Here is a 72,089-nt window from a genome sequence, read left to right as displayed (position 1 = left end):
TATCAATCAATCATAAGTATTTTTAATAGTAAACACAAACGACAATCATATGAAGAAATCAAAATAGATTCATATATTAAATCAAATCAATTTTACAAATTGGAATTCATCCTCAATCAATAGGTGTTTATGTTAGAGCATAGCTCGGTCGACCTCGCATGCGTTGCTATCTCAAGCATGTTTGTCAATGTTAGTGATCAAAACTATGAGTCTTGATCTCTAGCCTACATAGCTAAGTCTCGGACTAGGATAGAAAAGTGTAGTTGAGCTCAAGGACTTCATGGCGATTCATCATACAACGACGAAGATCTATACAAGGAACCATGGAACTTCATCAACAAAAAGGTATGTGGAGACTTGAACTTATCTATCACTCAAAAGTCTATCTATTATATCTCATACTTCTTATGAGACAAAAGTTGTATGCTATATAGACTAGATCATACACATTTCACATTTCGAGCTGAGCATTCAATGCTTATCTTTTATCTCGAAATCGTGTGTTGGTAAAGCGTTTCGCTTTGATCAAGTTTATCTTCACCTAGTAACGAAAGTCATGAAAAGTTTCAATCACTTTGAGAATTGCTGTGACGTGAATCGGTCTGTGAATAACGACTACATAGCGTCCTCTAAGAATGTTTCAATGATTGAAATGAGAGTTTAGATTACATAACCATGTATTCCTTGAACCGAAGTTTTCGAACTTTGTTGATCAAGAGAAATCGGGAGGATTGTGGAATTGGCTTGCCAAGTCCGCGAACCCAGTCCGCAGACTTAGTCCGCGAACTGTCGGAAGTTCTCGACCGATAATTTCTGCTGGATTTTCCAAAACTCGTTTATGTGCTAAGTCCGCGAACTCAGTCCCGAACCCAGTCCGCGAACTGGCGAAAGTTCTCTTTTCCGAGAATTTCTGCTGAATTTGGAAAACTCAACCGATTAACTTAAGTCCGCGAACTTGTTTGCGAACTTAAGAGGTTATGATCTAAAGATGTTCTATGAACATGAAATATTAAATTACTAAGGAATGCTTTATGCAAACCGTGGGTATAATGTTCATGAGCCGATTCAATCGAAACGAATCATCTTTGTTTCAATTGTGTCTTGTGTAGTTACATAAGATCTCATAGCAATTGAACAACTCTTTAACTAGTTCATTTGAGTCAATTGAACTAGTTATGGTGAAGAAGAACAAGGTTAACATGAAATTCTCATATGGTTAACCTTTTGGGTTACTATAATGAACCAACATACACGTACACGTTTGGGCACGATTTTCACAAACCCTGTAAACGTATATCTCAAGTGTGTGTGACAAGCTAAGTTTTCGATCTAACGGTTGAGAAATATTAGCTTGAATCTAAATTAGGTTTTCATCTAACGGTGATAAGGATCCCTTTGTAACTAAGGCAAAACCCTGATTTGAAGGTTATATAAAGGAGACATCTAGCATTGTGCAAAATTAATCCCCACACGTCTGTGTGTTGCTAGTGCGCCCGCTAGAGTCGATCTCCATTAACCTTTGATTTTCTTCTCTAAAATCAAGTTAACGACTTAAAGATTTCATTGGGATTGTGAAGCCAGACCGATACTACTTTATCGTGGTTGTCTGATCTGATCTTGCATCCTCTATCGTACGAGTACAATCGATTGATTGAGTTGAGATCGTGAGAGTTCTCCGATAATCAAGATAAATAAGTCACAAACATCTTCGTCTCACTGTTTGTGATTCCTCGACAATCCGCTTGTGTATTCATGAAGGATTGTAGAGAGGTGATTGATTAATCTAGGTTGTTCTTCGGGAATATAAGACCGGATTATCAATTGGTTCCTGTTCACCTTGATTTATCAAAAGACGGAACAAAAACCTAGGGTTTATCTGTGGGAGACAGATTTATCCATTGATAGACTTTTCTGTGTGAGACAGATCTGTTTATTATCAAGTCTGTGATTTTGGGTTGCAGCAACTCTTAGTTGTGGGTGAGATCAGCTAAGGGAATCAAGTGCGTAGTATCCTGCTGGGATCAAAGGCGTAGGATTGCAACTGTACCTTATATCGGTGGGTGACTGATTGGGGTTCAACTATAGTCCAGTCCGAAGTTAGTTTGCAGTAGGCTAGTGTCTGTAGCGGCTTAATACAGTGTGTATTCAATCTGGACTAGGTCCCAGGGGTTTTCTGCATTTGCGGTTTCCTCGTTTAAAAAATTTCTGGTGTCTGTGTTATTTTTTTTCGCATTATATTTTATACAATTGAAATAATACAGGTTGTACGTCAAGATCATCAACTTCTCTAATCCAACTTTTTTTTGTTGATTGTAGTTGATTGATCCTTGGATATTGGTCTTTGATACCGTCCAAGTTATCTCTCTTTGATAAAGACTCGCAGATTTCTATTTGCTTGAGTAAAAGTCAAATCAAGATATTGAGATATAAACTCTTTGATATATCTTTTTATTGATTGAGTCTGACTGTCTAGTTAATTCTCATAAAAAGTATATTGGAGTTTGTCCATACAGATTGCTAAGAGAAATATTGGGTGGCGTTGTTAGACCCCCGCTTTTTCAATTGGTATCAGAGCAGGCAAACACACTAAGACCTCATCAGTCTGTGTTTGTAGCGATCTGACTCTATGGACAAAGGTGCTATCTCTAATAACGTACCAGTTCAGAAATTACCAGATGATTCTAAAAGCTTGGATTCACCTGAGAGAACTGTCACATCTAAGTCAATTTTTAAACATTCTGTTGATGTAAAAACTGTTGATTGGGAAAATCTCCTAGAAGAACAGTTGGATGAACTTTCTGATGAAGGTGATTCAGATATTGATAGAGATGTTGATGAGGAAGTCTCAGAGTATGTTAAGTTTTTGGATTCATGGAAAATGAAGAAGATTAAAACTTCCCATGTCTCACCTCTTCTGATTCCTCTTTGTCGAGAAAACAAGAAATTGAGAAGATGTTACGCAGGTGTTTATTTTTCGAATCGTTCTTGCGAATCGATCCTCAAGGATTATGAGGAAAACCTACGTATGAAGTCACTTGAATGTGATAATCTTTATCAAAAGTACTTTTTGTTGGAAGAGAAACTTGCAGAATCTGAAGCAAGGTTTAACTCTTAACAAATTAGTTTTGATGACAGAGAAAGTGCTTGTCTCGCTCGAGAAAAACGCCTTGAGGCTGATTTAGCTGCTGCTCTTGATAAAATCAAGATGTTGGAAGATGACTTGAAAAAGTTCAATACTAGTTCAACCAAATTAACCACTATGCTAGGAGCAAGTAAAAATCATCGTGATACACGAGGATTGGGCTATAAGGGAATAGATGCTCCAAGTATTAGCAAAGAGGTAAAAATTTTCAAGGCTAATGATTCTTCTCAACAAAAGGTTTCCACCGATGTCAAAAGTGAAATACCTTCACCTGCAATTAAGGTTAAAAAGAGCAAAGTTTTTCAACCTCCAAAGACAGCACACATGGATCAAGGTAAGAACATTCCTTATGTTTGCCACTATTGCGGAAATAAAGGTCACCTGGAAAGGAGATTTCGTTTCTGTATAAGGAATGAGAAACTTCATGATGTTCTTGTTTGGGCATCACAAGAAGTTGTGAAACCAAGATCATACGTTAAGACTGATCCTCTTAACGTTACAGGTTGTGATTGTCCAAGCTTTAGGCAAGGGAATCAGTGCTATGATAAACCTAGATTTGCCTATAAACGTCGTACGAATCCTTTTCACAATCGTAATGGTTATCAAAAGGAGAACTTCGTAAAGACGAAGACAAGATCCGATGCTCCCAACTGGAGAAAGACTAACTTGAAAAAGAATAGTCAATCCAATTATCTTCCGAGAATTCTAGAAGAGAGTAATGGAAAGAAGGTTCCAATTGTTCCTAAACACACTCAGAAGTGGATACCAAAGAAAGTCGATGATGTTTTGAGTGTGAAAAGGAATGATCTCCCAGAAAATTCCATGACTATGGAGAAGGCAATATCCATGATGTTGGAACTTAACAAGTTTTTTGGGAAAATGGAATTAGATGTGAAAGGTTCTAAAAGCGATCTCTTTCATGATAATCCAAAGGTAACTTGTGGTGAGCAAGACAATGTTCACCCCAACACAACTTGATTGTGTTGTACGTGCATCCTCACCAAGGAATGCCCTACTTTGTATACGGTGAGGAAAGCACAAGAATTGGGGCACACAGATAATGTTCGGTAAGGCGATAGAATTCGATTTGATTCATCTAAAAAGGTATGTCTATAAACTTGAGCAAGATTTGTACTTTTATTTGCTTAAAATACCTATAATAATCTTGCTTATCGTTCATTTCTACCTAACTTGATATGTGTTTAAGGTTCTTAAATGTTTATGTTGAAAATAATAGTTCGGGATGTTTGGAATACATGGTACACATACCAAGTATGCATAGCAACATTTAAAATCAAAATCCAGGGGTTTAAGTTCGCAAACCCGTATGCATACTTGACGTCGATATTCGGTAAACTTGTTTTGGCTGTAACTTCTTCGTCCGAACTCGGATTTACCTCATTCTTTTTGAATTCTCTTCCTTATTGAATTCCATTCAAAATGGAGATGAGAATTGTTGAATTTGGATGAGTTAATATTGGTCTTTGTCCTGTCTCTTATTTTTTAGTGTTTGCTCCGTTTCGTTGCACTTGTTCTATTCTCTTGGACTTGGACACTGGGATTCTTGGAGAAATCCTGTTCTAAGATTTTGTGGCTGTTACAAGAGTGATGCTTGTGAATCACAAAGAAGGAAGTTCGAGAATGGGTAATAGTTCACATTGCTATATATTATTGAGTGTTCACAATCATCTCATGTGAACTATGGTGCATAGTCGTCAATGACTTTGTATGTTCTTCTTTGTTAAGGAAATGTTTTTATACGCTTTTGGTAACCACTCTTGGTATAAATCCATGCGAAAAAGATTGATTCTACCTTCTAAAGGCAAAGATTGTTATTGCAGTATTAATCTTCATGATTTTGTGATATTGCGATTGTTTACGGGATATGTATAGTTTGCATCCGTGAACTTGAAGGTCCCATATGTTGTCAAAAGTAAAGTCGTTCATAAATTGATATTCGTATTGATGAAAGGACGAACAGGCTTTTGACATTTACAAAAGTTAAAGCCTATATTGTCATTTATTTGATGGAAGATAGGTTAAAATCTTTTGTTGACAAGGATAAAGTCTATTATGTCGTTATGCAAATAGTGATGGAAAATAGAATAGATCCTTGTATGTTATCCACGGTATTGATCTTCATTGATCCGTTTTGTTATGTTTTACCGTGAAGGATCCATTGTGTATCTTATGTTGAGCACTTTACAACTATGTCGATTAATATTGGCCTTGTTGGTTGTTCCATGAGATGTTATATGTTGAGCATTCTTGAACTAAATTAATCATCTTGATTGGTTATTTAGGTATTTGCTCCGAAAGTCTTCTTTTGTCGAGCAAAATCATTTGACAATTAAATTGATTGCTTCGGTGATTAGTTTGGTTGTGTATTCCAATTAGATTAATTATAGGTTCTCTTATAATTAATTTAGTTGAGTTTGTCATATATTCCACAAGTTCTTGTGTTGAGTATATGAACGGATATACTAATCATGTTCTGTTGGTTGATGTAGTCCTATATTCCGTAAGGTTTTCCTTATGTTGAGTATTTGAACGATTAACGTAGTCATCTCCGTGTGGTTATCTTAGTCGTAGCTCCGTGAGTTTTCTTATGTTGAGCACAATCAATTAAATTGATCACTTTTGTGGTTTGATTTAGTTGCATATTCCAATTAAATTAATCATGGGTTTACTTGTGATTAATTTGATTGAGTTTTGGATATAGAAAATCATTTCCATGGTTTTTGGTGTCCAATTAAAAAATCCTTCTTTTCTTTCGAAATTAAGGTCGCTCTTGTTGTTATTTCGGGAATGACATCAAATGGGGGAGAGTTCTTTTGAACTTGTGCTTAATGGTAATATCTTGCGGGGTGTGCGGCTGTGGAATTTTATAGGGGTTATCTTGTATCTTAAAACTCCTTGATGAATGCATTTAGCTTCCGCTTTATGATTGCATCTAAATTAAGTTGGTATGTATTTTTCTTTTAGTCTATGAAATGTCTCTTTTGGAAATTTCATTATGATCTCGTTCTTGTACCTTTGCCAATTTTATTGACAAAAAAGGGGAGAAATAATGTAGTTCACACTACAAATACATATGGTTTTCGGATCATTGTGTAAGGGGGGGTGGTTTCCATGATCGAGATGGAGTATTAACTAAGGGAGAGTGATACATATCACCGTAGTATTATTGTTAAAGTTGTGATACAATTGGAATTTGATACTATATAATAATACTATGACATTGTATAATAATCTCTCATTGTTATAGCTACGGATCTTCAACAACGGTGATGCTAAACTTACAACCTTTGGGATCATTGGAGTACTTGGAAGGACGAAGATTTCAGGAAACGTTGAAGATTAGACTATGGAATCACTGTTTGTGATTCCTCGACAATCCGCTTGTGTAGTCATGAAGGATTGTAGAGAGGTGATTGATTAATCTAGGTTGTTCTTCGGGAATATAAGACCAGATTATCAATTGGTTCCTGTTCACCTTGATTTATAAAAAGACGGAATAAAACCTAGGTTTATCTGTGGGAGACGGATTTATCCTTTGATAGACTTTTATGTGCGACACAGATCTGTTTATTATCAAGTCTGTGATTTTGGGTTGCAGCAACTCTTGGTTCTGGGTGAGATCAGCTAAGGGAATCAAGTGCATAGTATCCTGATGGGATCAGAGGCGTAGGAATGAAACTGTACCTTGGATCGGTGTGATACTGATTGGGGTTCAACTATAGTCCAGTCCGAAGTTAGTTTGCAGTAGGCTAGTGTCTGTAGCGGCTTAATACAGTGTATATTCAATCTGGACTAGGTCCCGGGATTTTTCTGCATTTGCGGTTTCCTCGTTAACAAAATTTCTGGTGTCTGTGTTATTTCTTTTCCGCATTATATTTTATATAATTGAAATAATACAGGTTGTGTGTCAAGATCATCAACTTCTCTAATCCAACTTTTGGTTGTTGATTGTAGTTGATTGATCCTTGGATATTGTTCTTTGGTACCGTCCAAGTTATCTCTCTTTGATAAAGACTCGCAGATTTCTATTTGCTTGAGTAAAGATCAAATTGAGAGATTGAGATATAAACTCTTTGATATATATTTTTATTGATTGACTCTGACTGTCTAGTTGATTCTCATAAAAAGTATATTGGAGTTTGTCCATACAGATTGCTAAGCGAAATATTGGGTGGTGTTGTTAGACCCCCGCTTTTTCAGTTTAGTTACTCATGGATATAGAAGCATCCATGATATACATATAAGAAAAGTTTAGAGATATCTTTACGATTGATTAACCGCTCCGTGTGTTGTTTTTCCTCTCCAAAACTTACATTTTTGTGACTTCCTAATGAGATACCTTTTCACATGACCTAATACCTCACACCAATTCAATTTCAAATTCATGTCAACATGCCTCGTACTCGCTACACCGACCTGACCACTGTTTGCTTCAATCAAGAAGAATATATTTCTTTAGCTCGATATTGGATATCAGTTGCAAGCAATATAGATTTCAGTTTAATCACTTCTAATTTATGGGACATTGTATTTCAAAGGTTTATGGCGTTAGGGTCATGTAAATTCAAGAAGAACAAATGTGAGCCTTCAACAAAGATATGTCTTTATCAATAACGATTGAGAAAGTATGCGCAAATTTTGTGGATGATAAAAGAGGATCATCCTGGATGTCCATCTACTAGATAAAAATTAGAGCTTATACCAAATTTGTTGAACACAACAGAAGATGCTGAATATTATAAACCCTACAAGATTCAGTCCAAGGATTTAATCTTGTAAAAATATTATATAATGCGATTGCGTTTTCTAATTAAATGTTGGAACTTAATGAATGTAAAACTAGTTTGGATTTGAACAATAATTTAAAAATATTTTTCATTAATAAAAACAAAACAATTATACTAAAAAGATTAAAAATAAATTACATCCATAAACTACTAAATTCCCTTACCATTTCCCCATCCATTAAAGATCCAGTTGGCCATATTTTGTGGATCAAGAGTGTTTTTCAACATATCAAAGATTGAGCCGGTTTAATATTCGCTTGGTGATTGAGTCTCATCAGAATCTTCAAAACCTTGAAAAGTAACTGGATCACTCGTACGAGGGGAACATGATAGCAATCTTCAAATACATGGGTTTTAATGGTTGAAATACTGCTGTGGTTCAGTAAATTGGGGTATAGAGAGAAGATTGCCTAATTGATTCAATGTTCAAGTGAGCATCAAAAGTCATAGTATCAGTTGGCAATTCGATAAAAAAATCTCAAGTAGTTGTTTTCATGTTCATGACTTCATCAACTCCACATACCTGAGTATCTAAAACCATATTTAGAGTAGAACTATCTGAAAATGCGAGGGTACCAAACACTACCAATTTTTTCTAATGCAACCTGTATGGAAAAAACCTAAATACGATTCCGAGAGTTCAACTTAATGAATCTCAATCAAGAAATAATATTCAGAGTTATACTTCTTTTTCCCACAATCAGAAAGTTTACACAGACTAGTCTGTTGACCTATTTACGTGTGAAAGTGTACTTAGACGATTCTAAAGATCAGTATCCAAGAATCAATCAAGTCGTATCCAACAAACAAGTATGGATGTATCTACTTTGATTGATTTACGTACAACCAGTGATATTTCAATTATAAAGATAAACAATATAATACGGAAAAGAAATAACATAGACACCAGAAATTTTGTTAACGAGGAAACCGCAAAAGCAGAAAAATACCTGGACCTAGTCCAGATTGAACACCAAACTGTATTAAGCCGCTACAGACTCTAGCCTACTACAAATAACTTCTGACTGGAATGTAGTTGAGACCGAGGTAAATTCTCACATCAATTCAGTTACAATCGCGCTCCTTGTGTATCTTGAATCCCAGGAGGAATCCGCTCAATTGATTACCTTAGCTAACGCCCTTTACAGTCTAAGAGTTGCTTCAACTCAATTAAAGACTTTAAACCAACTCCCCCCACCCCAACCCCCCAGATAATCCTATATGTGATTTCTTTTTTGATCGTAGATCAAGGTGAGACTGGAAACCAATTGCAATAGACAAAGTATAGCAAACCTCAAAATCTGTAACTTACAACTGCCGAATAGTATCCTAGATTCTTGTTCATCTCATAAGTCGAAACTTGTGGACTCAAAAAGTCTAAGGCGAAGAGAACTTTGCGATTTCAATCTATCTTGTTGGAGTGACCATTTCAACAATCAAAACAAGATCAGGATACTCGAACTATCAATATAAAGATAGTTGGACCTGTCTTCACGAATCCCTAGGTGAAGTCTTTTTAGTCGCTAAACCCTAGAAGGGTTTGAGGGAGAGGACAACTTTTGTTTACAACTAGGACACACAAGAATAGCGTCGGGGATTCAGAAATCCCAGTTGCTTGAGGTTCTCACTTTATAGACTTTCAAAGTACATGTTGCCTTAGGTTTAAGCTAAGATAGATTTGGAACCAAGCAAACAATATCCACCGTCAGATGAATCTTTGAAATTAGATTAACATACTAAGATATAAACTCTGATTAGGATGAACCGTAACCGAACCGTGTATAAAGACATTGTTCATCAACGGTTATCCAAAACTAGCCGATTGAAGCATAAGCTTAATCATTTTCATATAACACTTAAGACGTTAAGATTGAGTCACAACCATGGGTTATAATGTGATCAATCATGTTTATAATATGTTTAGAGATTTATTTAAATGCAAATTATCTCACAGAAATAACTTTTGTGCATCTGAAAATATTCGATAAGGCAAATACGTGTACCAGGTACGTGTACTCTACCTTTGTTCGTGATTATTTTTATCATGGTACATGTACCGGGTATGTGTACCCTTAAGACAAAAACGAGTTCAGGAACTCACAGACTTTTCCGGTTTGCGTACCGGTTATGTATACTACTCCGGTTTCAAAATCAACAGTTCCTTTACGGTATGCGTACCATTCCTGGTTCACGAGCAACAAACTTTTTATGGTATGGATACCGGGGTATGTGTACCAAAAAATCAGAGTGGAACTATAGATACGCCGGCACGTGTACTGGGAGCATGTACTGCGGCTCCGGACCTATAACAGTTTTCCCAGTATGTGAAACTGGTATGCATACTATCTTGTATCCAGATTTACAGTAGTTCTATATTTCTCTCTAAATCAATTCGAAACATTCTCAAATAACATCAATGACACATATCACTGTTCCAGGCTATTTTCGAATGATAATCTTGAATCACGATTTAAATTATGAACAATAAAATTGTTCTTGACCGAAATTCATCGAGTATGAAAAAATGTTCATTGAGCTTAGTCATATATAGTTCGAGAACGATATTACCAAGATAAACTTGACTTGAAATTCTTGATAGACTTAAAATAGTCTAATTAGTCATGCGACATAGTCTCATATATAAAAAGATGAATATAACTTAACAAATAGGTGGTTCAGTCGATGATGAACCTAAGTCGATTGTTCCTAGTCGAGAACGTTACTAGGATCAATCGGAACAATAATGATACTCCAGACATAGATATAGTCTCTTCGTCCAAAGAAAATGATGGCACAGTCGATGATGAACTCGGTTGACTTGGATATGAAAATACGTCTCCCATCTATGGTGGAGGTTGGGAAGGAAGATAATCATCACCAAGTGACATCCTACCAAAATACGGGAAATCCACTTGATCCAAAATTTGGGGTTGCATAATAATATTGGCCTTGTAAATAGTGTGAAACCAATTAAGGTAATCATCTATAGAACTCGGATCTCAGATCAAATCTTCAGCTTCTTCCCAACGTAAAACATCCCTTATCAATTTATCTCAGTCATCTCGAGAAATATTTTCACTTGGATAGGGGATGATGGCTTTCACTAATCTGTTTTGCAATTAAATAAGTAGTATTTCAACGTAATACCAGTCACCCTTTCAGAAATATGATTGTATAACTGAAAAAGCGGGGGTCTAACAACACCACCCAATATTTCGCTTAGCAATCTGTATGGACTAACTCCGAAATACTTTGGTAGAGAATCAACTAGACAGTCAGACTCAATCTAGATAAAAGTATCTCAAGGAGTTAATATCTCTCTCTTGATTTTATTTTTACTCAAGTTAAATCAATAGCGAGTCTTTATCAAATACAAGGAATAATTTGGACGGTACCAAAGACCAATGTCCAAGGATTAATCAATATCAATCAACAACCAAAGGTTGGATTTCCAATTGATAATCACGAACGCACAACCTGTATTATTTCAATTATATAAAATATAATGCGGAAAAGAAATAACACATACACCAGAAGTTTTGTTAACGAGGAAACCGCAAATGCAGAAAAACCCCGGGATCTAGTCCAGATTGAATACACATTGTATTAAGCCTCTACAGACACTAGCCTACTCCAACCTAACTTCGGACTGGACTATAGTTGAACCCCAATCAGTCTTCCACCGATTCAAGGCACAGTTGTATTCCTACGCCTCTGATCCCAGCAGGATAGTGCGCACTTGATTCTCTCAGCTGATCTCACCCACAACCAAGAGTTGCTGCAACCCAAAATCGGAGACTTGATAATAAACAAATCTGTCTCACACAGAAAAATCTATCAAAGGATAAATGTGTCTCCCACAGATAAACCCTAGGTTTTGTTCCGTCTTAAGATATGAAATCAAGGTGAACAGGAACCATTTGATAATCCGTTCTTATATTCCCGAAGAACAGCCTAGATTAATCAATCACCTCTCTACAATCCTTCCTGACTACACAGGCGGTTTGTCGAGGAATCACAAACAGTGAGACGAAGATGTTTGTGACTTCTTTATCTTGCCTATCGTAGAACTCTCACAATGTCAAGCCAATCAAAGATTGTATCCGTACGATAGAAGATGCAAGATCAGATCGCACAACTACGATAAAAGTATTATCGGTCTGGCTTCACAATCCCAATGAAGACTTTAAGTCGTTAACCTGGTTTTAAAGAAGAAAACCAAAGGTTAAAGGAGAATCGACTCTAGCGAGCGCACTAGTATCACACAGACGTGTGGGGATTAGTTTTGCACAATGCTAAATGTCTCATTTATATAGTCTTCAAATCAGGGTTTTGCCTTAGTTACAAAGCAATCCATATTCACCGTTAGATGAAAAACTGATTTAGATTTAAGCTAATATTTCTCAACCGTTAGATTGAAAACTTAGCTTGTCACACACACTTGGGTAGACGTTTACTGGGTTTGTGAAAACCATGCCCAAATGTGTACGTGTATGTTGGTTCAACATAGTAACCCAAAAGGTTAACCATATGAGCATTTCATATTAACCTTGTTCTTCTTCACCATAACTAGTTCAATTGACTCAAAGAAACTAGTTAGAGAGTTGTTCAATTTCTATGAGATCTTATGTAACTACACAAGACACAATTGAAACAATGATGATTCGATTCGATTGAATCGGCTCATGAACTTTATAGCCACGGTTTGCATAAAGCATTCCTTAGTAATTTAAGTTTCATGTTCAGAGCACATCTTTAGATCATAACCTCTTAAGCTCACAAACAAGTTCGCGGACTTAAGACAACTAGTGGAGTTTTCCAAACTCAGCAGAAAATCTCGGCAAAGAGACTTTCGCCAGTTCGCGGACTAGGTTCCCGGACTGAGTTCGCGGACTTACACGCAAACGAGTTTTTGGAAAATCCCAGAAGAAATTCTCGGTACAAGAACTTCCGTCAGTTCGCGGACTTGGCAAGGCCAATTCCTCCGATTTCTCTCAATCAACAAAGTTCGAAAACTTCGGATTAAGGAATACATGGTTATGTAATCTGAACTCACATTCCAATCATTGACATTCTTAGAGGACGTTATATAGCCGTTATTCACAGTTCGTTTTGCGTCAGATCAATTCTCAAAGTAATTGAAACTTTTCATGACTTTCGTCACTAGGTGAAGATAAACTTGATCAAAGCGAAACGCTTTACCAACACATGATTTCGAGATATAGATAGGCGAGATATACTCGGATCGAAATATCAAATGTGTATGATCCAGTCTATATAGCATACGACTTTTGTCTCATAAGAAGTAGGAGATAGAAGAGATAGACTTTTGAGTGATAGATAAAATCAAGTCTCCACATACCTTTTTGTTGATGAAGATCCACGGTTCCTTGAGTATATCTTCGTCGTTGTATGATGAATCGCCATGAAGTACTTGAGCTCAACTACACTTTTCTATCCTAGTCCGAGACTTAGATATGTAGGCTAGAAATCAAGACTCATAGTTTTGATCACTAACATTGACAAACATGCTTGAGTTAGCGACGCATGCGAGGTCGACCGAGCTATGCTCTAACCAAACTCGCAAATACCTAGAACCGGGCTTACTTGCTTCTGTCAGATTGGTCGAATATACTTTATATATCTCGTCATTATCAGGATTTTCCTGCCTCTCTTAAAGTAGTGACTTTAGCCCGTCCCTTTCAATATAGGTTCGTTGGGAAGTGTTTCTGTCCTTTTCACTTCTTATTACTCCTTTCGTTCACTTTTTCTAACATTTCTAGTACCTACTAATTCATTCGGGCGAGACATCAAGAGATGTCATGATGCGCCCAAATAACACAATCCTCTTTTGGCCTAACATTCTCTGTGCTTCCACGTCTCCAAACTCAGGGATATTTGTATATGGCATGGAAACAATGTTCTTACTTATTCAACATAATTGTTGAGTCCTATGAACAACGACAACATGTGGCCATCTTCAATTTTTTCTTTATCCCTATTATCGGAATTGTATGACTGGAAAAATGTTGGTGTGATTGAGAAGATAAGGTTCATAAATACAAAATTAAGTATACCACCGATACTTAAAATAAAAATTACATAGTTAGGTTAGTACATTTATATAAAATATGGGAAAAATAATAAATAAATGATTGGAAAAATTAGTTCTTACCTCCGACACTCCCCAAAATCCATTTACTTGTTTGGTACACGTCGAGCATATACCAAGGGTTATGTAAATTTCTGATAAAATTGGAGACCTTCAGTCATATGTTGGTGCTCGCTCTAAAGCTTTTAACGATTCGTGAAAACCAATTAATGTTGTTGAACTTGAATTTGAGAATAAAATTTGGCATATTGTCCACAACCTAAACACACGTTCGAGCTCCTCATAATGTTTAGAGTGCAAATATTTTTTATTTTATACCTTGTTTTCTTCCATTTTCCTAACATAACATTGTAAAAAAAAAAATCAACTCAGCTACCTTTAATACATATGCTTTTAATGTTCTATATTCTGGATTTCCTTCTAAATCATTTGAGTATAAATGAAGTTGGTTTTTCCATCTTTCTTCCAAAACTCATTTTAATATGTTAAATGGAAGTACATTTCCTTCACATGGGCTCCCCGCAACACCTACAAATCTAACGGTGTAACTTCTATTGAACAACATATTCATTATTAAAAGTTGGTTGAGTGTTTATAAAACTAAAAAAATCTAAAATTTTAATTACAAAGAAAAATAAACTTACCACATTCAAAATCTTTGAAAAAGATTGTTGTAAGGACCCTCAAGCTCGTCAACACTATTAGACTAGTCAATAGATGATCAAGAGACGATTTACCCGCTAAGGACTCGATTAGTTAATATAGATTTTAATTAATAATCTAATAACGATTTAGACATGAAATTAGTATCATTCGATAGATCTCGAAAAGCTATGCGAAATGGACTACTGGAACGTGTCATTCGGGTGTCGGACGGAAGATATCTCTTATTTTTATGTGCAGGGTAAAATGGGCATTTCCCGTAGAGTGTTATCAAGGCAACCGAGTTTCTTCTCAAGACACCCTCTGTGGATAACTCAAAAGTCAAAACCAAATCGATAAGATCAAGGACTTCTATTTCACTTTCATTTTCTTTTCTTTTCTTTCTTCTTTCTTCCTCTCGTTTCTTCTTCTTCCATTTTCTTTGTTGCTGACGATTGTGAGCAAGACTTGAGAATTCTGTTGAGAGAATCAATCGAAGAGGAAGAACTGATGCATTAGAAGTTGTTACTGGTGTTGACGAAGAGTTGATGGTGGTATTGATGTATTGTTTAGCAGATTTAGGGTTTCTCAGAGAGATGATTTAAAGTTCGGAATTAGAAATGGATTCACGGGATCTTGCTAGAACTGAAGATGGGGTTTGCGAGTTTTAGTTATGGAATTGAAGATGAAATCAGATATTTGAGTGATCGATTAATTAGGGTTGCTGTGAGATGAATTTGGAATTGAGATTAAGAGAATAAGAGTTGAATCGAGAGTATTTGATGATTTAAGAAGAATCAGATGGAATCAACGAGTGGGTTTTGTTTGAATTGAAGTTACAGATAGATGATAGAAGAGAAATTGAATTATAAGTTATGGTTTGTATTTGTAAGATGAACTCAGAGAAGCTGAAGAAGATGAAATCGGCAGTTTAGGGTTTTGATGAAATTATGGATGGAGATCAAACAAAGGGTGAATCATCTAATTCAGATTGGGATTTTGGCTAAGGTAATAATTCTTTCAATTTCCAAGTAAAGGAGTTCATAATCGAGGTTGGATGATTATTATTGTTAAGAAGTTTGTGTTATGAGTTGAATACAGAATCTGTTAGATGATTGCTATGTTAGCGGCATTTGGTATTTGTGAAGAAAGTAAGTTTAGAATTGGAATTGAATTGTGATTATTGGTGGAAGTTGTGGAGTTGCAGCTGAGATAGTAGTGGGAGATAGAGAATGGAGATAATGTTTGTTTGGATTGATTATGGTTGTAACTGAGTAGTGTTGAGAAGAATTGGATTTGTGTTTGCTGTAATTGACAGGGAGAAGGAAAAGTGTGTTAAACTGATATTTCAGTTGAAGTTAGTTTTACAGGTTGGGACTCATATTGATTGTACATGGTTATTGGTGTTGAAATAAGAAGTGAGTTAGGGATTGCAGTGGTGATAAAATTGAGATTGAACATGAATGTGATGAACTACAGATTCAAGGCCAAGAAGTGTTGAGTTTTCTGGAGTAAACTGGTGATGAAATGATTAGTGGTGTATAATTGTGGAATTTGAATTACAGTTGGTGGTGATGTAGTCGTGGTGAGGTTATACTGGGGGTTTATGGAAGGGGTTCAGATGAATGTTTTACAGTAAAGATTGAATGCAACTGATGTTGCGTGTGGTAATGGGTTTATTTGTGTTGAGTTGGAATTTCAGTTAGGAGTGAAGTGTAATCAAAAGGGAGTTGCAGATGAGAGTTGAGTATTGTTTGGGTTGAGGCATTTTGGGATATTGCAGTTACTGCACATGTAGATATATAGGATGAAGTTGTTTGTAATGTTGATGTGGCAATGGCCTTTGAGAAAGCCTGCAATTTCAAACCAAGGTAAGCTGAGTTTAGTGTTGTAATCAAGTTGTGTGTTAGTATGTTTTTGTAGATAGAATTGGCTTCTGCAATTGAACTTTGACATATGCATCTTAGGTTGGCCTGTACAATGGATTTAGCCGGATTGCATTTAGTCTAGCTGACTGAAATTAGTGTTTCTGACTCAGTCAATCTGACTGAGTTAAATGTAAAGCTGACTCACCTGAATCAGTCTTGTGGACTGAGTTAACTCACCGAGTTCCCTATCTAGACCCGAGTTGACTACTTGACCTTGACTAGTTGACCCTGGACTTGACCTTCGACGGACGTGGACTGTTAGTTGACCTTTTGACCGTCAGAGACCGTCAGTTGACCCAGTTGGGTCTGACCTTGTGCAATTGGGCCGAGTTTAGTAGACTTGGGCTTAAGCCTAGTATTTCTATTTTGATTGGTTTGGACCTCCTATGGTTTGAATTAACTTTCGGTTCTTTCTACAAAGTTATAAATATTCTTAAAACATATCTAGTGGACTATGGAATCTATCTAATTGAATTATTAAACTTTAGATATGTTAAAGATAGATAGATATGTTAAAGATAGATAATGAAAAGGTGTAGAACCATAAATGGGCGTAGAACCATTAGATAGAACTATATGATTCTTGTATGAGCCATTTTGGCTAGATTCTCAGATTGCTTGTATGATTAACAGTTAGTCTATTAACAACGATCGATTCAAATGATGAACTAGTGGATTGTGGATCTCGAGGTAGGCGTGGCTTGTCATCAAAAGAGGTGGGAATTTATATTTAGCTCTTTTGTGATTATTGTTGTTTTCTTTTACAAAAGATTATGTTTAACAAATTCATGCATAGTCTGATTTTGTATTCCATGTATTGTTTCATTTTAAACTCCGAAAATTCTGTTATTTCTTTTAATCTTTCCATTGCTTGGAAAGGAATTGTAATGCTTCGTTCGTCTTTATGAATTGTTTGGGAAATAAGAATTTCCATTTGATTGTTTGGAAATAAGAATTTCCATCTGTGGTATATAGGATACGGATCCTTCATTTACTGGTGCGGGATGAGTCATCATATTATTATATAGGTGCGGGACGAGTCACCATATTATTACATTGTTTAGAAGGAGTTAGTTCCATATACATGATTGTTTACCTTTGTGAATTGGTTGTGTTTTTAGTGTTAGCGAAAACATGAATTGTTTTCAAATCATTTCCAATAATTACTTGAAAGTTAAATGTTATTCTTACGAGGAACCCCTTTTAGGGATGATGTGCTCACCCATTCCCACTTTCAGTTTCAGAGACAGATCAGAGTTGCGCAGCGAAAGCTTCGAGGAGTTGAGTCAGTTTGTTAGATTACTTATGCTATGTTTCTTATGTTGTATATTCTCTTTGGAAACAAAATGACTATTGTACATGTATTACTTGAGAGACGTTCTTTTATATATAGTTCTGAGCGGGGCTAGTTTTGGGTTAAGTTTTATAGCAGATTTCTTAATCGAATGTTTAAGTAAATGATTTAGATTCTTAGTGTCTTTTTATTTAGTTAATCTCTTGGATTAGTCAGCTGCTAGCTTTGGGGGCGCTACAAATGTATTTGCAGTATTCCACCATCTATCTTATATAACTTGAGCGATTTGGGTCCTATGGTTTTTAAGTTGTATGTCATATAAACGCCACCAAGGATATCTTCGAACTCTTTCTTGAAGGAACGGGGGAAGATACCCGAACACCATACGCGACTTCGACCAACCACTTCTTAGTGTGACTGTATTAACTCACTCTGGATGATTAGACATGTGCACATGGAGTATACCTTAACTAACTAGTTATCTAACATGTTAAAACTTATATTCTTTATCCTGCATATAAAGTATATACTTTTATTTTTTTTGTTCCCTTTATTTCTTGGTTTCTGACTCATATTTGGAAGCAAGTAAATAGGGATCAAAGTTTTTTGTTTATGAAAAGTTAGAGAAAGAAGAGAAAGTGTAAAGTATAATGAATGGGATGGGTGGCATTTATAGGTGGGATAGAGTTGACCGTCAGTGATATCTATATGCCGCTCAATCATTTTCTCATAGTGACGCATCTCGTTTTCCATGCCACCTGGTATGGAAAATGGATTTTTTGTGTCTTGGTGCATAGGAATAGGCCTCAGCAAACAGGAAGAACATAACAAGGGAGTAGTTAGCAGTAACAAGATAGCTACTATCATATTACTTTATTACTTGAAACATTATATCACAACTAGACAAATTATGTGAAGGGATTTTCCGTCTAAATGCAGGTCCCGTTTTTCTAAAACTAAAGATTGAAACTTCGAATAGAACTTAAATGTATCATAATCGACCAGTAAATTCTTTTATCTAAATAAAATATGGTCGTTAATAGCAAACATAAATACCAGAACCAAGTTAATTTTTCTCACATGTTTTTAAATCAGATGAGAAACTAATCAACCTAGTTCGGTGATCTCAATTTCGATATTGAAGGTTATAATGTAACAAAGAGTTGTAATTAAGATGTGCGAACTCAACATTACAATAAGATGAAGTTGATATAATCTACAATTAACAGTATGATTTTCTTGAATATATCAAAACTAAATGTTTTTATCATATTCAACAGTTGAAACATATAATTCATCGATAAGCTTAGTTTTTCGTTTAAGAATTTGAAGCACGTATTTTGTAAATTTAGGATTTAACATAGATAGACTATAGGTCCCACTGTAAGAACAATTTTGGGCTTACTAGATGACATATGTGTCAAAAAAGAAAAAAACTAAAGCAATTACGAATGTAGGTTCAGCGCACAAAAAATATTCAGTATAAGTACTCAAACTAAACAACCATGAATTTAATCGAGGACCAATCCCTAAAAAGGATCTAATCCAAGACCAACCTGTTAGAGCATAGCTCGTTCGACCTCGCATGCGTTGCTATCTCAAGCATGTTTGTCAATGTTAGTGATCAAAACTATGAGTCTTCATTTCTAGCCTACATAACTAAGTCTCGGACTAGGATAGAAAAGTGTAGTTGAGCTCAAGGACTTCAAGGCGATTTATCATACAACGATGAAGATCTACTCAAGGAACCGTGGAACTTCATCAACAAAAAGGTATGTGGAGACTTGAACTTATATATCATTCAAAATTCTATCTCTTCTATCTCCTACTTCTTATGAGACAAAAGTCGTATGCTATATAGACTGGATCATACACATTTCATATTTCGAGGAGAGATATCTATATCTCGAAATCATGTGTTGGTAAAACGTTTCGCTTTGATCAAGTTTATCTTCACCTAGTGACGAAAGTCATGAAAAGTTTCAATTACTTTGAGAATTGCTCTGACGCGAAACGGTCTGTGAATAACAGCTATATAACGTCCTCTGAGAATGTCTCAATGATTGGAATGAGAGTTTAGATTACATAATCATGTATTCCTTAATCCGAAGTTTTCGAACTTTGTTGATTGAGAGAAACCGGAGGAATTGGCTTTGCCAAGTCCGCGAACCCAGTCCGCGAACTGACGACAGTTCTTGTACCGAGAATTTCTGCCGGGATTTTCCAAAAACTCGTTTGCGTGTAAGTCCGAGAACTGGCGAAAGTCTCTTTGCCGAGATTTTCTGCTGAGTTTGGAAAACTCCAGCGGTTATCTTAAGTCCGCGAACTTGTTTGTGAGCTTAAGAGGTTATGATCTAATGATGTGCTCTGAACATGAAACTTAAATTACTAAGGAATGCTTTATGCAAACCGTGGCTATAAAGTTCATGAGACGATTCAATCGAATCGAATCATCTTTGTTTCAATTGTATCTTGTGTAGTTACATAAGATCTCATAGCAATTGAGCAACTCTTTAACTAGTTCATTCGAGTCAATTGAACTAGTTATGGTGAAGAAGAACAAGGTTAATATGAAATGCTCATATGGTTAACCTTTTGGGTTACTATGTTAAACCAACATTCACGTACACGTTTGGGCATGGTTTTCACAAACCCAGTAAACGTCTACCCAAGTGTGTGTGACAAGCTAAGTTTTCGATCTAACGGTTGAGAAATATTAGCTTGAATCTAAATGAGGTTTTCATCTAATGGTGAATATGGATTGCTTTGTAACAAAGGAAAAACCCTGATTTGAAGACTATATAAAGGAGACATCTAGCATTGTGCAAAACTAATCCCCACACGTCTGTGTGATACTAGTGCGCTCGCTAGAGTCGATTCTCCTTTAACCTTTGGTTTTCTTCTCTAAAACCAGGTTAACGACTTAAAGACTTCATTGAGATTGTGAAGCCCGATACTACTTTTATCGTAGTTGTGTGATCTGATCTTGCATATTCTATCGTACGAGTATAATCTTTGATTGGCTTGAGATCGTGAGAGTTATCCGATAGGCAAGATAAAGAAGTCACAAACATCTTCATCTCACTGTTTGTGATTCCTCAACAAACCGCATGTGTAGTCAGGAAGGATTGTAGAGAGGTAATTAATTAATCTAGGTTGTTCTTCGGGAATGTAAGTCCGGATTATCAATTGGTTCCTGTTCACCTTGATTTCATATCTTAATCTGTGGGATACAGATTTATCCTTTGATAGACTTTTCTGTGTGAGACAGATTTGTTTGTTATCAAGTCTGCGATTTTGGGTTGCAGCAACTCTTGGTTGTGGGTGAGATCATCTAATGGAATCAAGTGCGCAGTATCCTGATGGAATCATAGGCGTAGGAGTACAACTGTACCTTGGATCGGTGGGAGACTGATTGGGGTTAAATTATAGTCCAGTCCGAAGTTAGCTTGGAGTAGGCTAGTGTCTGTAGCGGCTTAATACAGTGTGTATTCAATCTGGACTAGGTCCCGGGGTTTTTCTGCGTTTGCGGTTTCCTCGTTAACAAAACTTCTGGTGTCTGTGTTATTTCTTTTTCGCATTATATTTTATATAATTGAAATAATACAGGTTGTGCGTTTGTGATCATCAATTGGAAATCCAACCTTTGGTTGTTGATTGATATTGATTGATCCTTGGACATTGGTCTTTGGTACCATCCAAGTTATTCCTTGTATTTGATAAAGACTCGCTATTGATTTTATCTTGAGTAAAAATCAAATCAATAGAGATATATTAACTCCTTGAGATACTTTTATCTTGATTGAGTCTGACTGTCTAGTTGATTCTCTAGCAAAGTATTTCAGAGTTAGTCCATACAGATTTCTAAGCGAAATATTGGGTGGTGTTGTTAGACCCCCGCTTTTTCAATTGGTATCAGAGCAGGCAAACACGTTAAAGACCTTATAAGTCTGTGTTTGTGGCAATCTGAGTCTGTGGAGAGAATCTCATACGCATACCAAAATGCCTCCTAAAGCTGTCAACTTTGTTAAGTGTCTCGGAAATATCTCAAAGGATCACTCCTTAGTTGATTCTTCCGAATCCCGAGGTAGGAAGACTGTCTCATCTTGTGTCAGCCACTCTTCCTCCAATAAGACATTGGACATAATGGCTAAAGCTGAATTGGAGCTCACCAGAATTAAAAATAATTCTATAGAGTTTGTTGATCTCAAGGATCATGTACAGCTCATTGATGAATTCGAGAGGTCTATTGATCGTGAACAAGTACTCTACAACATTATAGGGTCGTTCGCTAAGGAAATTGAGAAATTTCTTCAAGAAAACAATCTACAGCGTGAAAAGATTTGTGATCCTGAAAAGCTGGTTAAAGAAGGCTCAATTAGAAAAAATTGTTTGATCAAGACGCATTCATCTGATCTAGACAGACTTCGTGTTGAGAAAGAGAAACTTGAAGCATCACTTACTCTAGACCATGGAAAGTGTAAATCCTTGGAAAAGGAAAACTCTGCCTTAAGAAGAAATTTCTTATGCACAAACTAATTCTCATGAGTTACTGTACAGAATGAAATTTTCTCCAGATGAAGGTTGTGTCAAGAAAAGTTTTCATAACATAGAATCTTCTCCGGTGGCTATGAAGTTTAAACAATTACCAGTTGTTGCTTCTGCTCCACGAATCTGTACCTTCTGTGGAAAAGGAAATCACTATGCTATCCATTGTTTTGCCAAAAAGAAACGTGTTTCTGAACTTCACAAATTGCTTCTTTCTACTGTCAATGGAGTAAATAGTTGGACGACTGCTATAGTGAAGGTCCCTTTCACAGGAAACCAGTCATCTTATAAAAATGATCTCTCTCCTAGAAATCATTATAGGACATTTGTAAATTCTCGTGCTACCAATGAAAGTATGTCATGTGCTTATAAGAACAAATATGATAAATCTAAGTCTAGTGCGTGGAGTCCAATTTCGTAAAATCCCCTAGAACCTATTTCTAGAGGTCCTAGACTTTGCTATCAGAAAGTTTCCTCACCTGTGATTTCCAGAAGGACTGTGAGACGTTCTCTTGTTTCTGGAAACTGCCAAGGAAGGACAAGAAATGCTAAATTCAGATATCCTGGAGGAAATAACTGTTATTCTCTCAGAACCTATGGTGAGACTATGTCTCCCTCTGCTACCTAATAGCCGAATGTCTATTCTTGTGTCTAACTTGAGAGATACAAGAATGAGGATTTGTGAGATGATCAAGTATTGTGTTGTTTTTCTCCAGTTTGTATATCTTATGATGTTTTGTTGTTAATACTTCTTTCTTTTGTCACTATGATCGTTTGGAGATAGAGAATCTTTGAAAGCAACATGGTATGCAGTTTTCCTATTTTGGGCCATTTGTTCTTTGGCTGGCCCACGAACGTCCATGTATCCTCAAGAAACTTTAGGGTTTTCAGCTAGGGTACTCATGAACATATATAAGTCTTATATGTGGTTCTTTATTCTTCTAAAAGGAACTCCATGGAATCTGTTCCCAAAGATGAAGTTTACCCAATGGTTGAGGATGATCTCAAAGGGTGTGATTCTGGTCAAGAGTTTATACGGAAGAAGATGCTTGAAAGAAAAGAGTATAACACTTGGATTGGTGAATCTGTCAAGGATCTGATTCGTACTCAGAATGAAGTTAAGATTGAACTGGATAACCTTCAACTGCAGATAAACCAGCTTATTGATGGACATGCGAAAATTCTTGGTACTCAGAATATCTTGATCAGAAATCAGAAGAAAGTTATCCTTGACTGTGCAAAGGCTCGTCATTATGCTCGCACCATTGATCGGAAAGTCAACGTTCTAACTTTTGACCATGGTGTCTCTACGGTCAACAGGGTTAAGGATATCAGTGACTCCTACTTTGATGGACCATTTCAGATGTCTGAAATCATCAAGGAAAACTAAGTTTTTTATGCCTAGCATGTCTTATTTTTGGATTAGTTAGAAGAATAACTAGTGCCTTGAATAGCGACGATTGTGACTACACATTGCTATTTTTGTTTTCATCTTCTTATGTTATTTTTTAGGTTTATTGGTATTAAATTCTAAAAATATTTGTAGGATGATGTTATTGCAGTGTTGATCGTTATGATTTTGTGATATTGCAATTTGATTATGGGATATATATTGTTTGCGTCCGTGAACTTGAAGGTCCCATATGCTGTAAAAAGTAAAGTCGTTCATGAATTGGTATTCGTATTAATGAAAGGACGAATGGACTTTTGACAATTACAAAAGTTATGCCTATGCAGTCATGTATTTGATGGAAAATAGGATAAAATCTTTTGTTTGACAAGGATAAAGTCTATTATATCGTTATGATGGAAAATAGAATAGATCCTTGTATGTTATCCACGATATTGATCTTCATTGATCCATTTTGTTATGTTTTTCCGTGAAGGCTGCATTATGTGTCTTATGTTGAGCACGATACAACTAAGTCGATTATTCTTATTGGCTTTGTTGGTTGTTCCATAAGATGCTATATGTGGAGCATTACGAACTAAATTAATCATCTTGGTTGGTTATTTAGTTATTTGCTCCGAAAGTCTTTTTTTGTCGAGCAAATTCTTAGACAATTAAATTGATTACTTTTGTGATTAGTTTGGTTGTTTGTATTCCAATTAGATTAATTATAAGTTCTCTTGTAATTAGTCTAGTTGATTTTTCATATATTCCAAAAGTTCTTGTGTTGATATATGAACGGCTGTCGTATATTCCGTAAGGTTTTCCTTATGTTGAGTATTTGAACGATTAAGGTAGTCATCTCCGTGTGGTTATCTTAGTCGTAGCTCCATGAGTTTTCTTATGTTGAGTACAATCAATTAAATTGATCACTTTTGTGGTTTGATTTAGTCGCGTATTCCGATGAAATTAATCATGGGTTTACTTGTGATTAATTTGGTTGAGTTTTGGATATAGAAAATCATTTCCATGGTTTTTGGTGTCCAATTTAAAAATCCATCTTTTCTTTCGAAATTAAGGTCGCTCTTGTTGTTCTTTCGAGAATGACATCAAATGGGGGAGAGTTCTTTTGAATTTGTGCTTAATGGTAATATCTTGCGGGGTGTGCGGTTGTGGAATTTTATAGGGGTTATCTTGTATCTTAAAACTCCTTGATGAATGCATTTAGCTTCGGCTTTATGATTGCATATAAATTAAGTTGGTATGTATTTTCTTTTAGTCTACGAAATGTCTCTTGTGGAAATTTCATTATGATCCCGTTCTTGTACCTTTGCCAATTTTATTGACAAAAAAGGGGAGAAATATTGTAGTTCACACTACAAATACATATGGTTTTTGGATCATTGTGTAAGGGGGAGTGGTTTCCATGATCGAGATGGAGTATTGACTAATGGGGAGTGATACATGTCACAATAGTATTATTGTTAAAGTCTTGATACAATTGGACTTTTATATTACATAATACTATGACACTGTATAATAATGATCGAGAATCTCGATTTCTCTCATTGTTATAACTATGGATCTTAAACAACGGTGATGCTAAACTTACAACCTTTGGGAACATTGGAGTACTTGGAAAGACGAAGATTTCAGGAAACGTTGAAGATTAGACTATGGAATAGGAGCCACTAAAGTTTATCTTTTTTGTATTCCATATGTATTAATAGTTTTTCACTAAAATTGACAAAGGGGGAGATTGTTAGAGCATAGCTCGGTCGACCTCGCTTGCGTTGCTATCTCAAGCATGTTTGTCAATGTTAGTGATCAAAACTATGAGTCTTGATTTCTAGCCTACGTAGCTAAGTCTCGGACTAAGATAGAAAAGTGTAGTTGAGCTCAAGGACTTCATGGCGATTCATCATACAACGACGAAGATCTACTCAACGAACCGTGGAACTTCATTAACAAAAAGGTATGTGGAGACTTGAACTTATCTATCACTCAAAAGTCTATCTCTTCTATCTCCTACTTCTTATGAGACAAAAGACGTATGCTATATAGACTGGATCATACACATTTGATTTTTCGAGCCGAGTATATCTCGCCTATCTATATCTCGAAATCATGTGTTGGTAAAGCGTTTCGCTTTGATCAAGTTTATCTTCACCTTATGACGAAAGTCATGAAAAGTTTCAATTACTTTGAGAATTGCTCTGACGCGAAACGGTCTGTGAATAATGGATATATAACGTCCTCTGAGAATGTCTCAATGATAGGAAAGAAAGTTTAGATTACATAACCATGTATTCCTTAATCCGAAGTTTTTGAACTTTGTTGATTGAGAGAAACCGGAGGAATTGGCTTTGCCAAGTCCGCGAACTCAGTCCGTGAACTGACGGAAGTTCTTATACCGAGAATTTCTACTGGGATTTTCCAAAAACTCGTTTGCGTGTAAGTCCGCGAACTCAGTCCGCGAACTGGCGAAAGTCTCTTTGCCGATATTTTCTGCTGAGTTTGGAAAACTCCACCGATTGTCTTAAGTCCGCGAACTTGTTTGTGATCTTAAGAGGTTATGATTCAAAGATATGCTCTGAACATGAAACTTAAATTACTAAAGAATGTTTTATGCAAACCGTGGCTATAAAGTTCATGAGCCGATTCAATCGAATCATCTTTGTTTCAATTGTACCTTGTGTAGTTACATAAGATCTCATAGCAATTGAACAACTCTTTAACTAGTTCATTTGAGTCAATTGAACTAGTTATGGTGAAGAAGAACAAGGTTAATATGAAATGCTCATATGGTTAACCTTTTGGGTTACAATGTTAAACCAACATACACGTACACGTTTGGGCATGGTTTTCACAAACCCAGTAAACGTCTACCCAAGTGTGTGTGACAAGCTAAGTTTTCGATCTAACGGTTGAGAATATTAGCTTGAATCTAAATGAGGTTTTCATCTAATGGTGAATATGGATTGCTTTGTAACAAAGGAAAAACCCTGATTTGAAGACTATATAAAGGAGACATCTAGTATTGTGCAAAACTAATCCCCAGACGTCTGTGTGATACTAGTGCGCTCGCTAGAGTCGATTCTCCTTTAACCTTTGGTTTTCTTCTCTAAAACCAGGTTAACGACTTAAAGACTTCATTGGGATTGTGAAGCCAGACCGATACTACTTTTATCGTAGTTGTGTGATCTGATCTTGCATCTTATATCGTACGAGTACAATCTTTGATTGTCTTGAGATCGTGCGAGTTCTCCGATAGGCAAGATAAAGAAGTCACAAACATCTTCGTGTCATTGTTTGTGATTCCTCGACAAACCGCCTGTGTAGTCAGGAAGAATTGTAGAGAGGTGATTGATTAATCTAGGCTGTTCTTCGGGAACATAAGACCGAATTATCAATTGGTTCCTGTTCACTTGATTTCGTATCTTATGACGGAACAAAACCTAGGGTTTATCTGTGGGAGACAAATTTATCCTTTGATAGACTTTTCTGTGTGAGACAGATTTGTTTATTACCAAGTCTACGATTTTGGGTTGCAGCAACTCTTCGTTGTGGGTGAGATCAGCTAAGGGAATCAAGTGCGCAGTATCCTGCTGGGATCAGAGGCGTAGGAGTACAACTATACCTTGGATCGGTGGAAGACTGATTGGGGTTCAACTATAGTCCAGTTCGAAGTTAGCTTGGAGTAGGCTAGTGTCTGTAGCGGCTTAATACAATGTGTATTCAATCTGGACTAGGTCCCGGGGGTTTTCTGCATTTGCGGTTTCCTCGTTAACAAAACTTCTGGTGTTTGTGTTATTTGTGCATTTGTGATCATCAATTGGAAATCCAACCTTTGGTTGTTGATTTATATTGATTGATCCTTGGACATTGGTCTTTGGTACCGTCCAAGTTATTCCTTGTATTTTATAAAGACTCGCTATTGATTTTAGCTTGAGTAAACAAATCAAGAGAGAGATATTAACTCCTTGAGATACTTTTATCTTGATTGAGTCTGAATGTCTAGTTGATTCTCTAGCAAAGTATTTCGGAGTTAGTCCATACAGATTGCTAAGCGAAATATTGGGTGGTGTTGTTAGACCCCCGCCTTTTCACAACCCTAATAGAATAAGTTGTTTCTTTAGAAAAAAAAACTGTTTGTTTAGTTAGAACTTGACTCGTATTAAGGATATTTCTATAATTTTAAGTATTAGACTAATTTTGCGTCAATTTACTATAAGTAAATTACTTCCAAAAATAATTTGGAGCTACCAAAGATAGTCAATGTTCACACGTTGGGAGAACTGCCTAAATCAAGATCCAAAACTTGTCTCACTAGTTATATCAAATTTTGGAAGAAAAAAAACTAATTACATTTTCCACACATGATGATACTAAGAATATCAACCATGAGATGAGAAACGTTTTCCTTAACAGCAAAGAAGAATGAGTGAACCAAAACTAAGTTATTCGGTCAGCCCATTTAATTTTAGGTTCATGAACTCAAGATGTTAGCTTAATGAATTCAAGAGAAAAAAAAATATGTAGAAAATATTCCAACTTAGGTTCGCGAACCCAACTTACAAAAGGCATCATGAGAAATTTTTCTTTCCTAGGTTCGCGAACTCAAGTTACAAAAAGGCATTATGAGAAAAATTCTCTAACCTAGGTTCGCGAAATCTAAGCGACGAATTGAGTCTTGGTTTGAGTTTCTGCTTGTTTCCTCATACATATTATTTTCCTTTTCTCCCAAAAAATTTCATTATTCTGTTTTTTCCCTAGGTCGTAAGATTTGTTTGGTTGTTTTCAATATCTTGAAAAAGTATTTTAAATGCTTTTTGAGTCTTTAAGTTCAATTTGTATCACAAGAGAATTTTCTCCTTCTTCGAAAACCATTACTATATGCTCTTGAATATCTTCATCATTAATTGGATACCACTTTCGAAGAGCTTCTCAAGTTATTAATGAAGGCAAAAGACCTTTCTTGTTTATTTGAATTACTTGAAATTCGATTCAGATACTAATATCGCGACATCCTTTAAATTGTAAATTTAAATTTCAAGGAAAATAATATTTGTCATTTATTTGACCGCTTAAAGATCATAACAAAACTAAGGATTTTTTATCTTCCAGTCAAGCCTTGGTAATAACACTTTACATGGTGGAGCTTGTATTATTACAAACTCATCCCTTGACACACTGCCTAACCGTTTGTATGGGAAGCAAACTCGTTGATAGTAGAAAGTATTCTAATTAGGTAAAATCTGTTGCATTGCCTTCATTTAATATCTTCTTTAGGATCAAGAAACTTTTATTAGCACAGTGGGTGGGAAACTAAATCGTATTGTTATTTTGGTTTTCGATTATTGATTTGATTGACTAACGGTTTAGTTATCTTTGATAGATCAAGTTTGGTTTTCCCATGGTCTTTCTCTTCTAATAAAAGGCTACTCAAGTTTGTTTGAGGATTGACTACTACATATTGCATGATTCAAGACCAATAGATAGAATTAACGACCGATCAACATTAACAGACTCTGTTATGTGTGTATTGATCATTAGTATGGATCAATTTGTTTGTGCAGCAGTTACTTTAAAGATTGAAGATTTTTTCTTTTTTGTTTCCGATCTTTGTGATACTTCGTATACGCTTAATTCTCTGGGATCTAAACAAGCAGTTTATTTCGACAAATATCAGACTTGTTGAAAGATCGAACAAACTGTCTAGTTGGTTCTCCTTAGAAAGTTACTTGGATAAAGCTTCTTCATTGCGATAGATTATTTTATAATCTTTGTCTTGGTTTGATCTTTGACCACAATAGTTTATATTGAATAAACAAAAAGATCTTCTATACTCAACTTTATCTTTTACTATTGCTGGGTTTTGGAGAATATATTGAGGTGGTTACAGGAATAGGTTAGTACTTTACCGTTTCGGGTTACGATCCAAAGGAGTTGAGAGCAGAAATCTTCACAACAGGTGAAGCAACTTGAGATAGTAGACTCTATATAAGGATTCACGTGCGTAGACCAGATTTATTGTAAGCACAAGGATACATAAGGAACTGGGTAACTATGAGTAGTTTACTTGGTCTCAACTATACGAAGTTGCGGTAGTCAATTTATATAGATGTTTAATTATGAGAGTATTTACAACTGAACTAGTTACCGAGGTTTTTCTACCAAGCATTTTTCCTCGTTAACAAAATATTGTGTGTCGTGTGATTTACTTTACTTCAACATTATATTATCTTTATAATTAAAGTACGTTAATCAAACTTGGTATGATATCGTAGATTGGTTCCGTCACGAACTTAAGATATATACCAAGTTACATATTGCTGAAGTGATGTTTTCGCAATTATTCTTTATGTAAGATTACACAAAGTGTATCTATAATAGATTTATACAAAAATATTATGGTGTACTCGGTACCCTCGTCATTTCAATAGGTACTTATGCTATTTGAAAGTAACTATATATTTCATAATTATATTTAAATCTCAACTCTTTTTCACCGTCACCGTAAAACTTAAGATTTCAAGATATTTTTAGTGAGGTATCCCCATTGGTTAAAAATAATAAATAAAAAGTCATGTTAATCATAAGAAACAACAAAATAACATTAATGCAACGTATGTTGGAGTTAAGATAAAATATAACTCGAGATTAACTATAATTAAAAAAAATAAAAATTTGACGTCTTTTAATAGTTGCTTCATCATGCAACATATATCAGAGTTATGATGAAATATAACTCCAGATTAACTATAATAAAAAAAATGAAAAATTTGACGTCCTTTACAGATCTCATAGTTGTTTCAGCCAAAGTAAAGTCTTTAACTAATATGCCTCTAACATCCTATTGATTTGCTTTGGATATATTTCAATCAAGGTAATGGAAATTTGTTTGCTTATTTGGGTTCTTCAAGAGAAAAGAAGAAATCAAGCAAATATCAACAATTAGGATAGCTTATTCTCTTTAAAAGGTTATATAGATGCCTAATAAATTCTAAGCAACATAAGTAGGAGTTATATGATTTCCTTGATCATTCGCAAGGATCTCAACACTGTCATGTTGTCATACACCAACACAAGAATATGTCGTACCAAAATATATCCGTTGCAACCCCTGCTATTCTTCTAGCCATTGTAATAAATATACTCAAACACAAACTTAAAAATGCTGCAAAGAAGAAACACTCAACTTGAAACTTGCTAGAAAAGATGTATGTACATGTAGGTTTTTGTGAGATTGAAACTAAAATACTATTGATGTTACCTTATAAAATCAGTTTGTGCGTCCAAGAAAATATGGAATCCTTTTCTAGTAGTCTTTCTTACCATTATAGATTTGTCAGATGTTATTTTTGTTTTATGCGCCCGAGCATGTTGTCTATTTTGGGATTAGGTTATGTTTTTGTTAAAAGAACAGAACCACATAGTATGCACTTTACATGATTGTACTTATATTTACCCTGAAAAATTATTCAATGGCGCTCAAGACACATTGTGCACCATATAGAAAAAAGTATCATGTTATAGAGAGTATGATAGTCGCCTTTATTTCTATTCCATTCCACATATGTAGAAGTATCAGAAGGAAGTAAATCTTGAGTTTTGCCGCCAAATTCCGATGCCATTATACCTACATCTGCACGAAGTATTTTTGTAAAGTTTTTTTGAATTTCTTTCACCATCACCTAACCATTGTCCCTTAGTGAAAAAGCGGGGGTCTAACAACACCACCGAATATTTCGCTTAGCAATCTGTATGGACTAACTCCAAAATACTTTGCTAGAGAATCAACTAGATAGTCAGACTCAATCTAGATAAAAGTATCTCAAGGAGTTAATATCTCTCTCTTGATTTGATTTTTACTCAAGCTAAAATCAATAGTGAGTCTTTATCAAATACAAGGAATAACTTGGACGGTACCAAAGACCAATGTACAAGGATCAATCAATATCAATCAACAACCAAAGGTTGGATTTCCAATTGATGATCACGAACGAAAACTTGTATTATTTCAATTATATAAAATATAATGCGGAAAAGAAATAACACAGACACCAGAAATTTTGTTAACGAGGAAACCGCAAATGCAGAAAAACCCCGGGACCTAGTCCAGACACTGTATTAAGCCGCTACAGACACTAGCCTACTCGAAGCTAACTTTGGACTGGACTATAGTTAAACCCCAATCAGTCTCCCACCGATCCAAGGTACAGTTGTACTCCTACGCCTCTGATCCCAGCAGGATACTACGCACTTGATTCCCTTAGCTGATCTCACCCACAACCAAGACTTGCTGCAACCCAAAATCACAGACTTGATAATAAAAAGATCTGTCTCACACAGAAAAGTCTATCAAAGGATAAATCTGTCTCCCACAGATAAACCCTAGGTTTTGTTCCGTATTAAGATATAAAATCAAGGTGAACAGGAACCAATTGATAATCCGGTCTTATATTCCCGAAGAACAGCATAGATTAATCAATCACCTCTCTACAATCCTTCTTGACTACACATGCGGTTTGTCGAGGAATCACAAATAGTGAGACGAAGATGTTTGTGACTTCTTTATCTTGCCTATCGGATAACTCCCATGATCTCAAGACAACCAATCGATTGTACTCGTACGATAGAAGATGCAAGATCAGATCACACAACTACGATAAAAGTAGTATCGCTCTAGCTTCACAATCCCAATGAAGTCTTTAAGTCGTTAACCTGGTTTTAGAGAAGAAAACCAAAGGTTAAAGGAGAATCGACTCTAGCGAGCGCACTAGTATCACATAGACGTGTGGGGATTAGTTTTGCACAATGCTAGATGTCTCCTTTATATAGCCTTCAAATCAGGGTTTTGCCTTAGGTACAAAGAAATCCTTATTCACCGTTAGATGAAAACCTGATTTAGATTCAATCTAATATTTCTCAACCGTTAGATCGAAAACTTAGCTTGTCCCACACACTTGAGATATACGTTTACTGGGTTTGTGAAAACCGTGCCCAAACGTGTACGTGTATGTTGGTTCAACATAATAACCCAGAAGTTTAACCAAATGAGCATTTCATATTAACCTTGTTCTTCTTCACCATAACTAGTTCAATTGACTAAAATGAACTAGTCAAAGAGTTGTTCAATTGCTACGAGGTCTTATGTAACTACACAAGACACAATTGAAACAGAAATGATTCGACTCGATTGAATCGACTCATGAACATTATAGCCACGGTTTGCATAAAGCATTCCTTAGTAATTTAATATTTCATGTTCAAAGCACATTTTTAAATCATGACCTCTTAAGTTCACAAACAAGTTCGCGGACTTAAGTTAATCGGTTGAGTTTTCCAAACTCAGCAGAAATTCTCGGAAAGAGAACTTCCGCCAGTTCGCGGACTTAGCACACAAACGAGTTTTGGAAAATCCAGCAGAAATTCTCGGTTGAGAACTTCCGACAGTTCGCGGACTGGGTCTGCAGACTGGGTTCGCGGACTTGGCAAGACAATTCCACAATCCTCCCGATTTCTCTTGATCAACAAAATTCGAAAACTTCGGTTCAAGGAATACATGGTTATGTAATCTAAACTCTCATTGAGACATTCTCAGAGGACGCTATGTAGTCGTTATTCACAGACCGATTCACGTCAGAGCAATTCTTAAAGTGATTGAAACTTTTCATAACTTTCGTCACTAGGTGAAGATAAACTTGATCAAAGCGAAACGCTTTACCAACACACGATTTTGAGATAAAAGATAAGCAATGAATGCTCAGCTCGAAATGTCAAATGTGTATGATCTAGTCTATATAGCATACGACTTTTGTCTTATAAGAAGTAGGATATAGAATAGATGGACTTTTGAGTGATAGATAAGTTCAAGTCTCCACATACCTTTTTGTTGATGAAGTTCCACGGTTCCTTGTATAGATCTTCGTCGTTGTATGATGAATCGCCATGAAGTCCTTGAGCTCAACTACACTTTTCTATCCTAGTCCGAGACTTAGCTATGTAGGCTAGAAATCAAGACTCATAGTTTTGATCACTAACATTAACAAACATGCTTGAGATAACAACGCATGCGAGGTCGACCGAGCTATGCTCTAACACTTAGACCTAGCATGCCATTTTCTGGACAGGTTGAGAGAAATAACTTTGTATTTATTAATTCTGAGAACCTCTTTTCAGCCAACTCATCCTGAGGTAAAGTGTTTATTATCTCTTTAAGACTGTCTATCAAATGTATGAGATTCTCCAACCTATCCACTTCAACTTGTAATAACCCAAGATCTTCTTTCCTTCCCTGATAAATTTTTGATGGGGGCGTTTTTCGATGGGGCATGGTGGACAAATGATATGTTGACATGTGTTTTTCATATTCTTTGATTCCAGCATATTATGTTTCCAAAAATATCAAAGAAACTTATTTTTGGAGAAAAAATTGATTATATTTTATCTTTGATATTTTTGGAAACATATTTTTTCAATTAATTTGAAACACACATGTTAACATATCATTTGTTCCCCAAACCCCCGTCATAAAACGCTCATATCAAAAATTTATCTCGATTTCTTAATGGAAAATTTCAATCCTTGCAAATTTTTGCCCAAATAAAACTTGGCCTTCCATAAAAAGTTAAATATGACCACTAAACTGACTTGGCACCAAACTGATGTAGGACCACTTAAAATAAGACCAAACCAAACTTCACCTAATCAAGTTACTATTAAAACTACAACTGTGTAATTTATGGACTTATAACTGCTACAAGAAATGCCTCACGTGCAGTTGAATTGCAAGGTCAGTTGCTATATCATTTAGCCACTGACATGTGGAAGTAGCTTGCAAAGAGAAGAGTGACGCATCAAGTTTGTTATGGATATGATTTTGACTACTTGGTGAGATTCTTTTTTTTTATAAGAAAAAATAGAAAAAGATAGATACAACCAATAAGCTCGAATATCGTATAAAATTAAAACAAAAACATCTAAAGTTCTGATTACGTATTGTTAATCCTTTCCAATTATAATGGATGGTGAACCCCGGTTTAGGCAGATGCACAAATTTGCAATTTAATAAACATGAAACATATTAAGATTATTTTTCATATATTTAAAGATATACGATTCTAACGTATGTTTTTAAAAAAAATAAATATTAACAAAACATATATCCAATTTGAATCAGTCAGTCAATTAAATAGATTTTTTGAAGACCCGAAAGTCAGTTAATCAAGTATTACTTTGATTGACAGAAAATAAATAGATAAGAAAACTACAAAGATGGTTAAAAAAGAAGGCATATTTCAATTAATATTATAAGGGGATTAATGAATGTGGTTACTCAATAAATAAGGTTTATATTGGTTAGTAACTCAATACAAGATCTCCAAATCCTATGTAAAATATAATTAATAAATAGGTATTATTCTATGCATCGGTGCATAAGCAACATGAAACTAATACGATTAATCCTCCTTCATCGATTAATGTTTTTCTTATTCATTTGTTGCATCCTCAACTACCCGAACTTCGTTAGCCACTGCAGTCATGGGTCCACCATTTGGCTCTTTACCTTTTTTTTCTTCACACTGTGGTTTCGATTTTTCTACAAAACCTACAGAAAGAGAACAAAAGATTGATTATTATCAGAACAATTTATTTATAACTAAAAGAAAAGAGAAAAAACTAACAACAAAATATAAAGAGATTTTTACCATGCCTTAGGTAAAAAAATGTGGCTATTAACACTTTTGGAACAACTATCTTTTTTGGTATCATTTATGTCTTTTTTGTTGTTGTTCTTTGTGTTTTCTGGCATTGTTTCGGCTACTTATATGAGTATATCTTTCATCGAAAATGGAACCATCTGTTGACGAGAAGCAACAAAAATGAGCCAATTGAGCACGACCAAATCGGATCTTATAAATGAAGATGTATATAAATAATATCAACCATGATATGAGAAACGTTTTCCTTAACAGCAAAGAAGGATGAGTGAACCAAAACTAAGTTATTCGGTCAGCCCATTTAATTTTAGGTTCAAGAACTCAAGATGTTAGCTTGGTGAATTCAAGAGAAAAAAAAATCTGTAGAAAATAGGTTGTAGTAATGAAGGTTCAAACTCTCGGACTTGTGAAGGATAATTTTTTAGACTTAATAGAAAATAAATATATACAAAAAATATTAACAATATGGGCAAGAGTACTGGGACTAAAGATTCGGCCGTTTTTTTTCATTTTCAAATGGTTCAGAAATTAATTCTAGCAATTATAGTTCAAAAACAAAACAAATATTAACTCTAGTTTATTGCCGAGATAGATTTTATAAAATATTACTTGTATTTCTTAAGCATGGCATATCAAAAATCCCTAGGACTAAGCATACTCCATCAAATGAAATCACAAGTAATTAATTTAAAATCTTAATTCAATTAAAATTAGTGCAAAAAGTAAATAAAAGAATTAATGAAATTACCACATGGATGAAATTCGACCTCCTCCGTCGTCCCAGTGTTGGGTTTAGCTCATCATGATAAAAACACGCTCAAAATATTTATTTATTGCTCAAAGGGTGTTTACAAGGATGAAAATGGAGATGAAATAATAAAACAGTGAATGTGCGACCCACAGAAAGCGTCCAAACTAAACGACACAGAAGAAGTGCTATTGTTACTGTAGCTCTAAGACCCACACCTACGACCCACGCCTGTGAGTCTGTTTCACTGTTGATAAACGACTGCTGGTGCAGGTCCGTTCTTCATGTTCTTCATCTTCATCACGAACAGCAGCAGCAACAGAGATAATTTGTGATTCTTCCTCTGCAGCTTCCTCTCTACTCCCAACTCTCCAAATCGATTCTTCACAACCCACAGTGATGCTCGAGCCATTCCACATCATCAGAACACGTCCATAACTCTCCATGACGCGTGATTATAATCCTCCAGTGCATGCTTGCCCTGTTTTGAACTCGAGAATCAAAACACGTATTCCAGCCAAATTTGATCGAAACCACCACCCAAACTTTGTTCCTTATGCCAAATCACATCTTTCTGCCAATTTTCAGCGATTGAATCGCACTCTAACCCATTCATTTTGACAATCAAAATTCTGCCAGTTGAAAACTTCATTTCCCGCCAAAAACACAAATTCAAATTGTTGAAGAAGGTGCCCCTTATCCAGAGTGCTGAGGTGCGAATATCAATTGGGGTGGAAATAGTAATTTTTCTGGGTTCCTACGGTACATTTCTCCGGGGTGTAAAACACTGGTTTTTGAGCCCATTTCGCCGCAAGGACTTATTTCTCTAAAATTTCCTACAAGAACACAAAATAACACAATAAGTACTTAATCGAGTCTAACAATACAGAAAATTGAGAACAAAATAGACACATAAATGCGTGTATCAGTTCGCGAACCCAACTTACAAAAGGCATCTTGAGAAATTTTTCTTGCCTAGATTCGCGAACTCAAGTTACGAAAAGACATTATGAGAAAAATTCTCTAACCTAGGTTCGTGAAATCTAAGTGACAAATTGAGTCTTGGTTTGAGTTTCTACTTGTTTCCTCGTACATCTTATTTTCTTTTTCTCCCAAAACTTTTTCATTGTTATGTTTTTTCCCTAGGTCCAATGATCTGTTTGGTTGTTTTCAATATCTTGAAAAAGTCTATTAAATGCTTTTTGAGTCTTTAAGTTCAATTTGTGTCGCAAGAGAATTTTTTATTTCTTCGAAAACCATTACTGTATGCTCTTGAATATCTTCATGATTAATTGGATACCACTTTCGAAGAGCTTCTCAAGTTATTAATGAAGGCAAAAGACCTTTCTTGTTTGTTTGAATTACTTGAAATTCAATTCGGACCCTAATCTCGCGACATCCTTTAAATTGAAAATTTAAATTTCAAGGAAATAATATTTGTCATTTATTTGGCTGCTTAAAGATCATAACAAAACTAATGATTTTTTTTTTTAATCTCATAAGTAGAGTACATAGGCTCAGCTTTTTTTCGATCAAATGTGGATCTGCACCCTCGATGAAGCTTCTACATATACATCATTAGCTCTATAACAACCCTTATTGTTCATGCTTGTAACTTAATTCTTAATACCGTTGTCCTAATGGACCATATCCTTTAGCCGAAAGCATGTTATATTTCATTGCTGGGATTTTAATTTCTTGGGTTGCTCCTTGTCAATACCCTTGTTTTGAAAAGACAAATTCAATAGGAATTTTACCTTTGCACTACTAGTGGAGGAAGTAATTTTATCCAATCCAGGAAGGACTTTAGTTGTTTTATTATTACGAAACTTATTCTCTCGCCAACACAAAACTTCCACAAACGCATAATTGTTTGATGCATCATTGTAACCTTTATTAGGCTTGCTCGTTATATCAGTCATAAAAGGTTCACTTTGTTGGATGACAAAACTGAAACCTATTGTTGTGTTTCGTTTCATTTTAATAGAGGACTAGTATGTCTACTTAACAATATTAGTAGTTTCAGCAACACCCCAGGTGGAAAATCTGGCAACATATTTATCAAACGCGCATGTGCTTATTTTCTGATAAACACATTTGCATCAGTCGCACCCCTTGAGTTTTTTCATTGAAAAACTTAACAATGTTAAGATGTTGATAAGGAGTAAAAAACATGTTGGATCTTATTCGGATAAACCTGGACAAAGTATACTAAAACCCGGTGGTACGTTAAATGAGCTTCTTTTAAAATTTCTTAAAATCCTGATCTGACTCATGTCTTATATGTTGGATTGCACCAAATACATAGATATTATTGTGTTTGCCTTCTCTGATACCAATTGAAATGATAGGGGTATCGATTACACCAGAATCTATTGGATATCAACCTATACAAACACACGTAATTCTATCAAAACAGTAATGGCCAAAGAATTACTTCAACAAGATGTAACTTGGTATATAGTCATAGTTCGAGACCGAACTAACTTTGGGATCGTATCAAGTAGATCAAATTATAAATACAATTACTTAAGTAAAACTATAACAATAATTATAATGTTGAAAGTAAAATAATGCCACGACACACAAGGAGGAAGTCCTAGCATAAAATCTCGTGACGTAATGCCATTTTGAATGCTCCCATAATTAAGAAGTTATACAAATTGATTACCGCATTCTAGGACCTCGTACAACTTTGAAAACCGAACTGTACTATGCCGCCACAAATACTAGCTTACTATCAGACTTTGGACTAGAATGTAGTTTAGGCCGAATTAGACCTCCAATAAATTCATCTGCAGTCGTGCTACTTACGTCTCTTGAACCTTGCAAGGCTCTATGCAGTTGATTCCCTTAGCTGATGTCCTTTACAGCCAAAGAGTTGCTTCAACCTAAGTGAAGACTTTTGATACCAATCTTCCTCTAACAAATAAGCCTATTTGATTTCCTTTTGATGATTCAATATAGGTTTGGAAATCTGTTTGTAATATACAAAGTCCAACAAACCTCACGAATCTGGAACACTTACACTAAGTTAATTGAGAAGAATGGATTATTTACTACCTCTCAAGAACAATCCAAACAAAGAGTTTAGATATCTATCTTGAGGAATTACAAAGTCTGAGACAAAGAGAAATTTGTGATTTCTATTTATCTCGTTTCTGATTGGAGATCACGATAACCTTAACGATCAACAAGAACAAGATCAGGATACAAGAACTATTAGGTAAAAGATAGTCTGGCCTGACTTCACGAATCCTTAAGTGAAGTCTTTAAGTGATAACCTGGAATACAGTTCACAAACAACCTAGGTTATAAAGGACGACTCTAACTTAGCAACTAGGACACAGAAGTGTCAAGAGTCTCTTTATTTACAAATTTCCAAAACTCTAGGTAGTTTTGATTTCAAGCTAAGATAACTTAGAACTTCAAGCAAAAACTTTCTTAGTTTAGATGAAACTCTTATTAGGAATTCATGTAAGCATGCGAGAAGTCCTCCTCGAAATTACACAGAAGAGTATACACTATGATACAGGTTTTGGAACCGTGTAAGGATGTAAGCTACAAAGAAACTGTTTCTTTATTGCTATTTTACGGCTCTGATTGCTATTTTCCCAGCCGTAATAGCTGATTTATGGTTGGGAAAATAAGAACTCTCAGCCGTAAACAATTTTAGAAACCCAAATTTAAACCTTTACTTCCTCAAATCTCACCTTTTAACCAATCAAAAGAAGAAATGAATTGTGGGTTTTTCGGTTGTTACTTGTTACCTTATAACGTTCATTTCTGGAGTACTAACGTCTATTTCAACTCCTTGATACACCAATTCTTGATTTTCAATGTCAACTACTACATTTGAAGATGATTCAGTTGAATCCACTTGATTCTGATGATTGATGGTCAGTTGAATCCACTTGATCTTACATAATTAAGTCCCTTATCCACATTTTGGACATTTTAATACCTTGATGTCCCAAATCTTCTTTGTTGTCCCAATAATTGATTTCATAAAAATCCCATCAACCTTTTTGGACTCTTAGTATTAATCCGACACAAAAATTATATGTATCTATGAATCCTAATGGTACAGTTCAACAGTTGTATCTAGCCTCATGATATATCTTATAGATTTCTCTCGGTGGATATATTCTTTTCATATTACAACCAATTACACATTATCCACCACCTAACCCGAGTCCATTGTTACACCATCACGCACATAATGTTTTCTTTCAAAAACAATACTTAGGCTGCTGCTCCACAAAAAAAAAAAAAAATTGAAAAATTGAAAGAAAGAATTAGTTTAGGCGCCAAAATAACAAATCCAAATGAAATTTCTGTCACCAAGGATCCTAAGTAGTGCTCAAAGTCATTACTCAAAAATTACATCCTCGGATCCGACTTTTATTAGAATAGTATCTTATTCCCTCCATATATCACAACAGTACCAATCACATTAAAAAAAACAGATTCAAATCTTAAATTAATGTTTCATTTCAAAATTTTCACCACCAAAAATTTTCATTCCAAAATTTCACACCTAAGATACGCACCTTAAAAAATTTGTGGGGCCCAAGTCGCGGGAAAGCAAAAAAAACCTCCAAAGTTTTAAACTTCCAAGTTCAAACAAACAAAAGACTTAAAAAGTGTGGACCCCACAAGTATTTCGAGTTAGTAGGTCCCGCCCAAAATGCCGTCAGAATCTGAATTCTCAATTTTGAGAGGGAAATTTAAAACAATTCAACAAATCGAAGTTTTAACAAAATATTTTGCCTTGTGCGCGAAAATTAAAAATTCTAAATTCTGAAATCATTTTAAGTTTCGAACTCTTTTCAGTGTCTCTAAATAGGGTCTCAATCTCCACCATTTCTCAATCCTCTCAAGCCCCTCTCTCAAATCTTCATCATCTTCTTCTCAATCCTCCCTTGCTCTCTCTTTCTCTCTAGAAATCTTTTCTGTTTCTTAACATCTAGAGAGATGACTTTCGAAGATCAAAGCAACAACACCATGATGGTTACAAGAGCAGGGAAGAAAAGAGCTGCAGTTCAGAATATCAGACCATCTGTATCTAAGAAAAGGGTTGTATTAGGCGATGTAACAAATCTGAAATGTTTTGAGTTTGGTAATGGAGGAGGAGAAGATTCAGATTCAGATTTTGATGAAGAGGAGTTTAAGAAACCTATTGTTCCTAGAGTTATCAATAGAAGGAAGAAGATTATGGGAAGGAAACCTGAAATCGATGATCCTCAGATGTGTGTTCCTTACGTATCTGATATCTATCAGTATCTTCATTCCATGGAGGTAATATAATTTTGGGGATCTTGATTCATTTTCGTTGATTTCATTTCTTCATTTTAGATCTGGGTTTTCAATTTTAATCTCATCTGATTTGATTTTAAGATTTGGGGATCTTGATTTAATTGTTGGGGTTTTGGAAATTTGGGTTTTGATTTGTAATTTGGGGATCTTGATTAGGGTTTTCTGTAAAGAGATTTTGTTAATCTATATGATTTCTGATCTGGGTTTTTGATTTTATTGTAGATTGAGAACAAAAGAAGGCCAAAACCAGATTACATTGAGAAAGTCCAAATAGATGTCACAGTGACCATGAGAGGGATCTTAGTGGATTGGTTAGTTGAAGTAGCTGAAGAATACAAGGTTGTATCTGAAACCCTTTACCTAGCTGTTTCATATCTTGATAGATATCTTTCATCGAAACCGATTCATCGTCACAAGCTTCAATTGCTTGGGGTTACTTGTATGTTCATTGCTTCGAAATATGAAGAGATTAGTCCACCAGATCTAGCTGATTTTTGTTACATAACTGATCATACCTACAGCAAAGAAGATATCATTAAGATGGAATCAGATATCCTTAATTCTCTTAACTTTGAAATGGGTAATCCAACTATTAAGTCATTTTTGGGTAGATATGCAATGGTTGCTCAAAAGAATGTTAAGTCCAAAAATGTGTTGGAGAATTTGGGTTGTTATCTTGCAGAGTTGAGTTTATTGGATTATGGATGTGTTAAGTTCTTGCCGTCAATGATTGCTGCATCAGTTGTATTTCTTTCAAGGTTTACGCTTCAGCCAAATGTGCATCCTTGGAGTGCAACTCTTCAAAGTTGTTCAGGTTATAGTGCTGCTGATCTGAAGGATTGTGTGCTAGCTCTTCAAGAGGTGCGGTTGAGTAAGAAATGTGGTGCTTTATCAGCAATTAGAGATAAATACAGACAAGGAAAGTTCAATTCCGTATCGAAATTGGTTTCTGTTGCAGAAATCCCTAAGTCTTGCTTTGAAGATGTGGAAGTAATTGAAGTATGAAATAGAAATGTTTTTCTTTGAGCAACACTGATAATGAGAAATAGTGGATTCTTTCATTTGCCTGCTATGGATGCTTGCCTTGCTTGGCTCAATAACACAAGGCTGCACGTGCTTGGAGGGTGCAGAGTTTAGATCTAGCGTTAGCAAACCACGTGCAGCCTTGTGTTATTGAGCTGGAGAATGGATATGACTGTCTAGGCCAAAGACGCTTGCTGCAACTCAGTTCAGAAGGCAAAATCAAGAATTGACATGTAGTTTGTTAATTCTTTTGTTTGTTGTGTAACATGTTGGTTACTTGGTTTAGCTTTGTTCTAACTTCTATGTAAACATGTTGGTAGCCACTTTTGCCAAAAACAGACTCTTCATTGAAAATGTAATTTGAAGAGATGAGGAAACAAATTTGTTGTGATCATCATTCGGAGAAATAAAATACGAACACGATTTTACTCAAGATTTGTATGGCGCAATCTAATGGCCCCTGGGGTCTGGCCTAGAATACTTCCTAACTCATATACTACCATTTCAAACAACACAAACATGGCTCCCTCATATACACTACCCATAGGAAGCAAATCTCTTCTAGTTGATGATACTGCTCGTTGGCTCAAATCATCTTTCTCTCCATTGTTAGCTACATCATCATTAGCCATGGTCTGTGCCGGAATAAACCCAATTGCAGTTGCATATTGAGTAGCTGATCCAGAATCAGGTTGAGCTGTGAATAGAAGTATGCGTGCACCGTTTGATTTTGCCACTCCACAAATGGCATCAACTGTAGAGAACCCACCAGGACCTGCAGAAGCGATGAGAAGGTCGGAGGAAGAGATCGGAGGTGTAGTCATGTCGCCGACGCAGTGAGCTGATATGCTGAGATGGCTGAGACGCATACAGAGTGCTTTCAGCATTAGTCCTTCTCGGCCTACCCCATGAACGAATACTCGGCCATTACGGTCTACAACAGCTGCTTTGATCTCCTCCACGGCAACTGAAAGGGCTGATGGTCGGCCATTGGAGGTGGCTGAAGTCGATGGTGGGGAGAAAACTGAACTGATCTGATTGCATATCTGTGTTGCCATGACTGACATGTAGTAAGAACTGTTTCTGTCTTGATCTGCCATCATACAACCCTGAAATGAGAATGGTGTGATTATGAAGCCAGAGGAAGGTGTGGGAGGATTCTCAATTCTTATCTTGTTTTCCAATTTTAAATATCTTGACATCATTGTCATGATTTAATCAATGGCCCATCCATAATTTTGTTTCTTTCCAGCCAAAGTGGATTTTCAAATTTCAAACTCTGGGTATAAACTTACATGCTTGTCGTCTTTGAGCAACCGACAGTGCTTTTTATGTTTTGGATACTTCTTTTTCTAAATCCAATAGCTGCCAAGTGCTAAGATCTAGCGAAACCTTAGGTCAGGAAGAGAGTGGTCCTTCTATACCTACATTTTCCAACTTGTAAATAGTCAATTCTGAGTTAGGAATTTTTAATAAAATAGAGCTGATACCACTTGATAAAGAGAGATCCGATTTCGCTCAAAATTTTTTATTTATCAAGCTGTAAAAATGTGAAAAATCTAATATAAAATTCTCTCAGGTACAAAAAATACAAATTTTAACCAAACTATGGCGCAACAATTTCAGCCATTTTTCCGCTCTTTTAATAACAAATACAAGTAATATTGGCAGCAGAAATGGCTTTCTCCTTCTCAGAGGTTGACACAAAGGCCAAAATGTAAGACCACCGCAAATCTTTTTAATCTTTTTGTATCGAGACCTTCTCTTAAGCTAAGGACCTGACACACCTGCACGGATTCTCAATCTTTCGGTTCTCTTACTTCTCTGCATCACTTCAACTAGCCAGTCTATCCCCTCTTTAACTCCCGTCCTGCAAATTCAGAACACGCATATAAGGTAAGGTTTGCTCGATGCCCAGTAAATGGAAGTTTGACTTAATAGACATTACTGGGTTTCTTTTCTGGTATGAAGACCCTTATGAAACCCTAAAGTGAGATGGTCGCCATTGGGATTGCGAGAAAGGTGAGAAAATATACAGACGTCACTAGGAATGCTCTGGGGTAACAGATGGAGGAGCTTGAACAGTAAGCATCAGACTCATGTTTCAGTGAAATCTCGCTACATAATGTTCTTACATGCTGCTAGCTACAGTATCCAAGTTCTAGGCTTACCCATCATGTGCGCAAACAGCTTCAAACATGTGCTGCCTCTCATCCAACTCTTTCAGATCTAAATACCTAGAGAGTTCATCAACACTGACAGCCCCTGCAAGATCCTGCGATCAAGATATACATCAATATGGGTCTTACATCTATCCTACATAAGAAGATGAGATAAAAAATAGGAAAAAAAGAATAGAGTTAAAGACCCAAAAATAGAGAAGGATAGATTCTTAGCAGACTGTCTTTCATATCCAACAATCATTAAGTGGCCTCTTAGTTTTGGATCCAAACAATCCTACTTCGCCCTCTGATTAAGAAACTGTACAATAACTACATATAATAATAAAAAAATAGAAAAGAAGAAACCAACCTGTTTGTTTGCTACTATCAGAAGAGGGGCCCCTTGTAAATCCTCATGCCGAAGTAATTTTTCTGGCAAGTGAAATCAAGATAATGAAGGATTAAAACGCTGGACGTAATTTAGTCCAATACAGCTAAAATAACATTATATGGAACATCACCAACCCAATGCAGATTTTGAATCTTCAAAGCGTGATGGGGAAGCAGCATCAATTACATATATTACAGCATGTGCCTCTTCAAAATACTTTTCCCAAATTGGTCGCAGGCCACTCTGTCAACAGAAAGTTAATTCACCAACATGAGATTTGTGAAGCCCTAGAAAGGAAACTCTTGCACTAGATATTAAGGTGTTGTAGACATTATGATACAGAGATTCTGCTAACAAAAAAATTTGAATGGCAAATTCTGCTAAAAAAAAAATAGACAATTGCAGCTTGAGTCTAGCAATCGAGACCTCAGAACTTGAAAACCGCATATACCTAAGACTGACAAAAGGTGGCAACTCTACTCTTTATCCATGTTTAGCACACCCTAGTAGACATCATGGAGTTTCGGAAGCAGTTCCAACTTCCAACTTGCACCAGATATACTGTAGCTGGATCTACTAAGAAATCCTACCCTAGATAAAAGAGAACTAAAAAAGATACAGATGCTCATTCTACATTTCTACCCACTTAAAAAATATATGAACTCTAGTAGAACTTATTATAGAAGCAGTTGAGACTTGAGACAGAACTAACCAACTCTAAGTCTTCCCTTCTCCAGACTTAAACTATGATCCATCGCCCAATTAAATAAGTTTCTATGCCCAAACTCTAAAAACCTACATGCAAGTGGATAGACGGGAGACCATATCATCCATCATTCATGTTACATGACGGATATTGCCAGGTAATTATTGAAAATGCTTGGAAAAAGAGACAGCAAGATATTAGGTGCAGGAGGCCTCTGACATACCTGACCTCCCAGGTCCCAGAAAACAAGCTTTGTATTTGATGCTTCAACCCGGCCAATGTTGAGACCAACTGTAGGAACAATTCGACCAGGGGGAAGGCCTTCCACGTTTGAATACAACGACTTCAATTTCTCTAATAAAGTCTGCAAACAGATTAAATATCATAGTAAAGACAGCTTCCCAGATTGACATTATTATATAAACACACTTATCAATAAACCATAAATATCGCGTTCATCACCTGCACCAATTCCTAACAGGCCCTTAAATACAATCACTGCCTAGCAAACAGCAACTTTAGTACTTCAAATTTGAAATGTCTGTCAAAATCCTAACTTTTACTCATAATTTTTACAGGGAAGAGAAAAAGTAGAGCAAGAACCAACATATGATAAGAGCTAAAAGTCTCACAGAAATTCACATCAAACAAACCGCACTTATTAGTTAACTATTGATACCATCTAATATATTGCACACCAACTTAGAATTATATGCTTGGATGAGTTTGAGACAAAGGTCCCACCATTGATATACTTAGTGGTACCGAGGCAAAATAAAGATGGTTGCTTGAGAAGCACATTCTTCCTGATAATCATGCTCCCCAGCATCCTAACTAAGTGTCCAACACGGTCTTTATGCGACAAGAGTGAGCTCTTCCAGCAGTATTGTGCATGTCCATCACACACAAACAGTAAAAGTGTAAAGTATGAACTAGCTTTGACGAGAGACTATAGTCGCTAAAATTTAAAACATGTCAAGCCATGGGGTATCATTGTTAGTAAGCATTCATCTGGCAATAGAAGTATCCACCCATTCACTGTTATATTAAGGTTTAGGATTAGTAGTACTAAAACCTACACACCTTATACATATCATTAATCTAAATTCCTCAAGAAAAATATACATGCTTAATGAAATGGAAACGAGAAATACCATCATAGAAAAATATAGATCTGGTTAGAAAAGAAAATCTTACAGTTTTCCCAGCTTTGTCGATTCCAAGAATAAGAACATGAAATTCCGTCTTACTGAACACGTACTTCCAGAGTCCATAAAACAGTGAGAACATTTTAACTTGTCTGTTCTTCTAACACGTTTCTTCCCCCACCTTAACTCTCAATAGTCATAAGAACCAATTTGGCATAACAATATTACCAGGCCAGAAGTTAAAAAACCTGCACATGGATAAGCAGGTGTCAACAATTCTGGAAGAAAACCCCCCTTCAAAACCAGTCCGAAACCCGAAAAATTTCATGACGTTCTACAACCATCGATTGGGTTTCGAAGTACAACAGGATTCATATATCATTCACCCTAGCACATACATAAACATCTAATAAAACTCATAGATGATCAGTAAGACTTGAGCTTTATGGATGTAATTAACACTCTATGGAAATCGGAAAGACTTGGTAAACCATGTAATTCAGTAGATGATATCAGACTTATCAAGATTTTCTCTTGAGAATGTAGTCATTTTGCTGTATATAAGAACCTCTAGATATTCTTCTTCAGTCCTTAATGTATATCATTCCAATTAAAGAAAGTTATATGAGGTCAAAACCAATTCATCTCCACCAAGTCTTGCGATTATTATTTCTGACAATATGGCTTATAATCAAACAAGTGAAGCTTTCTAAAGCTTTTACATTTTCCATAACCCTGCCGCTTCCCAGTATTATTGATCCTTTCCTAACATATTCAAGGTAAATCTTCTACATTTTCTACAAGTCAATTTCCTCTCCCACAAGCAGAAGCTAACATTGCATATAAATCAAAATTTCACTCTTTATACATGCATGAATGAGTTTTTCTAATTAGTCTAAAGCATCTAGTAATTTCGTACAATCGAAACTAAGAAAATTATTTCAGATCGATAAAATTGAAAAGTTAGAAAAATCAAATTAGGGATCAGATCAAATTACAAGGAGAGATCATAACAAAAGAAGAGAAACAGATTCATTACCTAGATATACAGCGTAGCTTCTTCTTCAAGTGCTCAAATTCAACGAAACCTCAGATTTTTGAAGAACACGGAAAATTTAGGTTTTGGTGTTAGAATTCCCAAAATTGTCACTCATAAGAAATTACAAATCAAAATCAGATTCTTTTCTCTCTCTGTGTAGAGTCTAGTCTTGTCTCGCCAGATCCCCTCGCGGCCATCGGCACTTTGTTTTACTACCCAAAATACCCTTCCAAATGCTCTCTACAGCTGAGGTGTAATCCAAAATGCTCTTTGGTCCAATTGGGGCAAAATAGGTAATGAGAAAAGTCGCTTAGTAGTACCTACGATAGGTTGAGGACAAGTTTGGCAAGTTTGCCGTTGTTAATGTTATGCTCCTAGAAGCCACTGAAATTGTCTGTCCAAACTAATTTCTGATTATTTTACTTCTAAAAGTCAGAAAATAACTTCTGGAATGGTACCCATACTGGCTATCGACGTAAATTTTCAAGATAACTCCTGGGAGCGAAAATTAACTTTTCGTGAAGCAAATTGTTCTTGCTTATGGCTTTTGAGAATGATTTTTGCTTTTGGTATCCAAATAAGATGTAAGCTTTTTTCATTACTACGGTATAAAAAAAACAAATAAACTAGCCTTCAATTATATGGAGTTTGGTAACTTCCCTAAAATCTCCATTAGCGGCCTTTCATTTTTCTGCAGTAAATGAGATATGTCACCTTGTTCTATTGGATTTAATTAATAACATTGTCTAGAGGCCTAGTTAAGCTTGCTTCTCAATCTGCTGGTCCATTCTGGACGTGCGTACCAAATTGTAAGCTTACGTTTGTTACTTGTTACCACACATATCTATGGCATGTTTGGATACCATTCCAGCTTCTTTTTGGTTGCCATTCCAGAAATTGCTTTTTCATTTCCAGAAGCGAAAAAGTCAGACGTTACACAATCTCAGAATGATTTCTAAAAGCAAAATAAATTAACTTTTTGTGAAACAAAGTATTTTGCTTCTTGCATCCAAACAAACTATCAGTCGTATAGTTTGTTGTTAACAATGGGAAACAAGTGATTGTAAGTACACAAAATGCAAAATATACCTATTTGTATTTTCGATTATGTGTAACACACACCAACTATATGGGATTATGGGTCACGATAATTTTATTTGATATACAATTATAAGTTCTTTTTAGGGATATTATTATCAATAGTATCTACTCATTCGTGACTGTGGGATGTTATTTTGTATATTTTTTTATTCTAAAACAAAAATAGTTGAGATATGGGAGGAAACTAATCAGGCATAGCTTTTATTGGAAAATCGCTGAAAGGATCATTTTTTTCTTTCGATTAATTCGAACCTTGTTTTCTTTCTCCCAAAAATAAAAGTTACAAGGAGGATCGATAAATTCACCTAAAAATTTCATGTTGTTTTATTATACCTTGTGACCGTATTATTTGAGAATTGCTTTGTATCTTTTTTGATTTATATTGTATCGAGTGGTGTTTGCAATTTTGGATCGTGTCAATTCTTGATTATAAGTCACAGTAATTTTATTTGACATGAAATAATAAATTCTTTTTGGAGACATTATGTCATCATAGCACCGTATTAATTTGATCTGAGAAGGCTATGAGAAAAAGAGTTATATCCGCAAAAGATACCAGTGATGAGTAGATTACTACCAGATGTCTTTTATTTATTTTTCTAAAATGAAAATAGTCAACCAATCCGACATGGGTTTTAGTGGAAAACAATATTGTTATGCAAACAAGAGTTTTAGTTTTCTTTAGGAAATCAAACAAGAATTTGATGAACACAAAAAATTGTAGTATTATTTTAAAAGTTACTCAAAACATCACTTTTCTCTTAAATGAAAATTGTGGTATTGGCAGTTTGGATGATGTTAATACCTGATTCTATTAATGAGAGAAAATGAGTTCGATTGGTGCTCAATTTCATCTCAACATTCCTCAAACATTGACGAGAATCAGTAACCACAGTTTGTTTCACTCATTGAAAATTACATATCATATTCATTTCGTATATTTCTCTTGTCAGATCCCCTTAGGCCAAGCATTATGGTGAGCCTCATCCCTTCTCCATCCCTTTAATGTAGGGAAAAATTGCAATTTGCAACTACTATGGTCTTCCATATTCCTACTTATGTAAAGATATCCCTTCCCTACTACTCAAACTGGATCACATCTGATCCAGGTAATAGGGAAGGGAAATCACATGGAAATTGAGTTTTCGTGTGAAAACTACTTTACGAAAACTGAGTTTCCGTGTGATTTTCAACGGATACTTAGTGTCCGTTTGAGATGTTTTTGTTCTACCCTATTTTATTTATTTTTACTAAAACTCTTTATTTCCTATTATATCTCTATTTTTTTCTCTTCAAATTTTTCTTACCCATAAATAATAATTATCTAAACGCGTGGAAATAATATTTAGGAAAAAAAACGGAAACGCACTATTCACACGATAACTGAGTTTCGGTGCAGTGTAGGGAAGGGATAAAAGCAGACCATAGTGAGGTTGCCTTGTGATCCATATCCTTTCCCTACATTTAAGGGATAGGTAAGGGATGAGGCTCACCATAGTGCTTGGCCTTAGGGGGCCTCGATACTTTCTTTTACTATCCAAAATATCCTTCCAAAATGTTTTGTCAGTTGTGGAGCTAGCCATCTAAGGATCTTCATCTGAACTGATGAAGAGGTTAAAATATGTTTTTGTTCATGTGGGGCGAAATAGGTAGTGAGAACAATCTATGCTAGGACAATCCTCTAACAATAAGCTGAGAAAAGAAATATGAGTTTCGTGTTTGGTTTTGAGTTTGCAGCTCAATCAATTAGGAGATACTTCGTTTACCATCTCGGTGTTGCCTGGTTATATTGACTTCTTTCTTTTGGCGAATGCATTGACAAGGAGTACTTATCAATTTTGTGTTTCATATACTTCCCAACTAGCAAGTGAAATAGAAGTAGGTTTAAACATAATCAGGAGAGAGAAGGAGCGTCGATCGGGCGATTTTTTAGGAGTCAACTCGGTTCCTCTTTTTCAAGCTTTGGAGATGGCATCAGTTCTCCATGGTGCGGCAGATCTTGGAAGGTAGTGCAACATAGAAGATACAAGAAGGTTGCATAGGTCTTTGATGAGGGTAAGTTTTATGTATTGAAGCGAAATTGTTTCATCTCTCTCTCGGAGTTGGGAAAAAGAAAGGTCTTATCCTTCTTACCGAGCAAAAAAGAGCTAAATTTGCTTCGATATGGATGAGTAGTAGTACTCTTTCTTGGTTATTGAAGCTTGATGATTCTTTCCATTTCGTTTGGGTTAAACCTGTTTGAAAAGGCGGGGGTCTAACAACCACACCCAATATTTCGTTTGGCGATCTGAATAGAAAAACTCCAATATACTTTCAAGAGAATCAACTAGACATTCAGACTCAATCTAAAGAAAAGTATATCAAAGAGTTTTATATCTCTATCTCTCAATTCAATCCGCAATCAACAAATAGGAATTTGCGAGCCCGATAAGAGAAGTAACTTGAACGGTACCAAAGACCAATGTTCAAGGATCAATCAATTTCAATCAACAACCAAAGGTTGGATTTACCAATTGATCGGTTCAACGCACAACCTGTGATATTTCAATTATATAACAAAATATTATCCGGAAAATAAATAACACACACTCTAGAGTTTCGTTAACGAGGAAAACCGCAAATGCAGAAAAACTCCGGGACCTAGTCCAGTTTGAACACCACACTGTAACAAAGAAAACTAATTAAATTCTTGTTTTATTTCCTAAATAAAACCACAAATGAAACTAGTTAAAGAGTTGTGCAATTGCTATATTCTCATAGAAGTATACAAGAACACAATTGAAGCAAAATCGGTTTGATTCACTCGGATCAATTCATGAACATTATAGCCACGGTTTGCAAAGAATGCATTCCTTAATATATAAATGTATTAGTTCATGAGCCAACCGATTTTATAACTTTAACCACTAAAGTATGCATACGGGTACACGTACCTGAGCAACCGGTCTGGGTTTGGGTTCTCCAGTATGCGAATAGGTACGCGTACTTGATTACACTTCCAAAACCCAGCATAAATTCCCGGACCTATACCTTACGCAAGTATGCATACCGGTATGTGCACTTGGTACACGGAATTTCACAACTACAAGTACGCATACGGGTATGCATACTTTAGTTCTAGTCATGGATCAGATACATGCAAGAATGCATACTATATTCATAATCCAATGATCGTTAAGTATTCTAAACTCTATTTCAATCATTGAAACTTTCTTAGAGGATGACAATAGCCGTTTTCACACACTATTAGCATCAAAGAAATTTTCAAGTTATTGAAATAAGCATAATGAAACATTCCAAGTCTACACCAAATGATTGTATCACACAAACCATATAAGATGTTACTCAGTGATTTTCACATGATCATCTTTTGACTTTCATCAAGAATATAAGATGAACTTGGTTGAAGCGAAAGCTTACCAACATATATTTCGAGAAATATGTAAGCAAGTTAAACTCAGGTCGAAATCTCAAAGGTGTATAACCGACAACTATATAGTAATACGACTTTTATCTCAATATAGGAGATAGAGTAGAAATAGACTTTCCAAGTGATAGATGAGTTTTAGTCTCCACATACCTTTTGTTGATGAAGTTCCACAATCTCTTCTTAGTAGTTCTTCGTCTTCAATTGATGAACGCCGTGAAGTCTAATGCTCAACTACACAATCTATCATAGTCCGAGACATCACTATAAGTAGACTAGAAATCAAGACTTATAGTTTTGATCACTAACATTGACAAACAAGCTTGAGATAGCAATGCTTGCGAGTTCGGCCGAGCAGTGCTCTAACAATCTCCCACTTTTTCAATTTTAGTGAAAAAACTATCAATACATATGGATTACAGAATAAATAAACTTTGTCGCTTCTCATCCAAATGCTTGATCTCCTTGGTTCTTCAACATTACTCGAAATCTTCGTCACTTCCAAGTACTTGCATGATTTCATAGATGTTCAATTCAGCATCATAGTTGTTGAAGATCCATAGAAATAACAATGAGAAAACAGTTGCTCTCAATCATTGTTATACAACGTCATAGTATTATTACACATCATCAAAGTCCAATTGTATTACAACTTTGACAACAATACTATGGTGATATGTATCACTCCCCCTTAATCAATACTTCATCTCACAATGAAAAACACTCCCCCTTACATAATGATCCGTAAACCATATTAATTTATAGTGTGAACTACACATTAATTCTCCCCCTTTTTGTCAATATAAATTGGCAAAGGTACGAAAACTAGTGGGATCCTCATGAAATTTTCATAGAGATACTTCATGACCAAAAAAGAACAACATACCAACTTGTTTCGATGATTTCATATAGTCGAAACTTAGTGTATTCATCAAGGAGTTTATAAAGATACAAGATAACTCATATAATATTCCACAGCCGCACTCCCCACAAAGATTTGGAAATTAAGCACAAGTTCAAATAAGAACTCTCCCCCATAAAATGTCATTCCCGAAAGAACAACAAGAGCGACCTTACTTTTACAAGAAAAGAAGGATTTCTTTGGACATTAACAAATCACATGAAACATGAATTTGTATCCAAAAATCTCAATTGAATTAACCACAAGGAAAATAATCAATTCATTGGTCATGCTCAACATAAGAGAACTTACGGAGAAACACAGTACATACACAAAGATGTGGATCAAGGAAAGATCAATACTGCGAAATAATCAAAGATTCATTCTATTTTTCATCACTATTTGCACAATGACATATAATAGACTTAATCTTTGTAAACAAAAGTTCATCCTTTCTTCCATCAATATTTGCATAATGACATAAAAGACTTAACTTTTGTAGTCAAAAGTTCATTCTATGTTTTATCAATACTTTCATACCGACATATAATAGAGTTAACTTTTGAACAAATATGGGACAGTTAAGGTTCACGGACATAAACAACATATCCCATAACAATTCGTAGTATATAAAACCATAAAGATTAATACTGCAAAAATCATCTTCCAAACCAACTTTAGAATTTAAATAAATAAATCTAAAAAACTGCAAGATGAAAACGTTGGCAATAGCTATGTGTACTCACAATAATGATTATTCCAAACCCTAGTTATCCTTCTTAAAACACACAAGAATAAATTCTCATAAGAAGTTTCCTAGTAAAATATTAACAACCGAAAAAAAACAAATCTAAGACCAACACAAATTAAAATCAAAGATTGTGTTCAGTATCTTCACGAGTTTCTAGACCTTCAAGCTTGTGATTGACAACATCAACAGCTTCTTTGGAGAAGATATCCTCTTTGAGAAGATCATTAACATGTGACTTCATGAGAACAAGGTCAGAGTTAACCTTTTTCAACTCAGTTTGTAACACATCAAGATCCTTCTTAGAGTTTTAAAGCTTCAGTTTGCTCTCCAGAGATCATTGAGAAAACCATGAACTACTTCAGCAGAAACCATCTCGGCATTTTCTCGACCTTGATGAGAGTATGCATAAAATCATGATGCACCATGATGAAGATTGTCAGCTTTAGCAACGGTTCTTTTCTTCTTTACTTCGAACTCGAAGTAATTAATAAACTCTTCCGGCAAATCCCAAGAGCATGGAGGAGCAGCCATTCTAAATAAACAAAACCTGGAGTATGCGTACTCAAGTAAAAGGTATTGGTATTTAAATGTTTTTTTCAAGGAAACACAGTTTAGGGTTTCCAAAGAAGGTCCGTGACACGTAATATGGTTACCCGTGCGAACACAAACTAGACCCATAGTCGGAAAATGCCCCAATAGTGAAAAAAAAAACGCAAGAAAACAAGTTTAACCATCAGAGTTTTGCTACACGAATAGTTTTACACAATTTAGCTCAATAAATTTTACATTCTCATCAAAGAAAAATTTAGAGCATAAGAGTAGCATTTTGACACAATAAAATTTTAAAAAGACGTTACAAGACAAAAGCTTGACTAGGAAAAAGCACAAATACTTATGCAAACATGTTTATGAAAGATAATCCAGCTAGGAACGATAAGAACATAGCCAGAGAATTAGAAAACACGTTGCCATCAAGTATACCTGATTATATCTCACTCAACCAGGAATTTTTGTGAGTGAGATTTCAACCTTGTGATTAATTAGCACAAGTATGAGCCTTGATCTCATCAAATGAACGTTGTTTTCAGTTAAATCTCTTTCTCCTGATCTTTGGAGGAAAACCATTATGATGTGAAAAGTTATCATAAAAATTACTATCATCATAATACGACGCATAGTTATTGTTCTTACCTGAAGAAATTTGTCTAGAGGGAATTGACAGCTTGTTAATAATCTCTTTATAACCTTCAATTATGATTTTTAGGTTGTCTTCCATTTCTCCATTTTTGCTTCCTTCTTCTGGTACCCTTTTCACATCCTGAACAATATTATCTCCCTTTTTGATAGAAGAAAAACCATGAGTTCTTCTTGACCGAAATGGTTTAAGAAGACTGTTTCGTATTTGAACATTTGAGGAACACATCGAACTGACTTTTCTGGTAGGATTCACAGGGTGAGTACTAAAACCAATTGGTCTAGACATACGAATGTCAGTTATACCTTTGAGAATTAAATCTAAGGTGTGTTGATGACGAACAATATATAGAATTGTCATTCAACCTCGATTTCCTTTTTTGTTCAACATGTCCTTTTGAATCACAAAAGAGACACACTTTCTGATTACCTGAGTGATTAGACAGGACAGTCTTAATACCACCATTGGGAGATATCTTCCTTCCATGTGTTGTGGATATTCCTTGATTAGAGGAAGACACATGCACAACTTTTCCAACAGAAAGGGATTTTGATTTTGCTTCTGGAACAGAAAATTTTCCAGTTATCTCAGAAGCAGTTGGTATGATAGACACCTTGGAACATTCTTGAATAGAGAGTTTAATCAAAAGAAGTTCAGTTCCCAAAGCATCCTCTTTGAGTTTTCCCTCAAGCTGAGTTCGTGAAGAACAGACTGAGGCGATTTCCTCACGAAGGACCTTTAGAAGGGAGTCACGCTCATTCACCATTCCAACAAGGGTATTGACTTTGTGTTTCAACCGATTGACATTATCAGCCTGGATTCTAGCAAGTTTTAGAATCATTGCACTCTCTTTGGCTGCTTCCCTTTCATCTTCAGAGTCAAACTCGTTAATAAGGTAATCCGGGTAACACTTGTCAATAGAGATCTGTTTCGTTAGAACACTAGGTTCGTCTATATTCGATATTGGCGAATCTTTCTCGTTAATAGATTTCATAGAAATAGAACTTTTGTTACCGGTGATGCGTTTATCAGAGATAACACTTGTCCATATTCAGATCGCTTCAAACACAGACTTATAAGGTCTTAAATGTGTTTGACTGCTATGATATCAATTGAAAAGACGGGGGTCTAACAACCACACCCAATATTTCGTTTGGTAATCTGAATAGACAAACTCCAATATACTTTCAAGAGAATCAACTAGACAGTCAGACTCAATCAAGAGAAAAGTATATCAAAGAGTTTTATATCTCTATCTCTCAATTCAATCCGCAATCAGCAAATAAGAATTTACGAGCCCAATTGAATATAAGAGAAGTAACTTGAACGGTACCAAAGACCAATGTTCAAGGATCAATCAATTTCAATCAACAACCAAAGGTTGGATTTACCAATTGATCGATTCAACGCACAACCTGTGATATTTCAATTATATAACAAAATATAATATGGAAAAGAAATAACACAGACACCATAATTTTGTTAACGAGGAAAACCACAAATGCAGAAAAACCCCGGGACCTAGTCCATATTTGAACACCACGCTGTATTAAGCCACTACAGACACTAGCCTGCTACAAAGCTAACTTCAGTCTGGACTGTAGTTGAACCCTAATCAATCTCACACTGATTCAAGGTACAGTTGCGTTCCTTACGTCTCTGATCCCAGCAGGATACTACACACTTGATTCCCTTAGTTGATCTCACCCACAACCAAGAGTTGCTACGACCCAAAGTCGAAGACTTGTAAACAAATCTGTCTCACACAGAAAAGTCTATTGGAATAGATAAATCTGTCTCCCACAGAAATACCTACGAGTTTTGTTCCATATTTTGATAAATCAAGGTGCACAGGAACCAATTGATAAACCAGACTTATATTCCCGAAGAACAGCCTTATATTATCAATCACATCATAATAATCTTAATTGTATGGTAGCGAAACAAGATATTGTGGAATCACAAACGATGAGACGAAGATGTTTGTGACTACTTTTTATCTTGCCTATCGGAGAATCAATCTCGAGAAAATCTTAGAGAAGATAGTACTCAATACGACAGAATATGGCAAGATCAGAACACGCAACTATAGAGAAAATAGTTGGGTTTGGCTTCACAATCCCAATGAATTCTTTAAGTCGTTAACCTACATGGTTCGTGGAAAACCTAAGGTTAAAGGAGAATCGACTCTAGCTTATACAACTAGTATCACACAGGAGGCGTGGGGATTAGGTTTCCCAGTTGCTAGAGTTATCCTTTATATAGTTTTCAAATCAGGGTTTGCAATCTAAGTTACCTTGGTAACAAAGCATTCAATATTTACTGTTAGATGAACCTGATTAGATTCAAGCTAATATCTTTCAACCGTTAGATCGAACTTATCTTGTTATACACAAATGAAATGTAACTTCATTTAGGTTTAAGTAACCGTACCTAAACGTGTACACCATGTTGGCTCAACAGTAGTTAACGGAGGTTAGCTATATGAACACTCTCATATCAACCTTATTCATCTTAACCATAACTAGTTCAAATGACTCAAATGAAACTAGTTAAAGAGTTGTTCAATTGCTATATTCTCATAGAAGTAGGCAAGAACACAATTGAAGCAAAATCGGTTTGATTCACTCGAATCAATTCATGAACATTATAGCCACGGTTTGCAAAGAATGCATTCCTTAATATATAAATGTATTAGTTCATGGGCCAACCGATTTTAGAACTTTAACCACTCAAGTATGTATACGGGTACGCGTACCTGAGCATCCGGTCTGGGTTTGGGTTCGCCAGTATGTGAACGGGTACGCATACTTGAGTACACTTCCAAAACCTAGCAGAAATTCCCGGACCTATACCTTATGCAAGTATGCGTACCGGAATGTGTACTTGGTACATGGAATTTCACAACTACAAGTATGCATACGGGTAAGCATACTTTAGTTCCGATCATGGATCAGATACATGCAAGAATGCACACTGTATTCATAATTCAATGATGGTTAAGTATTCTAAACTCTATTTCAATCATTGGAACTTTCTTAGAGGATGAGAATAACCATTTTTACACACTATTAGCATCAAAGCAATTTTCAAGTTATTGAAATAATCGTAACGAAACATTCCAAGTCTACACCAAATGATTGTATCACACAAACCATGTAAGATGTTACTTGACGATTTTCACATGATCATCTTTTGACTTTCGTCAAGAATATAAGATGAACTTGGTTGAAGCAAAATCTTACCTACACATATTTCGAGAAATATGTAAGCGAGTTAAACTCAGCTCGAAATCTCAAATGTGTATAATCGACAACTATATAATAATACGACTTTTGTCTTAATATAGGAGATAAAGTAGAAATAGAATTTCCAAGTGATAGATGAGTTTTAGTCTCCACATACCTTTTGTTGATGACAAGCTTGAGATAGCAACGCTTGCGAGTTCGACTGACCAGTGCTCTAACACTGTTTATTGGGATTTTTCTAGTAAGGCAGAAACTCTTTTTATCATGTGAGGGAAGAACAAAAGTGGTAAGTTTTTAAAGCTTTCTGGTATTGGTAAAAAAAGGGATTCTATTGATCTATTTTTTCCTGCTGGTAGAAACTTTGCTGGTTGGAAATCTTTACTCTCTCTTCAAAATAATATTCTTAAGGATTTGGGGTTTAAGGAAGACGTTAACTCAGTTTCTTCCTTTCCATCCTTACCTACTTCCAAGGTCTCATCTATCGAAAGTATATCTGATTCTGTTTTTGCTAGTACGCTTCCCAATGATACCCCTGTGGGAAATATCAACTGGAACCAAATGATGGTAATTAAAGCTAATTCTGAAGTTCAAAATTGGGAAGTTATTGGTTGTGGTCTTAGTTCATTCCTTGGTCTCAAGACGGATTTTCACTTGCAATATTTTTCTTATACTAGAGCCATGTTCTTGGTTCCTGTTGTTAAACACATAGATTGGTTTTCTTCATATCCTTCTTGGTCCTTTAAGGGCCTTAATTTCAAATTCATGGCTTGGCCATCTAAACTTAATATCCTTACTCAGGAAGAAGTTAATTCTGGTAATGCTAGATGGGTTGAGGTAAAAGGAGTTCCCTTTTCTCTCTGGATTGAAACCACCTTCGAATCCATTGGAGCTAAATGTGGTGGTATTATTGCTTCTTCAAAATTTTCTAAGTGGGGATTAAATCTCTCAATGATGAAGCTATTCATTAAGGGACCCTTATATTTTAATTCAAAGTTGGTCACAATTAATTTCGAACCATTGCCTTTCACTGCTCTAATTTCAGTTGGAAAGAATCAATCAGAAAATTTGATCAATCAAAGAATCAAAATAGACCCGATCAGTGATTTTCTGATGGATATTTTTCACATTGTTCAACGGGATGGAGTCGTGTGACAATGGTACTATGGTTGCTGAGTCAAACCTCGCAGGTGGGTGTGTTGGTGCCTCAATTCCATTGAAGGTCTGACTCCCTAATTTATGCAAGCTATCGAAGTAGAGGGGCGTTCAGAAGAAGCTAGTTTCCCAGAGATGGAATTTTCCTCTACTGAAATTGTCCGTTACTGTTTTTCTTCGTCTCAAATTCAAAATTTAAATAATGATTACGTGGAGGTGAAAGACGGGTTAATCTATGACAGTACTAGGAATTACTAGGTAGTCCAGGAAACCCAGTACCGGTTACTCTCTAATCCACCCCTAGAATAAAATTATCCGCTGGTCCAAAAACATGTTTTTGGACCAAAATATTTATTCCCTAGTCCAAAACGTGCGGGTCACACAAGACAAGTTTTTCAAAAGTACCAAAAATACCCTTTCTGCAACTCCACGAACAAATCAAATTCAGTTTCTTTCTCTTTTTTTTTTCATCTCAGATTTGTTTATCTTTGGTTTTCTCTGCTCCTGCGTTTTGGTTCATCACAGTATCTGGTAGCGTCTTTCAATTAGGCTCATCACAGCTATTATCTCGTAAATCATCCGCGCTTCGAAATCAGATTCGAACAAGGTATTTATCTCGTAAATCATCTTCCTTTGCTGTTGTTCTTGGAATGTTGATGAATAATTAGGTTTATTCTGATCCGATTTCTATCAGAATAGTTGTCTATGATGTACATTATTATCTTTCTTTTATGATTTCAGTTTTGTGATGATTTACATTGTTCAATTCAGTTTCCGTTCGATTTACATTGTGATTTTTGTGTGTTTCAATTAGGTATCTTAAAATCGAATTAGGTTAATCTCAGATTCGAACAAGGTATGTTACTATAATCACCTTTTCTCTGCTGCTGTTCTGTTTTAGTTTCTTTGTAATCTGATATAGGTTTGTTTTACTGTATTTTTTGATATAGGTTTGTTTTGTTAGATCGATCGTGTAGTAATTTTGTATTCGCTTTTTGATATAGCTGCAGTTCTTCTATTTATAGAAGATGAAACTCAAAACATATTGATATGTTGTAAAATATATTCTACATGTTACATACCAATACGTACTGCATATAGCCTGCAAATATATCTTACTAAAATACAGTAGATGCCAATACATATCAATATGTATAACGTATAGGAATTCAGAGACTTAGTTATTCTACATGTTATATACCAATACGTACTACATATAGCATGCGCTCTTAGTATGTATCGTGCAATACAGTAGATGCCAATACATTTCAATATGTATAACTTATATCCATTCAGAGACTTAGTTAATTTTTGGATCATTTACAGGGTTAACATGTCTGACGTTGCTCCCAAACCAGACTTCTCCATCTATTCTCATGTATACCATAAGCAATATCATTTTGCATATGAGGTTATATCGTTTTCAACTTTAGAGGATTTGAAATTTTGCATCTGTAATATGTGGAGATGGTTGACTCCATCGACTATTCTGGTTAACTATTTCCAGAATCAAGCGATAGTTCCTATTGTTGCCGATGTAACACTCCAGGGCATCTCTGCATTACATTCTTCAAAGCAATCAACTTTCTTTGATTTGCACGTGGATTTAATTTAAAATGGCGCGTCTAGGCGTATGGAAGTTGACAGTAATGCAAACTTAGTTGTCAGTGCAAAGAATAGTTATTTGAAAGAAGGTAAAGAAGCCCCGAGAGTGTTTTTTTCAGATGGTTGGGATAAGATTTTTGATGATACAAATCAATTATTCTATGGTGGTGTTGATGCCGTACGTATAGCATGCCAAAAATACTGCATGAGAACTGGATATGAGGTAATTAAGAAGAAGAATGACCTTGAGAGATTCACCGCCGTATGTAGTGTGAAAGGTTGTTCATGGAAGCTTCACGCAACTGCCATTGGTAGTTCTATTGATGTTTTTAAGACAAAGGAATATGTGGGAAGGCACACCTGTTGCGGTGGTTATATGTTGAAGAATCCAAGAGTTACAAAAAAACTCATGAACAGTCTAACTCATGAGATGGTCAGGCACAACCCTCGCATAACACCATCAAAGATCATAGATTATCTTAAAGTTGGTGGTGGCATTGAAATCCAGTATCACCACGCATATCATGCAATTGAGTTGTGGCATAAACAGATTTTTGGTAATGATGTGAAGTCGTACACTGATCTTGCTTGGTGGGTGAATGATGTTAGGGAAACAAACCCTGGGTCATTTATTGATTTCGATTTCAATGATGCTACAAAAAGATTCAATAGACTTTTTGTTTGCTTTGGAGCTTGTATAGAGGGATATAAACTATGTCGTCCCATGATTTTCTGTGACTGTACATTTATCACTGGAACTTTTAAAGGAGGTCTCATGGCAGCAACATGTCTTAATGGAAATCAAGGTAACTGGTTCTTTTTTTTTTTGATATGTAGTGTCTGGTAGTTAGATCACTCATATTGACCTTACTTCACTATCTGACAATGAGTATTGACCATACTACATACTACATATTGACCTTACTGAGTATGAGATAAACCATACTGCATGTGAGAATGTAGTGTCAATCAGTTGCTTAACATGTTATTATGTAGTGTCAGGTTTTCACATATCAACAAAGAGGTAAACCAACTGCATGTCAATATGTAGTGTCAATATTAGTTGCTTAACATAACTAGTAATTCCTTTTTGCAGGATTTTATCCGCTTGCGTTTGCTTTAGTACCTGGTGAAGACAATATCAGCTGGGAATGGTTTTTCAAGAAGCTGAAGGAGGCTTTGAATGATGATCGCCCAATCACTTTTATGACTGACCGAGGTGAAGGGTTGGTTAAATATATTCCCAAAGAGTTCCCTGATTCTCATCAAAGATATTGTTACTTCCATTTGGACAAAAACTTACCTATCGCAAAGTCTGACGAAAAGTATAAGGAAGTGACTGATGCTTTCCGAAAGGCGACATATGCTCTTTCTCCTGCAACATACGAGGAAGGTCTTCAAGAAATGGTTAATTTGGGAAGGCCTTCTGTTGCTGACTACTGCCGCAACATTCCAAAAGAAAAGTGGTCCAGTGCTTTCTTCAAGGGTTGTAGTTATGGTTACACTTCATCTAGCGTTGCTGAATCGTTCAATAGCTGGATTAACAAAGAGAAGAAATTACCTGCGTGTGCGTTCGTTGACTCGATCAGGTTTGTATCAGTTTCCTTAGTCACAGTACAAGCTTATATTAGTTTTCTTTTTTTAACAGTATTAGCATATATGTTCTGTTAATCTACGTATATTTTTAGTATAACAGACTTGCTATCCCCTTGTCGTGTAGGATACTTATGATGGAAATGATGTCAGAACGTCGTGAAGAGAGTCTCCTGATGGACCCAGAACTGCTAACCCCTACGTATCAAGCCTTGCTTGAACTACACATCCAAATTGGTCATCCCTGGAAAGTTAGCCAGTCAGATGCTAATCGTTATGAAGTGCATTCTCCAAGGTTAGCGTTTACCCCTAATCTCTATCATCTGAATGTTATTTACTTTCTCTTTTTTTTTTAAGTACCATGTTTCTGTGAGAACATATAAATATGTACTGTGTATATTAGGTGTACTAAAAAATAACACATGAATATGTACTGTGAAGATCTCATATGGTAGATCTAGAGAGAAAAACTTGTACTTGCCAACGATGGCGCGTTTATGGTTTTCCATGCTCGCACGCTACTGCAGCTGTTACTAGATCTGGAGGAAGGATTCTTGATTACGTTGAAGATTATTTCAAAGTTACCACTTTTCGTAAGCTATATTCAATAGCTATTAGACCCGTTCCTAACCACGACAGGTATGTGTCTTTAATCAGTACATTTTCATATTTTGCATAACAATATGTAATGGTAGATACCACTTACACATGTAATAGCAATTGAAACTGTCAACATAAACCTACTTACATATGGATGTTACATACTGATATGTAATGGTAGATACCACTACATTTTTTTATATTTGTTTTTCAGGAACAATATACCGTGTACATATTCATATGTAGTTGTGGTTCATTCCATTTATATGATACTGTTTTTTTCTCACAGGCCCGATGAGTATCACGTAGATGATATCGTTCTCCCAGCAGAAGTAATTAGGTCTCCACCAGGCAGGAAAAAGGGGAAACGTATTAAGTCTGCATATGAGACTAGTAGAAAATCTGTCAAGTGTTCAAACTGTAATTTGAAGACTCATCACAACAAGGCAACATGCAATCTTATCCGACAGTATGAACTTTCTGAAGAATGATTTTGTGTCAGGTATGTATTTCCGTCAGATACATATTAATGTCTTAATTAAGTAAGTTTGATACAATACAATGTACTTTTAAGCAAGTAGTGTTCTGATTTCTCTTTTTCTTTTATCACAGGCTTGAACGTGCAGCAGAATGTTATATCGATGATGTTGCCAGATTCCTTTTCCACAATTCTTTCCTCTAGCCCTTGTTCTATTCTACCGTTTTTTTTTGATTTTGTCAGTACCAACTGAATTTGGTTAATAAGTATTTCATTTACAGTACATACATTACAAGTGTACTGAAAATACTGTTTTTGTTGTTTCTTAGAACATCTTTTGGTTTTTGAAACATTATAAGTCTATCAAAATGTAGTTATTGTAGTTATTTTCGAATAATGAAATATGTTGTTAAGTCTATCAAAATGTCAGTATCTATCACCAGTAGTGAAGTATTTACATACTGAAATTACATGTCAGTATTGTAGTGTTAGTATCTACCACTACATACTGATATGTAGTGGTTGTAGTGTAACCATACTAGATGTTTGTAACAAGAAAACAATTAAATATGTACTGGTTTGTGGTTTAACCATCTTCCACTAAGATTATTTAGAACATTTTGGTTTTCCAGCTGATTCACCATCTTCATGGGGGTCGAGGGGGCAGCGCCCCCTCGTATCAACAACACAAAATCATGTTTAAGTAACACAATTGAAATATCACTACATTAAAGTTAAACCCAAATTCAAATTAAAAATCACTACATATTAGATATATGTTTTTGAACATTCTTGAACTCATGAAATGAAATGAAACCAAGAATAAAAAGAAAAGAAAATAGGTAAATAGTGATATGTACTGTCAGATTACTTTTAGCAAGTAAGACTATTTTTGTGTCATCTGCCAACTGATTTCTGGTGGAGATGCTTTCAGCAATTTGCATGCTAACGGGACCCTTTTGTTACGAATCTTGCTTGCACTTCTCATCTCCCAAAGGCACTCCCACATATTTTCTTTTTGACATCATCTTCATAAAATGCATCACAAACAGTAGACAGTCTGGCGATCCCCCTTGTTGAGGTGCTTCACATTCATTCACTATTACATTCTTCATTGTTACTTTGTTCTTCTCCAAAGTACACGTTGATAGGTACGTACATGTAATCTGCCATTTTGCAGGCGTGTGGATAACAAATACCTCCCCATTCAGCCTTAGAAGAATTGTAGTGGTTGAACACCATTTTTTCGCAGTCATACTCAAGTAGCGTCCAATGAAGATTGTGGTGGCACATTGGTACAAGAATCTTCTTGATACTTTCATCCATCGCCAATATTGGTTTGTAAACAGAATCATGTGCTGCTCCTTTGAGGTTATCCGGGAACTCGACATTGTACTGAAAACATGGATGTACTTGAAATAGTTTATATCTAATTTTTTTATGCAATATTGATATGTAGTGTACCTACCCCTACATACTTTTTTAATTTTTGAATATGTGCTTAGTAAATATGCAGTGTAAGATAACAACTTACCCAAGCGGACGGATCCAGATGCAACACAGGCAAGTATTTCCTGTATACTTCGTGCATCGGTTGCTCATTCTGAAATTTGGTGTTAAGCTTGTATTGTGCGTAGTTGAGAAGATCTTGTTCTAATAAATCGTTCTGCACCAAGTCATCAACTGTAGTTCCACTTACACAAAGACCACCTTCTCCCACTCTCCAAGCAATTGAGCTAGAAAATAAACGACGTAAAGGTTAGTATTCTTTGTGTAACAGTACATACTGATATGTCTTTCTCAGTATTTTTTATACAAATATGTATGTATATCAAAAGTACATACACAAACTAATAGTACATATCAATATAAAAGTGTCAATTGAGAACTCACCTAATATTTTTTGCATTATTGATGTATGTGGAAAGAGTACTCTTTTGTTCATCGTTCATGTCATTATAGAATGGTGATTTAGTCAGTTTCCGGAAATACTTGCGCAATTTAAGCTTTCTCTTTTTGTTTAGCGGTATTGCTTCTGCTGCTGCAGCTTTCTGTCCTTTATATGATGGTGAGAACTTACCACTCTCATAAATATCATCTAACTTCTTTGCAGGATGGGAACGAGTAACAGGTCTGGTGGGTGTTGTTACCTGCTGCTTTTCGGGCTTTGAAGCGTCTTTTTGTTCACTTTTACCATTTTTTGTTTCTAGCTTGGGCTAAACTGTTCCTGCATTTTTAATCAACATAAAAAAAAATGTAAATATCTATATTGCATAAAACATAGTTACATCACCTAATCATTTTTGAAAGCATGTAGTGGTATATGATTGTATGGTATAGTGATTTCTAGTGCTACCATACTGATATACATATCAGTATGTAGTGATTTGTAGTGTAATATTAACTACACAAAATGAGATTTTTAGTACATATCATTCACCTGTGATGGAACCTCCAAAACATCTTGCGAGGGGACATCCAGAACATCTTGTGATGAAACATCCAAAGGATCTTGTGATGGAACCTCCAAAACATCTTGCGAGGGGACATCCAGAACATCTTGTGATGAAACATCCAAAGGATCTTGTGATGCAACCTCCAAATGACTTTTTGAACTGGTTGTAAGTATGTATTCTTGTTGCTTACCTGTAACTTCACCTGCATCTTTCGGTTCAATGGGTTCTTGTTGCTCAGTTGTTTCTTGTGGAATTTGTAAAGGCCGCAAATCTCTTCCAAACAGATTATCAAATTGTTCTCGTAAGTTAATACCAAAAAGACCATCGTTGTTATCTGGAAGGAGGTCTGCAAACTCTTCGACATAAACACCAATGCCAGAGTTTGCCATTTCTATAAAATCTGGCATAGACAGCTTTTCAATGTGTTCCAAACTCGACATCATAGTAAACAAAGGTACATCCAGCAAATGAAACTCTTCCGCCGCCAATCCGGCGTTATACTCTGGAAATTTCTGCGAATTAACTACAACTGAAGACTTCGTTTCTAGCATAGTTGTAAGCAACTCCTTTGCTGCTTCCTGCCTAACTTCAAGTTGATCAACCTGCAAAAATCAATTGAAACTGTCAACAAAAACCTACTTAGCTTGAGTTTTTGCTATGTCTACCACCACAAGAATGTACTGTTACATATAAATATGTTCCACTACAAGAATGTACTGTTACATATCAATATGTAATGGTAGATACCACTACATATTGATAAGTAACAGATAGATATTGATATGTAACAGATAGATAGTGGTATACAAGAATGTACTGTTACATATCAATATGTAATGGTAGATACCACTACATATTGATATGTCACAGATAGATATTAATATGCTACTTAGACTACGTACTGATATGCTACTTACCTGTGTGTTTTCTTTGCCCTTTTTCTCTTGTATCTCTTTGACTTTTTGCTCCAAATTAGATTTAGCCCAATTTTTAACCTCAGAACGCGGAACTTCAACATCATGGAACTTCAATACTGAAGTTGTTGACAATTCAACCTCAGAGGTGGCATTAGCATGAGTTTGATCTTTCGGTGTTGACAAACCAACTTCAGGAATGTTGACATTAGCATCTGTTTGATCTTCCGGAGAACCTTGTATTTCGTTCTCAACTATTTGGTCCACATTCAACTCTTCATTGGGGTTTCTTGGATAGGTGTACATCCCAAGCTAACATAATCTTCCTGGCTGGCTTCTCTCTGCAAAGGGAAAGCTTTCCGGTAAATATCATGCAACATGAACTCAAGCTTTGAAGCGTCAACCGGTTCGCCCTCTTGCTGCATTGTGTTGAATTCACTCCATTTGGCAGATATTGTATTCCTCAAATCATCGTATTTAATCTTCCAATCTTCTCCCCCCAATACTGAGTCCTCTTCTTCTTTCTCTTCTTCCTTCTTCTTCTTTCCTTTCTTCCGATTCGGAATTGTCATCTAAACAAAAAGCATCATCATTTGCTTCCTGTTGAATCCTTCTTGAAATACGATTAAGGATTTGTCTTTCTTCGTGTGTTATCTCATCTTTGAAATCAACATGGAACTGGTACAAATCAAATAAATGTAAAAAAGCAACTACATATTAGATATTACCAAAAAAAAACATGTCGTGGTTCTTTCTCTATTAGATACACAGGGAGAACTACATATTGATATGCTAATAACTACATATCAATATGTATCACCACAATTGATATGCTAATACTATACATATTGATATGCTAATAACTACTACATATTGATATGCTAATAATTACATATCAATATGTCGAACTACGTGTACTTATCAATATATATTTTTATTATGACAAAATATGTACGGCAAGTTTACCTGATACTCAGAAAGATCAATATCCTTTAGGAACTCAGCACATATCTTTGTATGATTCCACCTAGCCACTCTTGGCACATACATTCCTGCAGGTTCTGTCACTATATCCTCGGGCGCCACCAAATGGGTATGCTCCGCAAACCATGGCTGCAAAATATTGATATGCAGTATTAGATATACTATCAAAATGTAGAAAACACATAAAACAAAAACATTTTGAAGTAGAATAAACAAATAAATAGATTCTTACCAACAAATAAATAGCACAACCATTTGTGCGTTCTACGGATTCCACGTTTTCATTTCTTTCTCTAAATGAGAATGGATGAGGTCAGGCCATGAAATATTCTTAGCCTTCTCAAGATCAAGAACGAAACCAATATATTTTTCAGTCAAAGCGTTTGCATCACTTGTAGCGAAAAATAATGAAGTGCACATATACAAGCAGATAAGCCTAACAAGATCTTCGGCATCTTCCTCGTCTTCCTCGTCTCTTCAGAATCTTCATTTGATTGATCACCCACGCTTTGCAGAGACTCTTCATCAGACTTCTTCTTTTTCAGATTAATTGGTGTTCGTTTAAGGATATTCAAGATTGCCTTCACAATCATTGGCCTAGTCACTTTATCACCAGCTTTCATATCAGTGGGAAAAGTCCTTTTGAAAAATTCTGTTTCACGCCATCCACTTTTTTTATTGACTTGTGTAAGCCTATAATCAAGATATTCCCTATTTGGAATTCTCGGCATCCCATAAATAAGTGCCATTTCTTCTGGTGTGGATACTAGCTCATTCGGTTGGCCATGCCTTTTAAAGACAAATCTAAGCTTGTTTGGATCTTGACCCCTAACGTAACAGCGTAACATTTTCGTCATTGCATCTTCAATCTTCAACCAATGTTCCAACTCAAATCTTGTGTACCAGAACATTAGGAACAGGTTACCGAATGATGCTTCAGAAATCATCTTCAGCTGCAACTCACTCAACTCAAGGTTTTCAGTGGACTTCGCAATAGCCTTCTTAGTGGTCCTAATAGTCTTCGCAAGCCCCCACAAGCCCCTGAAACCGCCACGGTATAAACTTCGTGGTTTTCCATCTCCTTTCTTACGCTTATTAGCACCTACACAATAACAAGAACCAAAAACTATTACAGTACATATCAATATGGTATATCAAATATGTAGTTACATCATCAATATGTAGTTGTAATATCTACCAAGTCTTGAAACTACATATTATTAACAGTACATACGAGAATATAAGTATCTACCTCTACATATTTATATGTAATATGTTATCAGAGTATAAGTATTTACCTCTACATATTGATATATAATAGTAGATACCACTACGTATTATTTTAAACTACATATCGATTTGTAATAGTACGTATGGCATATGTATCTGCTTTGATACAGTAAAAATGTCACTTACCAAAAACAAGCACAACAATGCATCATTACATACTCATAAACATATGTTATTAAGGATACATATTATTCATACGCTTTGTTCTATATGTAGTTGTACTACATACCTTCTACATTTGCTTTCCCCCCTTTTGTTTTTGGTGAAGGAGTAGCAGCTCTCAAGGAACTGCTTTCTTCCCCTTCTCTTCCCCTACACCATATCAATATGTAGTAATGTATCTACCATGAACATGAAAAAACTACATATCAAACCACACAACTGGGATTATTAAGAATCTTCAGTTTTAACATTACCAAACCTTCTTTCAGGAGCGCTTTTGCTTTCCCCTTTGCTTTTCCCCGGAGAAGGAGGTAGCATCTCTCAGGACAGTGCTTTGTTCCCCTTTGCTGGTGTGGGAAGGAGTAGCAGCCTTTGTCACTTTTTTCCGCTTTATAGTTGCCGCGGCTGGCTTTGCTTGCTTCAGGAGCAACATCTGCTTTCTTTCCCTTGGTTTTTGCTGTTTTTGTAAACCAAAATTTGTACACATTACATATCAGTATGGTACAACATATAACTTGTCAAAATGAAGTACAAATTGCAGACAACATATGATATGTAGTACACATATAAATTGACATACTAATTTTAGTATGTATTAGTAACAACAATACATTTCAATATGTAACAGTACATATTTTAGGTTTTGGGAATATTGCATGTCAATATGCAGTACATATTAGGCTTTGTTTTGATTTGATTTACCTTTTTCCTGAGGAACCTTACTCATATAACTTGTCAAAATGAAGTACAAATTGCAGACTACATATCAAAAAGTTTTGTACACATTACATATCAGTATGGTACAACATATAACTTGTCAAAATGAAGTACAAATTGCAGACAACATATTGATATGTAGTACACATATAAATTGACATACTAAATTTTAGTATGTATTAGTTTAAACAACACTACATTCAATTGTAACAAGACATATTTTAGGTTTTGGGAATATTGCAGTCAATAGAAGTACATATTAGGCTTTGTTTTTGATTTGGTTTTGGGAATATTGCATGTGCTGCTCCTTTGAGTTATCCGGGAACTCGACATTGTACTGAAAATGGATGTACTTGAAATAGTTATATCTAATTTTTTTATGCAATATTGATATGTAGTGTACCTACCCCTACATACTTTTTTAATTTTTGATATGTGTATAATATGCAGTAAGATAACAACTTACCTAAGCGGACGGATCCAGATGCAACACAGGCAAGTATTCCTGTGTACTTCGTGCATCGGCTCATTCTGAATTTGGTGTTAAGCTTGTATTGTGCGTAGTTGAGAAGATCTTGTTCTAATAAATCGTTCTGCACCAAGTCATCAATCGTAGTTCCACTTACCAAAGACCACCTTCTCCCACTCTCCAAGAAATTGAGCTAGAAATAAACGACGTAAAGGTTAGTATTCTTTGTGTAACAGTACATACTGATATGTCTTTCTCAGTATTTTATTATACAATATGTATGTATATCAAAGTACATACACAAACTAATAGTACATATAATATAAAGTGTCAATTGAGAACTCACCTAAGATTTTTTGCATTATTGATGTATGTGGAAAGAGTACTCTTTTGTTCATCGTTCATGTCATTATAGAATGGTGATTTAGTCAGTTTCCGGAAATACTTGTGCAATTTAAGCTTTCTCTTTTTGTTAGCGGTATTGCTTCGCTGCTGCAGCTTTCGGTCCTTTATATGATGGTGATAACTTACTTCCACTCTCATAAATATCATCTACCTTCTTTGCAGGATGGGACGAGTAACAGGTCTGGTGTGTTGTTACCTGCTGCTTTCGGGCTTTGAAGCGCGCTTTTTGTTCACTTTACCATTTTTGTTTCTGGCTGGGGCTAAACTGTTCCGCATTTTTAATCAACATAAAAAATATGTAAATCTGTATTGCATAAACATAGTTACATCACCTAATCATTTTTGAAAGCATGTAGTGGTATATGATTGTATGGTATGTATTTCTAGGCTACCATACTGATATACATATCATATGTAGTGATTTGTAGTGTAATATTACTACACAAAATGAGATTTTTAGTACATATCATTCACCTGTGATGGAACCTCCAAAACATCTTGCGAGGGGACATCCA

The 72,089-nt window shown here is 35.6% G+C and overlaps 3 protein-coding genes and 1 long non-coding RNA gene across 5 annotated transcripts; 2 read left to right on the top strand and 2 right to left on the bottom strand.

Annotated features, from left to right (window-relative positions):
• Positions 1 to 15,117: 15,117 nt before the first annotated feature.
• On the top strand, positions 15,118 to 18,022 carry LOC113274881. Its single transcript, XR_003323300.1, has 3 exons — positions 15,118 to 16,575; positions 17,266 to 17,348; positions 17,871 to 18,022. It is a non-coding gene; the product is annotated as an uncharacterized LOC113274881 (long non-coding RNA).
• A 23,176-nt stretch (positions 18,023 to 41,198) lies between these two features.
• Positions 41,199 to 43,113, top strand: LOC113274877 (G2/mitotic-specific cyclin C13-1-like). 2 transcript variants are annotated; one of them, XR_003323299.1, is made up of 3 exons: positions 41,199 to 41,639; positions 41,880 to 42,738; positions 42,820 to 43,113. XR_003323299.1 is itself a non-coding variant. In XM_026524291.1 (2 exons), the coding sequence occupies exons 1-2, from the start codon at positions 41,316 to 41,318 to the stop codon at positions 42,660 to 42,662; spliced, it is 1,107 nt and encodes a 368-aa protein (XP_026380076.1). In that variant the 5' UTR covers positions 41,199 to 41,315; the 3' UTR covers positions 42,663 to 43,113. The 2 variants fall into 2 exon arrangements, 1 of the variants encoding a protein (XP_026380076.1); XM_026524291.1 differs by having other exon boundaries at positions 41,880 to 43,113.
• LOC113274878 (3-hexulose-6-phosphate isomerase-like) lies at positions 43,005 to 43,824 on the bottom strand. The gene has a single exon (XM_026524292.1). The coding sequence runs from the start codon at positions 43,781 to 43,783 to the stop codon at positions 43,106 to 43,108; it is 678 nt and encodes a 225-aa protein (XP_026380077.1). The 5' UTR covers positions 43,784 to 43,824; the 3' UTR covers positions 43,005 to 43,105.
• A 368-nt stretch (positions 43,825 to 44,192) lies between these two features.
• Positions 44,193 to 48,283, bottom strand: LOC113274880 (ADP-ribosylation factor-related protein 1-like). Its single transcript, XM_026524293.1, has 7 exons — positions 48,127 to 48,283; positions 47,137 to 47,335; positions 46,163 to 46,303; positions 45,368 to 45,476; positions 45,213 to 45,274; positions 44,852 to 44,955; positions 44,193 to 44,550 (listed from the first exon to the last, which is right to left on the bottom strand). Exons 2-7 carry the CDS (start codon positions 47,227 to 47,229, stop codon positions 44,451 to 44,453), a joined length of 609 nt encoding a protein of 202 aa, XP_026380078.1. The 5' UTR covers positions 47,230 to 47,335; positions 48,127 to 48,283; the 3' UTR covers positions 44,193 to 44,450.
• Positions 48,284 to 72,089: the final 23,806 nt, after the last annotated feature.

This window comes from Papaver somniferum, chromosome 4 (assembly GCF_003573695.1).
Source record: "Papaver somniferum cultivar HN1 chromosome 4, ASM357369v1, whole genome shotgun sequence".
Taxonomy (NCBI): Eukaryota; Viridiplantae; Streptophyta; class Magnoliopsida; order Ranunculales; family Papaveraceae; genus Papaver; species Papaver somniferum.
Note: the sequence above shows the minus strand (reverse complement) of the source record. Positions and strands in the feature narration are given on the sequence as shown.

Excerpts from the sequence above, each read along its gene's own strand:
- LOC113274880 (XM_026524293.1), bottom strand. The coding sequence starts at position 47,229 with ATGTTCTCACTGTTTTATGGACTCTGGAAGTACGTGTTCAGTAAGACG. Across the intron at positions 45,477-46,162 it reads TCTGGGACCTGGGAGGTCAG|AGTGGCCTGCGACCAATTTG; the intron begins GTATGTCAGAGG and ends TTCTGTTGACAG. Across the intron at positions 45,275-45,367 it reads AGATTCAAAATCTGCATTGG|AAAAATTACTTCGGCATGAG; the intron begins GTTGGTGATGTT and ends TTCACTTGCCAG.
- LOC113274878 (XM_026524292.1), bottom strand. The coding sequence starts at position 43,783 with ATGATGGCAGATCAAGACAGAAACAGTTCTTACTACATGTCAGTCATG.
- LOC113274877 (XM_026524291.1), top strand. The coding sequence starts at position 41,316 with ATGACTTTCGAAGATCAAAGCAACAACACCATGATGGTTACAAGAGCA. Across the intron at positions 41,640-41,879 it reads AGTATCTTCATTCCATGGAG|ATTGAGAACAAAAGAAGGCC; the intron begins GTAATATAATTT and ends ATTTTATTGTAG.